The sequence below is a fragment of the Zea mays genome, chromosome 7 (assembly GCF_902167145.1).
Source record: "Zea mays cultivar B73 chromosome 7, Zm-B73-REFERENCE-NAM-5.0, whole genome shotgun sequence".
Classification (NCBI taxonomy): domain Eukaryota; kingdom Viridiplantae; phylum Streptophyta; class Magnoliopsida; order Poales; family Poaceae; genus Zea; species Zea mays.
Genome location: NC_050102.1, coordinates 149,252,594 through 149,323,716, shown reverse-complemented (window position 1 = coordinate 149,323,716; position 71,123 = coordinate 149,252,594). Strand labels below are relative to the sequence as shown.

At 47.8% G+C, this 71,123-nt stretch overlaps 2 protein-coding genes, 1 long non-coding RNA gene and 2 pseudogenes across 5 annotated transcripts; 3 read left to right on the top strand and 2 right to left on the bottom strand.

Moving 5' to 3' along the window:
• Positions 1 to 19,840: 19,840 nt before the first annotated feature.
• Positions 19,841 to 21,064, bottom strand: LOC109940878 (uncharacterized). Its single transcript, XR_002263599.1, has 5 exons — positions 20,930 to 21,064; positions 20,610 to 20,822; positions 20,159 to 20,524; positions 19,971 to 20,080; positions 19,841 to 19,882 (listed from the first exon to the last, which is right to left on the bottom strand). It is a non-coding gene; the product is annotated as an uncharacterized lncRNA (long non-coding RNA).
• Positions 21,065 to 33,735: 12,671 nt separating this feature from the next.
• LOC103633090 (Phosphatidylinositol 5-phosphate phosphatase - imidazole glycerol phosphate synthase pseudogene) lies at positions 33,736 to 35,963 on the top strand (annotated as a pseudogene). The gene is made up of 5 exons (NR_161331.1): positions 33,736 to 34,074; positions 34,425 to 34,833; positions 35,297 to 35,530; positions 35,717 to 35,825; positions 35,911 to 35,963. The product of NR_161331.1 is annotated as a Phosphatidylinositol 5-phosphate phosphatase - imidazole glycerol phosphate synthase pseudogene (transcript).
• A 380-nt stretch (positions 35,964 to 36,343) lies between these two features.
• Positions 36,344 to 37,398, top strand: LOC103634266 (Ancestral coatomer element 1 (ACE1) of COPII coat complex assembly protein Sec16 pseudogene; annotated as a pseudogene). Its single transcript, NR_161330.1, has 4 exons — positions 36,344 to 36,435; positions 36,509 to 36,635; positions 36,710 to 37,226; positions 37,323 to 37,398. The product of NR_161330.1 is annotated as an Ancestral coatomer element 1 (ACE1) of COPII coat complex assembly protein Sec16 pseudogene (transcript).
• Positions 37,399 to 42,287: 4,889 nt separating this feature from the next.
• LOC100273598 (Two-component response regulator-like APRR9) lies at positions 42,288 to 47,874 on the top strand. Its single transcript, NM_001148014.1, has 8 exons — positions 42,288 to 42,627; positions 44,011 to 44,172; positions 44,250 to 44,380; positions 44,509 to 44,661; positions 45,648 to 45,786; positions 45,870 to 46,188; positions 46,553 to 47,240; positions 47,330 to 47,874. The coding sequence occupies exons 1-8, from the start codon at positions 42,423 to 42,425 to the stop codon at positions 47,420 to 47,422; spliced, it is 1,890 nt and encodes a 629-aa protein (NP_001141486.1). The 5' UTR covers positions 42,288 to 42,422; the 3' UTR covers positions 47,423 to 47,874.
• Positions 47,875 to 51,116: 3,242 nt separating this feature from the next.
• On the bottom strand, positions 51,117 to 52,341 carry LOC103633089 (protein SHI RELATED SEQUENCE 1). Its single transcript, XM_008654767.4, has 2 exons — positions 51,847 to 52,341; positions 51,117 to 51,711 (listed from the first exon to the last, which is right to left on the bottom strand). The coding sequence occupies exons 1-2, from the start codon at positions 52,226 to 52,228 to the stop codon at positions 51,428 to 51,430; spliced, it is 666 nt and encodes a 221-aa protein (XP_008652989.1). The 5' UTR covers positions 52,229 to 52,341; the 3' UTR covers positions 51,117 to 51,427.
• Between the last annotated feature and the right edge of the window lie 18,782 nt (positions 52,342 to 71,123).

Sequence of the window (71,123 nt, the reverse complement as noted above, 5' to 3'; positions counted from 1 at the left end):
GCTCGAAAATGAAAACCTGGTTGGCCGAAGCCTAGCCGGGTTGTCCGTCAGCAGGACCGACGCCGGAGTTGATCAGCCGAGGCCTCGGATCGGGCTGGCGCCCTTGGAAGATGGTTGGCCGAGGCCCCAGGGGTAACCGGCCGAGCCGCCTGCTCGGGCCGGATTCCCGGAGAAGTCCCTGGACCGCGTCACCGTCCGAGGCTGGGTCGGACCTCGCTGAAGGTGTCGTCGATGCCGAGGGTGCTACAGCCCCCTTCCAGCGTGAAGACCCGAGCCTGCAGGATCAGATTGTCTTGTAGCGTGTGCCTTCTGCGGCCGCCGAGGCCAGAACACACACCCTCGTTGCGTTGTAAAGCTGCGTCTCTTTTCCTCTTGTTTCGAGTATCTGGACTTTTTGTCGGTAACAGGGATGTTTGTGCGAGCGAGAGTTGCTTCTCGCGGAAGGTGATGAGTGAGGTATCTGTATCCCGGAGGCGTGGGAGTCCCTCGGCTCGGTCGGCCTTGCCGCTTACGCGTACTTTCACCCGTCCATGAGGCCCTGTCACCGACTCAGTCGAGAAGGCTCGAAGGATCGCTTCGGCAGAAGAGCTTCCGAACGTAAAGACTTGTTCGGTCCGCGGAATCACTTTATCCGAACGCGAGTTACTTATCGTAGAAGGTGATGAGTGAGGTATCCGTATCCCGGAGGCGTAGGAGTCCCTCGGCTCGGTCAGCCTTGGCTGCTTACGTGTACTCCGTCATTTTCAGGATCCACTTTTCGAAGTAGTCAAAAAGCACGAAAGATATTCTGGTAAAAGAGATCTTTTTTCGAGGAAAATTTCGACGCAGAGGGGGTTCCCCCCTTTTAGCCCCCGAGGGAGGGTCGGGCTTTGCCGAGGCGAGGCCGACCCTTCCTTGATGACTAAACTTTGCGTGGGTGCGAGGTATATGAACAACTTGAAAACATCTTAAGGGTAGAAGCGACGTAGCTGTTGGATGTTCCAAGCGTTGTCGTAGACCTCGCCTTGACTGTTGGCCAGCTTGTACGTTACGGGCTTCAGAACTTTGGCGATGACGAATGGCCCCTCCCAGGGGGGCGTGAGCTTGTGCCTCCCTCGGGCGTCTTGCCGCAGCCGAAGCACCAGGTCGCCCACCTGGAGGTCTCGGGGCCGGACCCCTCGGGCGTGGTAGCGTCGCAGGGACTGCTGGTACCGCGCTGAGTGTAGTAAGGCCTTGTCCCGAGCCTCTTCCAGCTGGTCCAGCGAGTCTTCTCGACTAACTTGGTTGCTTTGACCGTTGTAGGCCCTCGTCCTCGGGGAGCCGTATTCCAGGTCAGTGGGCAAGACGACCTCGGCCCCATAGACCAGGAAGAACGGCGTGAAACCTGTGGCTCGGCTCGGCGTTGTCCTTAGGCTCCAGACCACCGAGGGGAGTTCATTCATCCATCGCTTGCCGAACTTGTTGAGGTCGTTGTAAATCCGAGGCTTGAGCCCTTGTAGAATCATGCCGTTGGCACGCTCTACTTGCCCATTCGACATGGGATGAGCCACGGCGGCCCAGTCCACCCGGATGTGGTGATCCTCGCAGAAGTCCAAGAATTTTCTGCCGGTGAACTGGGTGCCGTTGTCGGTGATGATGGAGTTTGGGACCCCGAAGCGATGGATGATGTTGGTGAAGAACTGAAAGGGAATTAGGCTTACACCTAGTTCCTATATAATTTTAGTGGTTGAATTGCCCAACACAAATATTTGGACTAACTAGTTTGCCCAAGTATGTAGTTTATACAGGTGTAACAAGGTTCACACTCAGCCAATAAAAAGACCAAGTTTTGGATTAAACAAAGGAGCAAAGGGGCAACCGAAGGCACCCCTGGTCTGGCGCACCGGACTGTCCGGTGTGCCACCGGACAGTGAACAGTACCTGTCCGGTGCGCCCAGAGGACTCAGACTCCAACTCTTCACTCTCGGGAATTCTCGGAAGCCGGCGCGCTATAATTCACCGGACTGTCCGGTGTGCACCGGACATGTCCGGTGCTCCAAGGAAGCGCGGTCTCCGGAACTCGCCAGCCTCGGGTTCGCGTGGCAGCCGCTCCGCTAAAATTCACCGGACTGTCCGGTGTGCACCGGACTGTCCGGTGTACCAGCGGAGCAACGGCTCTTTTCGGCGCCAACGGCTCCCTGCGGTGCATTTAATGCGCGCGCAGCGCGCGCAGACGTCAGACATGCCCATACCGGTGCACCGGACATCAAACAGTACATGTCCGGTGTGCACCGGACACCCAGGCGGGCCCACAAGTCAGAAGCTCCAACGGTCAGAATCCAACGGCAGTGATGACGTGGCAAGGGGCACCGGACTGTCCGGTGTGCACCGGACTGTCCGGTGCGCCATCGAGCAGACAGGCTCCCAACGGCCACATTTGGTGGTTGGGGCTATAAATACCCCAACCACCCCACCATTCATTGCATCCAAGTTTTCCACTTCTCAACTACTACAAGAGCTCTAGCATTCAATTCTAGACACACTAAAGAGAACAAATCCTCTCCAATTCCACACAAGGCTTTAGTGATTAGTGAGAGAGATTTGCCGTGTTCTTTTGAGCTCTTACGCTTGGATTGCTTCTTTTCTTTCTCACTTGTTCTTGAGATCAAAACTCCATTGTAATCAAGGCAAGAGGCACCAATTGTGTGGTGGCCCTTGCGGGGAAGTTTTGTTCCCGGCTTTGATTTGAGAAGAGAAGCTCACTCGGTCCGAGGGACCGTTTGAGAGAGGGAAGGGTTGAAAGAGACCCGGCCTTTGTGGCCTCCTCAACGGGGAGTAGGTTTGCGAGAACCGAACCTCGGTAAAACAAATCCGTGTGTCTCACTTCATTATTCTCTTGCGATTTGTTTTGCGCCCTCTTTCGCGGACTCGTTTATATTTCTAACGCTAACCCGGCTTGTAGTTGTGTTTATATTTGTAAATTTCAGTTTCGCCCTATTCACCCCCCCTCTAGGCGACTATCAATTGGTATCGGAGCCCGGTGCTTCATTAGAGCCTAACCGCTCGAAGTGATGTCGGGAGATCACGCCAAGAAGGAGATGGAGACCGGCGAAAAGCCCACTACAAGCCATGGGAGCACTTCATCGGAAGAGTCCCACACCAAGAGGAAGGAGAAGAAGAAGGACTCCTCCAAACGGAAGGAGAAAAAGGCTTCCTCTTCTCACCACCAAGAGAAGAAGGAAAAATCTTCTTCCCACAAGCCGCATCGGAAAGGCGACAAGCATAAGAGGATGAGGAAGGTGGTCTACTACGAGACCGACACTTCATCAACTTCTACCTCCGACTCCGATGCGCCCTCCGTCACTTCTAAGCGCCAAGAGCGCAAGAAGTATAGTAAGATCCCCCTACGCTATCCTCGCATTTCCAAACATACACCTTTACTTTCCGTCCCATTAGGCAAACCACCAACTTTTGATGGTGAAGATTACGCTAGGTGGAGCGATTTAATGCGATTTCATCTAACCTCGCTCCACAAAAGCATATGGGATGTTGTTGAGTTTGGTGCGCAGGTACCATCCGTAGGGGATGAGGACTATGATGAGGATGAGGTGGCCCAAATCGAGCACTTCAACTCTCAAGCAACAACAATACTCCTCGCCTCTCTAAGTAGAGAGGAGTATAACAAAGTACAAGGGTTGAAGAGCGCCAAGGAGATTTGGGATTTACTCAAGACCGCGCATGAAGGTGATGAGCTCACCAAGATCACCAAGCGGGAAACGATTGAGGGGGAGCTCGGTCGGTTCCGGCTTCGCAAAGGGGAGGAGCCACAACACATGTACAATCGGCTCAAGACCTTGGTGAACCAAGCGCGTAACCTCGGGAGCGTAAAGTGGGATGACCACGAAGTGGTTAAGGTTATTCTAAGATCACTTATTTTCCTTAACCCTACTCAAGTTCAATTAATCCGTGGTAATCCTAGATATACCAAAATGACCCCCGAGGAAGTTATCGAGAATTTTGTGAGTTTTGAATGCATGATCGAAGGCTCGAGGAAGATCAACGAGCTTGATGATGCCACCACATCCGAAGCTCAACCCGTTGCATTCAAAGCAACGGAGGAGAAGAAGGAGGAGTCTACACCAAGTCGACAACCAATCGACGCCTCCAAGCTTGACAATGAGGAGATGGCGCTCGTCATCAAGAGCTTCCGCCAAATCCTCAAACAAAGGAGGGGGAAAGACTACAAGTCCCGCTCCAAGAAGGTTTGCTACAAATGTGGTAAGCCCGGTCATTTTATTGCTAAATGTCCTATATCTAGTGACAGTGACCGAGGCAACGACAAGAAGGGGAGAAGAAAGGAGAAGAAGAGGTACTACAAGAAGAAGGGCGGCGATGCCCATGTTTGTCGCGAGTGGGACTCCGACGAAAGCTCAAGCGACTCCTCCGACGACGAGGACGCCGCCAACATCGCCGTCACCAAGGGACTCCTCTTCCCCAACGTCGGCCACAAGTGCCTCATGGCAAAGGACGGCAAAAAGAAGGTTAAATCTAAATCCTCCACTAAATATGAATCCTCTAGTGATGACAATGCTAGTGATGAGGAAGATAATTTGCGCACCCTTTTTGCCAACCTTAACATAGCTCAAAAGGAAAAATTAAATGAATTGGTTAGTGCTATTCATGAAAAGGATGACCTTTTGGATTCCCAAGAGGACCTCCTTATTAAGGAAAACAAGAAACATGTTAAGGTTAAAAATGCTTATGCTCTAGAAATTGAAAAATGTGAAAAATTATCTAGTGAGCTAAGCACTTGCCGTGAGATGATTGACAACCTTAGGAATGAAAATGCTAGTTTAAATGCTAAGGTTGATTCACATGTTTGCAATGTTTCAACTTCAAATCCTAGAGATGATAATGTTGATTTACTTGCTAGGATTGATGAGATGAATGCTTCCCTAGCTAGCCTTAAAATTGAAAATGAGAAATTGCTTGTTAAGGCTAAAGATCTTGATGTTTGCAATGCTACTATTTCCGACCTTAGAACTAAAAATGACATATTACAAGCTAAGGTCGTAGAATTAAAATCTTGCAAACCCTCTACATCTATTGTTGAGCATGTATCTATTTGTACTAGATGTAGAAATGTTGATATTGATGCTATTCATGATCATATGGCTTTAATTAAACAACAAAATGATCATATAGCAAAACTAGATGCTAAAATTGCCGAGCACAACCTAGAGAATGAGAAATTTAAATTTGCTCGTAGCATGCTTTATAATGGGAGACGCCCTGGCATTAAGGATGGCATTGGCTTCCAAAGGGGAGACAATGTCAAACTTAATGCCCCTCCTAAAAATTTGTCTAACTTTGTTAAGGGCAAGGCTCCCATGCCTCAGGATAACGAGGGCTACATTTTGTACCCTGCCGGTTATCCCGAGAGCAAAATTAGGAAAATTCATTCTAGGAAGTCTCACTCTGGCCCTAATCATGCTTTTATGTATAAGGGTGAGACATCTAGCTCTAGGCAACCAACCCGTGCCAAGTTGCCTAGAAAGAAAACTCCTAATGCATCAAATGATCATGCCATTTCATTTAAAACTTTTGATGCTTCTTATGTGCTTACTAACAAATCCGGCAAAGTAGTTGCCAAGTTTGTTGGAGGCAAACACAAGGGCTCCAAGACTTGTGTTTGGGTACCCAAAGTTCTTGTTTCTAATGCCAAAGGACCCAAAACCGTTTGGGTACCTAAAGTCAAGAACTAAAATTGTTTTGTAGGTTTATGCATCCGGGGGCTCAAGTTGGATACTCGACAGCGGGTGCACAAACCACATGACCGGGGAGAAAAGGATGTTCTCCTCATATGAGAAAAACCAAGATTCCCAACGAGCTATCACATTCGGGGATGGAAATCAAGGTTTGGTCAAAGGTTTGGGTAAAATTGCTATATCACCTGACCATACTATTTCCAATGTTTTTCTTGTTGATTCTTTAGATTACAACTTGCTTTCTGTTTCTCAATTATGTCAAATGGGCTACAACTGTCTTTTTACTGATATTGGTGTCACTGTCTTTAGAAGAAATGATGATTCAATAGCATTTAAAGGTGTGTTAGAGGGTCAGCTATACTTAGTAGATTTTGATAGAGCTGAGCTCGACACATGCTTGATTGCTAAGACTAACATGGGTTGGCTCTGGCACCGTCGACTAGCCCATGTTGGGATGAAGAATCTTCATAAGCTTCTAAAGGGAGAGCACATTTTAGGATTAACAAATGTTCATTTTGAGAAAGACAGGATTTGTAGCGCATGTCAGGCGGGGAAGCAAGTTGGAGTCCATCATCCACACAAGAACATCATGACGACCGACAGGCCGCTTGAGCTACTCCACATGGATCTATTCGGCCCGATTGCTTACATAAGCATCGGCGGGAGTAAGTATTGTCTTGTAATAGTGGATGATTATTCTCGCTTCACTTGGGTATTCTTTTTACAGGAAAAATCTCAAACCCAAGAGACTTTAAAGGGATTCTTGAGACGGGCTCAAAATGAGTTCGGCTTAAGGATCAAGAAAATAAGAAGCGACAATGGGACGGAGTTCAAGAACTCTAAAATTGAAGGCTTCCTTGAGGAGGAGGGCATCAAGCATGAGTTCTCTTCTCCCTACACACCTCAACAAAATGGTGTAGTGGAGAGGAAGAATCGAACTCTTTTGGACATGGCAAGAACCATGCTTGATGAGTACAAGACACCGGACCGGTTTTGGGCCGAAGCGGTCAACACCGCCTGCTACGCCATCAATCGGTTATATCTTCACCGAATCCTCAAGAAGACATCCTATGAACTCCTAACCGGTAAAAAGCCCAACATTTCATATTTTAGAGTTTTTGGTAGCAAATGCTTTATTCTTGTTAAAAGAGGTAGAAAATCTAAATTTGCTCCTAAAACTGTAGAAGGCTTTTTACTTGGTTATGACTCAAACACAAGGGCATATAGGGTCTTTAACAAGTCCACTGAACTAGTTGAAGTCTCATGTGACGTTGTGTTTGATGAAACTAACGGCTCTCAAGTAGAGCAAGTTGATCTTGATGAGATAGGTAATGAAGAGGCTCCATGCATCGCGCTAAGGAACATGTCCATTGGGGATGTGTGTCCTAAGGAATCCGAAGAGCCTCCAAATGCACAAGATCAACCATCCTCCTCCATGCAAGCATCTCCACCAACTCAAAATGAGGATGAGGCTCAAGATGATGAAGGGCAAAATCAAGAAGATGAGCCACCTCAAGATGATGGCAATGATCAAGGGGGAGATGCAAATGATCAAGAAAAGGAGGATGAGGAAGAACCAAGACCGCCACACCCAAGAGTCCACCAAGCAATACAACGAGATCACCCCGTCGACACCATCCTCGGCGACATTCATAAGGGGGTAACCACTCGATCTCGTGTTGCACATTTTTGTGAACATTACTCTTTTGTTTCCTCTATTGAGCCACACAGGGTAGAGGAAGCACTTCAAGATTCGGATTGGGTGATGGCAATGCAAGAGGAGCTCAACAATTTCACAAGGAACGAGGTATGGCATTTAGTTCCACGTCCTAACCAAAATGTTGTAGGAACCAAATGGGTCTTCCGCAACAAGCAAGACGAGCATGGTGTGGTGACAAGGAACAAAGCTCGACTTGTGGCCAAAGGATACTCCCAAGTCGAAGGTTTGGATTTCGGTGAAACCTATGCACCCGTAGCTAGGCTTGAGTCAATTCGCATATTATTAGCCTATGCTACTTACCATGGCTTTAAGCTTTATCAAATGGACGTGAAAAGTGCCTTCCTCAATGGACCGATCAAGGAAGAGGTCTATGTTGAGCAACCTCCCGGCTTTGAAGACAGTGAGTATCCTAACCATGTTTATAGGCTCTCTAAGGCGCTTTATGGGCTCAAGCAAGCCCCAAGAGCATGGTATGAATGCCTAAGAGATTTCCTTATTGCTAATGGCTTCAAAGTCGGCAAGGCCGATCCTACACTCTTTACTAAAACTCTTGAAAATGACTTGTTTGTATGCCAAATTTATGTTGATGATATTATATTTGGGTCTACTAACGAGTCTACATGTGAAGAGTTTAGTAGGATCATGACACAGAAATTCGAGATGTCGATGATGGGGGAGTTGAAGTATTTTCTAGGATTCCAAGTCAAGCAACTCCAAGAGGGCACCTTCATTAGCCAAACGAAGTACACTCAAGACATTCTAACCAAGTTTGGGATGAAGGATGCCAAACCCATCAAGACACCCATGGGAACTAATGGGCATCTCGACCTCGACACGGGAGGTAAGTCCGTGGATCAAAAGGTATACCGGTCGATGATTGGTTCATTGCTTTATTTATGTGCATCTCGACCGGACATTATGCTTTCCGTTTGCATGTGTGCAAGATTCCAATCCGACCCTAAGGAATCCCACCTTACGGCCGTAAAACGAATCTTGAGATATTTGGCTTACACACCTAAGTTTGGGCTTTGGTACCCTCGGGGATCCACATTTGATTTGATTGGTTATTCAGATGCCGATTGGGCGGGGTGTAAGATTAATCGAAAGAGCACATCGGGGACTTGTCAGTTCTTGGGAAGATCCTTGGTGTCTTGGGCTTCAAAGAAGCAAAATTCGGTCGCTCTTTCCACCGCCGAAGCCGAGTACATTGCCGCAGGTCATTGTTGCGCGCAATTGCTTTGGATGAGGCAAACCCTGCGGGACTACGGTTACAAATTAACCAAAGTCCCTTTGCTATGTGATAATGAGAGTGCAATCAAAATGGCCGACAATCCCGTCGAGCATAGCCGCACTAAGCACATAGCCATTCGGTATCATTTTCTTAGGGATCACCAACAAAAGGGAGATATCGAGATTTCTTACATTAACACTAAAGATCAATTAGCCGATATCTTTACCAAGCCTCTTGATGAACAATCTTTTACCAGACTTAGGCATGAGCTCAATATTCTTGATTCTAGAAATTTCTTTTGCTAGCTTGCACACATAGCTCATTTGAATACCTTTGATCATATCTCTTCTATATGCTATGACTAATGTGTTTTCAAGTCTATTTCAAACCAAGTCACAGGTATATTGAAAGAGAATTGGAGTCTTCGACGAAGACAAAGGCTTCCACTCCGTAACTCATCCTTCGCCATCACTCCAAGAAAAGGACCGGATTTCATCTTTGGTATAATCTTAACTCATTTACTTATGACCAAAGGGGAAGAAATTACTTTGAGGGCTCTAATGATTCCGTTTTTGGCGATTCATGCCAAAAAGGGGGAGAAATGAGCCCAAAGCAAAAGGACCGCACCACCACCACCAAATTCAAAAACTTAGTGCTTTCCAAAAGTATTTATCATTTGGTATCCTATTGTGTTCAAAAGGGGGAGAAAGTAGTATTTCAAAAATGGTATATCAAAACCCTCTTGAACACTAAGAGGTGGATCTCTTTTAGGGGGAGTTTTGTTAAGTCAAAAGAAAAGCATTTGAAACAGGGGGAGAAAATTTCAAATCTTGAAAATGCTTTACAAACTCTTATTCATTTACCTTTGACTATTTGCAAAAGATCTTTGAAATAGATTTACAAAAAAAAAAGAATTTGCAAAAACAAAACTTGTGGTGCAAACGTGGTCCAAAATGTTACATAAGAAAGGAACATTCCATGCATATCTTGTAAGTAGTTATATTGGCTAAATTCCAAGCAACCTTTACACTTACATTATGCAAACTAGTTCAATTATGCACTTCTATATTTGCTTTGGTTTGTGTTGGCATCAATCACCAAAAAGGGGGAGATTGAAAGGGAATTAGGCTTACACCTAGTTCCTATATAATTTTAGTGGTTGAATTGCCCAACACAAATATTTGGACTAACTAGTTTGCCCAAGTATGTAGTTTATACAGGTGTAACAAGGTTCACACTCAGCCAATAAAAAGACCAAGTTTTGGATTAAACAAAGGAGCAAAGGGGCAACCGAAGGCACCCCTGGTCTGGCGCACCGGACTGTCCGGTGTGCCACCGGACAGTGAACAGTACCTGTCCGGTGCGCCCAGAGGACTCAGACTCCAACTCTTCACTCTCGGGAATTCTCGGAAGCCGGCGCGCTATAATTCACCGGACTGTCCGGTGTGCACCGGACATGTCCGGTGCTCCAAGGAAGCGCGGTCTCCGGAACTCGCCAGCCTCGGGTTCGCGTGGCAGCCGCTCCGCTAAAATTCACCGGACTGTCCGGTGTGCACCGGACTGTCCGGTGTACCAGCGGAGCAACGGCTCTTTTCGGCGCCAACGGCTCCCTGCGGTGCATTTAATGCGCGCGCAGCGCGCGCAGACGTCAGACATGCCCATACCGGTGCACCGGACATCAAACAGTACATGTCCGGTGTGCACCGGACACCCAGGCGGGCCCACAAGTCAGAAGCTCCAACGGTCAGAATCCAACGGCAGTGATGACGTGGCAAGGGGCACCGGACTGTCCGGTGTGCACCGGACTGTCCGGTGCGCCATCGAGCAGACAGGCTCCCAACGGCCACATTTGGTGGTTGGGGCTATAAATACCCCAACCACCCCACCATTCATTGCATCCAAGTTTTCCACTTCTCAACTACTACAAGAGCTCTAGCATTCAATTCTAGACACACTAAAGAGAACAAATCCTCTCCAATTCCACACAAGGCTTTAGTGATTAGTGAGAGAGATTTGCCGTGTTCTTTTGAGCTCTTACGCTTGGATTGCTTCTTTTCTTTCTCACTTGTTCTTGAGATCAAAACTCCATTGTAATCAAGGCAAGAGGCACCAATTGTGTGGTGGCCCTTGCGGGGAAGTTTTGTTCCCGGCTTTGATTTGAGAAGAGAAGCTCACTCGGTCCGAGGGACCGTTTGAGAGAGGGAAGGGTTGAAAGAGACCCGGCCTTTGTGGCCTCCTCAACGGGGAGTAGGTTTGCGAGAACCGAACCTCGGTAAAACAAATCCGTGTGTCTCACTTCATTATTCTCTTGCGATTTGTTTTGCGCCCTCTTTCGCGGACTCGTTTATATTTCTAACGCTAACCCGGCTTGTAGTTGTGTTTATATTTGTAAATTTCAGTTTCGCCCTATTCACCCCCCCTCTAGGCGACTATCAAGAACGCCACCGCCTGCTCGGACCTGATGCTGTTCAGAGGTCGGACCTCGATCCACTTGGAGAATTTGTCGATGGCGACCAGCAGGTGCGTGTAGCCCCCGGGCGCCTTCTGCAAGGGACCGACGAGGTCCAGACCCCACACAGCAAAGGGCCAGGTGATGGGTATCGTCTGCAGAGCCTGAGCGGGCAGGTGGGTCTGCTTCGCATAGAATTGGCACCCTTCGCAGGTGCGGACAATTCTAGTGGCGTCAGCCACCGCCGTTGGCCAGTAGAAGCCTTGCCGGAAAGCATTCCCGACTAGGGCTCGAGGCGCTGCGTGATGGTCGCAAGCCCCCGAGTGTATCTCTTGCAGGAGTTCCTAACCTTCGGCGATGGAGATGCATCGCTGGAGGATGCCCGAGGGGCTGCGGTGGTAGAGCTCCTTCTCATCGCCCAGCAAGATGAACGACTTGGCGCGTCGCGCTACCCGCCGAGCCTCGGCTTGGTCGAGGGGTAGCTCTCCTTGGCGGAGATATTGCAGGAACGGGGTCTGCCAATTTCGATCAGGCGTGGCCCCGCTCTGCTCCTCCTCGACGTGCAGTGCCTCGCCCTCGGGGGCCGAGGGTACCTCGGGCTGAACCGAGGGCGCCTCGGGCCGAGCTGAGGGTGCCTCAGGCCAAGCCGAGGGTACCTCGGGCTGGACCGAGGGTGCCTCAGGCTCGGGCGTGTCGTCGATCTTGACGGAGGGTTGATGCAGATCCCAGGAGAAGACGTCCGGGGGAACCGTCGTTCGCCCCGAGGCTATTTTTGCCAGGTCATCCGCAGTCTCGTTGTAGCGCCGAGCGATGTGGTTAAGCTCGAGCCCGTAGAACTTGTCTTACAGGCGCCGAACCTCATCGCAGTAGGCCTCCATCTTCGGGTCGTGGCAGTGGGAGTTCTTCATGACTTGGTCGATGACGAGCTGCGAGTCACCGCGGGCGTCGAGGCGTCTGACCCCTAGCTCGATGGCGATCCGCAACCCGTTGACCAGAGCCTCGTACTCAGCCACATTGTTGGACGCCGGGAAATGGAGGCGTAGCACGTAGCGTTGGTGTTTCCCGAGGGGCGAGATGAAGAGCAGGCCCGCGCCGGCTCCCGTCTTCATCGGCGACCCGTCGAAAAACATGGTCCAGAGCTCCGGTTGGATCGCAGCCGTCGACAGCTGGGTGTCGACCCATTCGGCTACGAAGTCCGCCAATACCTGGGACTTGATAGCCTTCCGAGGGGCGAACGAGACTGTCTCGCCCATGATTTCCACCGCCCACTTTGCAATCCTGCCCGAGGCCTCTCGGCACTGGATGATCTCCCCCAGGGGGAAGGATGACACCACAGTTACCGGATGAGACTCGAAGTAGTGTCGCAACTTCCGCCTTGTCAGGATCACTGCATACAGCAGCTTCTGGACTTGTGGGTAGCGAATCTTGGTCTCGGAGAGTACCTCGCTGACGAAGTAGACTGGCCTCTGAACGGGCAATGCATGCCCCTCTTCTTGCCTCTCGACCACAATCGCGGCGCTAACCACCTGAGTGGTCGCGGCGACGTAGACCAAGAGGGCTTCTCCATCAGCTGGGGGCACCAAGATAGGCGCCTTTGTGAGGAGCGCCTTCAGGTTCCCGAGAGCTTCCTCGGCCTCAGGGGTCCAAGCGAAACACTCGGCCTTCCTCAAGAGGCGGTACAGAGGCAGACCTCTTTCGCCGAGGCGTGAGATGAAGCGGCTCAGGGCCGCGAGACATCCCATGACCCTCTGTACGCCTTTTAAGTCCTTGATGGGCCCCATGCTGGTGATAGATGCGATCTTCTCCGGGTTGGCTTCGATGCCCCGCTCGGAGACGATGAACCCCAAGAGCATGCCCCGGGGCACCCCGAAGACACACTTCTCGGGATTGAGCTTGACGCCTTTCGCTTTGAGACATCGGAATGTCACTTCAAGGTCGGAGAGGAGGTCGGAGGCCTTCCTTGTCTTGACTACGATGTCATCGACGTAGGCCTCGACTGTGCGACCGATGTGTTCGCCGAACACATGGTTCATGCACCGCTGGTACGTCGCGCCCGCATTCCTCAAACCGAACGACATGGTGACATAGCAGTACATGCCGAAGGGCGTGATGAAAGAAGTCGCGAGCTAGTCGGACTCTTTCATCTTGATTTGGTGATACCCTGAGTAGGCATCGAGGAAGGACAGGGTTTCACACCCAGCAGTGGAATCCACGATTTGATCGATGCGAGGCAGAGGGTAGGGAACCTTCGGACATGCTTTGTTGAGACCAGTGTAGTCTACACACATCCGCCATTTCCCCCCTTTCTTTCTCACAAGCACAGGGTTGGCAAGCCATTCGGGATGGAATACCTCTTTGATGAACCCTGCTGCCATTAGCTTGTGGATCTCCTCGCCTATCACTCTGCGCTTCTCCTCGTCGAATCGGCGCAGAGGCTGCCTGACGGGTCGGGCTCCGGCCCGAATATCCAGCGAGTGCTCGGCGACATCCCTCGGTATGCCGGGCATGTCCGAGGGACTCCACGCAAAGACGTCGGCGTTTGCGCGGAGAAAGTCGACGAGCACTACTTCCTATTTGGGGTCGAGCCCGGAACCGATCCGGATCTGCTTGGTGGTGTCGCCACTGGGGTCGAGAGGGACGGCCTTGACCGTCTCCACTGGCTCGAAGTTGCCGGCATGGCGCTTCACGTCGGGCACCTCTTTGGAGAGGCTTTCCAGGTCGGCGATGAGGGCCTCGGACTCGGCGAGGGCCTCAGCGTACTCCACGCACTCCACGTCGCATTCGAACGCGTGTTTGTACGTGGGGCCGACGGTGATGACCCCGTTGGGGCCCGACATCTTGAGCTTCAGGTAGGTGTAGTTGGGGACGGCCATGAACTTCGCGTAGCATGGCCTCCCCAGTACCGCGTGGTAGGTTCCTCGGAACCCGACCACCTCGAACGTCAAAGTCTCCCTTCGGAAGTTGGAGGGCGTTCCGAAGCAGACGGGAAGGTCGAGTCGTCCGAGGGGCTGGACGCGCTTCCCGGGAATGATCCCGTGGAAGGGCGCAGCGCCTGCTCGGACGGAGGACAGATCGACGCGCAGGAGCCTGAGGGTCTCAGCGTAGATGATGTTGAGGCAGCTGCCCCTGTCCATCAGGACCTTGGTGAGCCTGACGTCGCCGACGATGGGGTCGACGACGAGCGGGTATTTCCCCGGGCTCGGCACGTGGTCGGGGTGGTCAGCTTGGTCGAAGGTGATGGGCTTGTCGGACCAGTCTAGGTAGACTGGCGCCGCCACCTTCACCGAGCAGACCTCCCGGCTCTCTTGCTTGCGATGCCGAGCCGAGGCATTCGCCACATGCCCACCGTAGATCATGAAGCAGTCGCGGACCTCGGGGAACTCTCCTGCTTGGTGATCTTCCTTCTTGTCGTCGTCGCGGGCCCTGCCACCGACAAGGTCCGCGTCGGCGGCGTCGCGTTTCGCCTGCGACTTCTTCTTGCCTTTCTTCTTGGCGCCGCGCGGAGTTGACGCCTCGGGAGCATCTTCCGATGGGCGGCCCTGGGGCTGCTTGTCCTTTCGGAAGATAGCCTCGACCGCCTCCTGGCCAGAGGCGAACTTGGTGGCGATGTCCATCAGCTCGCTCGCCCTGGTGGGGGTCTTGCGACCCAACTTACTCACCAGGTCGCGGCAGGTGGTGCCGGCAAGGAACGCGCCGATGACATCCGAGTCGGTGATGTTGGGCAGCTCGGTGCGCTGCTTCGAGAATCGCCGGATGTAGTCCCGGAGAGACTCTCCCGGCTGCTGCCGGCAGCTTCGGAGGTCCCAGGAATTCCCGGGGCGCACGTACGTGCCCTGGAAATTACCGGTGAAGGCTTGGACCAAGTCATCCCAGTTGGAGATCTGCCCCGGAGGCAGATGCTCCAACCAGGCGCGAGTAGTGTCGAAGAGGAACAGGGGGAGGTTGCGGATGATGAGGTTGTCGTCGTCCGTTCCACCCAGTTGGCAGGCCAGGCGGTAGTCCGCGAGCCACAGTTCCGGTCTCGTTTCCCCCGAGTACTTTGTGATAGTAGTCGGGGGTCGGAACCGGGTCGGGAACGGCGCCCGTCGGATGGCCTGACTGAAGGCCTGCAGACCGGGTGGTTCGGGCGAGGGACTCCGATCCTCCCCGCTGTCGTAGCGTCCCCCACGCCTGGGGTGGTAGCCTCGGCGCACCCTTTCGTCGAGGTGGGCCCGACGGTCGCGACGATGGTGCTCGTTGCCGAGGTGGCCCGGGGCCGCAGGCGCGGTGTTGCGCGTGCGCCCGGTGTAGACCGAGGCTTCCCGCATGAATCGGGAAGTCGCGGCATGAGGTTCCGAGGGGTATCCATGCCTTCGGGAGGCAGAGCTCTCGGCCCGTCGGACTGCAGCGCCTTCCAGGAGATTTTTGAGCTCTCCCTGGATTCGCCGACCCTCGGTGGTTGATGGCTCCGGCATCGCGCGGAGGAGCATCGCTGCGGCGGCCAGGTTCTGACCGACCCCACTGGATGCGGGTGGCGGCCCGACCCTGACGTCGTTGGCGACGCGGTGCTGGAAACCCTGGGGCAGGTGACGTATTTCTCCGGCCGGGGGTTGGCCCGCCCATACCTGCCCGACGTCCCGGCGGATCGGCTCAAGCGCTCCTGCTCCCTCGTCGAGCCTGGCCTGCGCCCCGCGGACTTGCTCGAGCTGTGGGTCGTGACCCCCCGCTGGAACGGGGACCACAGCTAGCTCCCGCGGGATGTCAGCGCGAGGCACCGGCCTAGGGAGATCACCGTCCTCCGGCATGCCGAGATGGTTGCCTTCGGAGGGATCCCCTAGCTCGATGTGGAAACATTCGCGGCTTGGGCCGCAGTCCTCGTCGTCGAGGCTGCGGCTACCGTCGGAACAGTCGGAGAGGCAGTAGTCACATGCGGTCATAAAGTCCCGCATGGCACTGGGGTTGCCAAATCCAGAGAAATCCCAACAGATGCTGGGATCGTCATCTTCCTCGGACCCAGAGGGCCCGTAGGTCGAGACGTCCGTCAATCGGTCCCAAGGCGACCGCATACGAAACCCCAGAGGGGTTGCACTCGCCTCAACGAGAGCGCCCGCCAAAGCGAGGTCGCTAGGCGGGTTGAGGCTGAGTCGAAATGACGTAGGATGGGAATCGGTCGGTACCTTTTGGTCGACGAGCAGCGACATAGTCACGTCGGGGACTGATTGCACTGTCGTCTCAGGTACGAGGGCGACGTCCTGCAAGCTCTCCGCGAGCGCGCTGGCGTCGTCCACTTGCTCGGGATTGGCGTGTCGCGGGGGGACAGCGCTCGCCTTCATCTCAAACGCGAGGTCGACGCCCGACGCGCCCCCCGTTGGGGCGCTGGGACGTCGATTCGCTCGACAGCCGACGAAGCGCGGCCTCCCGCTTGGCCTTGGTTGCCCCGCCTCCTCCTCCGTTGGCGGGGGAGAGGACGGGGCGAGCTCGAATGTTGTTCTTCCACCACGCGGGGAAGATGTCGTCGATTCCGTCGCCGGCGGACGGGTTGTCGGCCGCCATTGTCGTTGTCGCGCGGCGGTGGAAGGAGTATCATGTCGTAGCTGCCGTCGAAGGACATGAACTCAAGACTCCCGAAACGGAGCACCGTCCCGGGCCGGAGAGGTTGCTGGAGACTGCCCATCTGGAGCCCGACGGGAAGCTGTTCGTCAACACGCAGCAGGCCCCTACCTGGCGCGCCAACTGTCGGCGTTTCGAGACCCGGGGGGTCCCTAAGCCGACGAGTGAATGTGCCGCGTGCCCCAGCCCAGATGGGTCGAGCGCGTGGGCGAGCGCGAAGGGGGGAAGCGAGGTGGCCGGAGACGGGCGTGAGAGAGGTGGAAATCCCGCGACCTTCGTGTTCGTCCCGCGCCCAGGTCGGGTGCGCTTGCAGTAGGGGGTTACAAGCGTCCACGCGGGTGAGGGAAGCGAGTGGCCCCAAGAGAGCGACTGGCTCGTCCTCGTCCCTGCGCGGCCAACCTTCTCTAAGAAGGCCCTGGTCCTTCCTTTTATAGGCGTAAGGAGAGGATCCAGGTGTACAATGGGGGTGTAGCAGAGTGCTACGTGTCTAGCGGGGGAGAGCTAGCGCCCTAAGTACATGCCAATGTGGCAGCCGGAGAGATCTTGGCACCCAGCTGGTGTGGTGTCGTGGCTGTCGGAGGAGCGGCGGAGCCTGGCGGAGGGACAGCTGTCGGAGCGGTTGAGTCCTTGCTGACGTCCTCCTGCTTCCGTAAGAGAGCTGAGAGCCGCCGTCGTCACAGAGCTTGCGGGGCGCCATCATTGCCTATCTGGCAGAGCTAGCCAGATGGGACATCAGTCTTGTTCTCCGCGGCCCGAGTCGGCTCGGGGTAGAGTGATGATGGCGCTTCCTGCTGACGTGGCTGGCCTGCGCTCTAGGTTGGGCGTCGTGGAGGCTCCTCCGAAGCCGGGGTCGAGTCTGTCTTCTATGGCCGAGGCCGAGTCCGAGCCCCTGGGTCGGGCGAGGCGGAGGTTGTTCGGTAGAGGCCAGGGCGGAGTCCAAGCCCTGGGGTCGGGTGAAGCGGAGTTCGTCGTCTTCTGGGGCTGAGCCCGAGTCCGAGCCCTGGATAGGGCGGAGCGGAGTTCGCCGTCTTCCGGGACTTAGCCCGAGTCCGAGCCCTGGGTCGGGCGGAGCGAAGTTCGCCGTCTTCCGGGACTTAGCCCGAGTCCGAGCCCTGGGGTCGGGCGGAGCGGAGTTCGCCGTCTTCCGGGGCTTAGCCCGAGTCCGAGCCCTGGGTCGGGCGGAGCGGAGTTCGCCGTCTTCCGGGGCTTAGCCCGAGTCCGAGCCCTGGGTCGGGCGGAGCGGAGTTCACCGTCTTCCGGGGCTTAGCCCGAGTCCGAGCCCTGGGTCGGGCGGAGCGGAGTTCGCCGTCTTCCGGGGCTTAGCCCGAGTCCGAGCCCTGGGTCGGGCGGAGCGGAGTTCGCCGTCTTCCGGGGCTTAGCCCGAGTCCGAGCCCTGGGTCGGGCGGAGCGGAGCTTCCTATGGTGCCTTTGGCAGGGCCTGACTGCCTGTCAGTCTCACTCTGTCAAGTGACACTGCAGTCGGAGTGGCGCAGGCGGCGCTGTCCTTCTGCCAGACCGGTCAGTGGAGCGGCGAAGTGATGGCGGTCACTTCGGCTATGCCGGGGGGCGCGCGTCAGGATAAAGGTGTCAGGCCACCTTTGCGTTAAATGCTCCTGCGACTCGGTCGGTCGGCGCGGCGATTTAGTCAGGGTTGCTTCTTAGCGAAGGCAAAGCCTCGGGCGAGCCGGAGATGTGTCCGCCGTTGGAGGGGGGCCTCGGGCGAGACGGAAATCCCTCGGGGTCGGCTGTCCTTGTCCGAGGCTAGGCTCGGGCGAGGCGTGATCGAGTCGCTCCACTACACCAAAATAGTAAACTTCCTAGAGCCTAAACCCTAGGAAGTTAGGCCTAAACTCTAGGAAGTTAGCGAAACTCTCGGAAGTTAAGCCATCCCGTCGGAAGTTTGGCTCTCGAAATTTTTTTGTCGGAGGTTAGCTTAACTTCCTAGAGGGCTCTAGGAAGTTAGTTAACTTCCTACGGCCTGCTAAGTCTCTCGGAAGTTAGTAGATTCTCGGAAGTTAGTAGTTTCACACCGTCAGCGCCGTCAGCTGGCTAACTTCCTACGCGTAACTTCCTACGGCTGACTGTAGCCTCTAGGAAGTTAGCTGGCTAACTTCCTACGGCTGACTGTAGCCCCTAGGAAGTTAGCTGCCTAACTTCCTACGACTGACTGTAGCCTCTAGGAAGTTAGCTGTCTAACTTCCTACGGCTGACTGTAGCCTCTAGGAAGTTAGCTGTCTAACTTTACGGCTGACTGTAGCCTCTAGGAAGTTAATTTGGCCAGCATTACAAATGCTGTTTATATTTTACACCACATTGCACAAAATAACAAATATATCAACAGCTACATAACACAACAGATTATCACATAAAACATCTCACACACAATCACATAACAATATTTAAATCCATAGTCTCATCAATTATTACATCACAAAAGTCTCATCCATAGTCTCATCATCACAAAAGTCTCACAAATATCATCATCCAGTACTAATAAAAGACAATATCTCATACATAGTCATAATAAAAGTCTCAAGTATCAGAACACAATAACATGGAAGCTCACAGTCGCCGATCACCATCGATACCTCCACTATTCAAGAGGGTATCGACAAAGTCTAACCCGTCCTCTTGTTCATGCGTCGGCAAGGTAGCTGGAGGGGTCTAATATAAATGTACAAATGACATTTGCTCAGTTACATCAAAATATACTAACAACAACTAAATGATGATAAATATGCATACCTGATGTTTGGTAGATGGAGATGTAGGTATAGGTGGAGGTGAAGACCAAGGATAATGGACGGGAGGTGGTGGGGGGGGGGCACCGGGACATGTATCCCTTGGGCCTGTGCTAGTTGCTACAAATTTGTCGAACTCATTCACATCAGCATTTTAAATAAATACATATCTTAAAGTGAAAGCTATTATGTTTTGAACTTACTTGTATGAGTGTTTGCTGTTGCTGAATCTGTGTAGCATAATATTCATGTTGCGCAGCTTGTTGCTTCAAGTAATCCTGATGTCGCCTAAGTTCTTCTCGCAGTTGCTCCACTTCTGCTGGATCTTGAGTGGAGCGACGGGAGCTACGAGCAGCAGACCTCGATGAACCTCCACGCTGAACCCTAACCTGGCTCGAGTCGATGACGTTAGCAAACATTGTGTACCTACAAAACAAGTAACATCACGACAGGATTAAGAATACATGTATTGCACTCAACCAATGAAACAATATAAGATATGTAGAGTCCTCACCTTCCATGAGCTTTTCCACCACTTGCATACACAGCCTGAGGATCAATAGGTGAGGTCCTCCAGTCATAGTCTGGTCCGTGCTGACTAGTCATCGCCTCGCCATATGCAGCCTCATACAAAAGAACAATGCAATCTTACATACAAAAATCCATATAAACAGAACCTACCAAACATTTCCAAACACTCACCACACGATCTGTTGCCTTTTGGCTGCACAACACATCTGGATTTGCAGGATCTGGTCCTCTGTGCCCCCTAAGGTATATTTGAACATCACTGGGCACTGCACCAGTGCTAGCTTCCTGTATGTACATTTGACAAACACTATAACCAGAAATTACAGCAAGTCAACTACAATCAACGAAAATGGCTTAAACTGTACTTACCATTCGTTTTGCCAAACGAAAGTGATCATCACCTCCATACCTATGATACGACTCGGTTCCACGATTGGAACTGTGTCGCACAGACTTTGCCTTGAATTCAGCCGAAGCCCAGTAACGACATAACGCATGCCAAGCAGCATCATTGGCAGCTATCCATGGAATCGAATGCTACATGAACACAATTCATTTATAAGTAACTGTAATATCTAGAAGCAATGGAAATTTTTTCAACACAAGCAAAAACATCCATTACCTCAAGATATTGTTGCTCAGTCATATCGAGTCCATACTGTGTCGCCTCATTCTTACTCTCTGGACGTCGCCCTTCACTACCAAACATGGCTTGACTAATCACCTGGATTCGAGCATAGTACATCATATCCCCAACAACACTTGCCGCATTCCTATGGAACACGGAGTGTGCGTGTTCCGTATGAGTATCTCCTTCAGGCAACTTGTAATGTTTCTAAAAAAAGAAGCATAGTCAAAATCAATAATATGATAGCTTAACAAAAAATTACAACTTGTCGTATTCCTATCGAGATTACAACTTAACAAAAAAATTTAACATACCCAGAAGTCGTGCCAAACTGCAGCTTGTGCATTCCCATGTTGCGCATTTATTGCAAGGGCATATTGATCCCATCTTGTGACAGGGACCTCCTTACCATCCTCTATCACCAATCCAGGCCATTTCATACGACATATGTTGCCCAACACTTTCTTTACTTGCCTTCGACGACCTGTGCCAGTGAAACTACTATCCACCCAAGCCCTAAGAGCACAAGAACAATTATCAAATACAAAATGTAGTCGTGTAATAGTGTAAGATATAAGAACAAAGCAAGGATACTCTTACCCATCTCCAGTTGGTATTATCTCAACCCTATCAACTGGTTCTTTAGGAGGGGGGACCCAACTAGTTCTCCGCGGCTTCCGGACCCGTGAAGACCCTCCAACTCCCCCACTTCCAAAACCACAAGCTTCTCCTTCCCTTGACCCACTAGCTCCCCCAACTCCTGACCCTCCATCTCTTGGCCATCCACTTGCATCCTCAGGCCATTCACGCCATCCACTATGGCTATCATGTCCAAAACCACCAGTATCATGGCATCCCCACCCTGTCTCCGCCTCCTCTGTCTCTACCTCATCATCATCTCCCACCTGTCTCCCCTCCTCTGTCTCTACCTCATCATCATCTCCCACCTGTCTCCCCTCCTCTGTCTCTACCTCATCATCAACATTTCCCACCTGTCTCCCCTCCTCTGTCTCTACCCCATCTTCAGACTCATCCTACAAACATTACATTGCATTGCAAAACAAATATTATATTAATAATTTAGTTATAAGAACTCATACAAATATTACATTGCAAAACAAATATTGGTTACCTCATTCCTCTGAACGACAACTGTCTGACCCTGCAACTCTGGAACATGCTCCAACAAAGCTCTACGCCTACTCGAGCTGGAACTAGTGCCCTTAAACACTAAGTCCTCCTTTCTCATAACATAGGACGCTCTCTTCGCAAGTCCCTTAGTGAACTGCTTCACCTTTTTAGACACCCTGTTATTAGAACAAAATCACATTAGTAAATGAGGATAATGTAAATGAACATAAAGTAAATGAACATAATGTATTGAAAACAATAATAAATACATAATTACTTTTTAGTCGTATTCGAAATCAGGATCAAATTGTTTCCTTCGATTCGATGTTTTCTTCTTTGACTTTCGTTTCCTTTTGTTAGGACTTACTACATCTTCCGAATCTCCCACTAAGGATTCTGGCAAAACCTCAGTATCTATATTAAAATTGGTTGGGAGTTCATCTTCTTGATAAATTTCTTCAACTTCTGTCTCGAACCATTCACCCTTGTTGTGTAACCGTTCACGAGGATTAACTTTGTACACTACCCACGTGGCTTCCAGCTTTGTACATGGATATGGTATGTAGTACACCTGGTCAACTTGGTGAGCAAGAACAAATTTGCTACATGCATTTGTTTTGAGCTCATGTTTGACTTCTACCATGCCAAATTGGTTTTCTACAGTCCCTTGATTAGGATCAAACCAATCACATTTGAAAAACACCACCTTAAGATTTTTGCTACCAGCAAAGTCGTACTCGAGTATGTCATTAATAACTCCATAATAATTCATCTCTCTTCCACGATCATCGACTGCCCTGCATACAACTCCAGTATTTCTTGTCGTCGCAAATGGACGAGTAGACTCAAATTTGGCCGAACGAAAACGAAACCCCTTAATGTCGTAACGACCGTAACTTCTGACTTTTACGATTGCGTAAGACATCTGAAGCAAGTCCTCGTCTAAATTTGGAATTTTATCACACTGTCAATTAGATAGTGAAATTAGATTTCTTAAACATAATATATAAAGTAGAATAATAGTGTTAATTTATTTACATGAGCTCGGAACCAATTAATGAAATTGGGCTTCCCAAGTCTTCCTCGAAGTGCATTTTCATACTGCCTCGAGGACAATTTCTCATTAAGTCGCGATTGGAATTCTCTGTTACAACAAATAAACAATAGCGTATTAAGTCACGATTACTACATAGATACACAAATGACAAATTTCATCTTACTTGAAATACGGAGTCATCTCATCCATATTTTCATACATATAGAGCAAAGCATCCAACTTTTCTTCGCGCTCGGGATGATATTCGGTGGATGCTCCGACAGTCTTGCCCTCAATCTCAAAAATTTGGAGATTGTTGTGAGTCCCTACTTTGTCATCATGATACCTCAATGTAGGGGCATTGATATTGTGCTCGTCTGCAAAGTATACACTCGTGAACGCTGCTACCTCTTTATATTTGAATTCTTCAGCTATGCACCCTTCAACTCTTCCTTTGTTACCAACCATAGAACTAAGTTTCTTTAATGCCCTTTCAATATGATACATCCACCTGTATTGCACAGGACCTCCAACCTTAGCTTCATATGGAAGGTGGACAAGTAGATGTTGCATTGGATTGAAGAATCCTGGGGGGAATATTTTTTCCAACTTGCATATAAGGACAGGAATTTCTGTCTCTAGCTTCTCCATCACATCTTTCTTTATTTCTTTGGCACAAAGTTGTCTATAAAAGTAGCTTAATTCAGCTAACGCCTTCCAAATACTGACATTGAAGTACCCACGAAACATTATAGGGAGGAGTCTTTCCATCATTATGTGATAATCATGGCTCTTCAATCCAGTTATTTTATTTGTATTCAAGTTCACAGCTCTCCTAAACCCTGCCGCATAACCATCTGGGAATTTCAAATTTTTCAACCATTCCATTACTTCTTTCTTCTGTTTAGGTTTTAGACAAAATTGAGCATGTGGCTTTTTTCCATTTTCGTCGAGTTCCTGGCTTGGTCGGTTACAAAGTTTTGCTAAGTCTTTTCTAGCCTTTATATTGTCTTTTGTTTTGTCGCCCAGATTCATGCAAGTACTTAGAATGCTTTCACCAACATTACGTTCCTGATGCATAACGTCAATGTTATGCATCAGAATCAATGTATTAACATATGGGAGTTCCCATAAACCACATTTATGGGTCCAGTTATGCTCAGTTCCAAACCCGATGTATCCATCACCACTTTCTTTCTCTTTCAAATTATTAAGCATAGCCTCAATCTCAAGTCCGCTCAGACGCCTGGGCGGTCCCTTTGTCACGATAGTGCCCTTCTTAAAGGTGTTAACCTCGAACCTATACGGGTGAGTTTGGGGTAAGAAGCATCTGTGGCAATCAAAGTAACAGATCTTCCCCCCAAACTCAAGGCGAAAACAATCTGTATCCTTGCCACATATTGGACATGTTAGAATTCCATGACAGCTCCATCCAGCAAATAAACTGTATGCCATGAAATCATGAATGGACCACAAATATGCAACTCGGAGTGTGAATCTCTCCTTTTTGTAGCAATCGTATGCTTCAACACCTTCCCATAACTTTTTGAGATCATCGATCAAGGGTTGCATCATCACATTCAGCCCTTTCCCAGGATGGTCTGGTCCAGGAATAATTAGGGAAAGAAACATGTAATCATATTTCATGCACAGATGAGGTGGAAGGTTGTATGGAATAACAAATACAGGCCAACAAGAATATGATGCTGCATTTGTATTGAAAGGTGTAAACCCATCTGTTGCCAACCCAATTCGAATATTTCTCGCTTCACTAGCAAATTCTGGATCAAAGTCATCTAGAGCCTTCCACGCATCACTGTCAGATGGGTGTGTCATCACATGAGTGTCCTCTCGTTCATGTTCTTTGTGCCATCTCATGTGCCTAGCTGTGTTTCTCGAAAGAAACAAACGCTTAAGACGAGGCGCAAGAGGCATGTAACGAAGTTGCTTTTGAGCTATCGTTGATGTGACCATTTCACCATCATCGTTTTTTACCTCTACATATCTCGACTTGCCACACTGACACTTCTTATCATTCTGATGATCCTTCCAGAAAAGCATACAATTATCTGGACAAACATCGATTTTTTGATAGTCCATACCTAGACCAGAGAGCAGTTTCCTGCATTGATACACGTCTTTCGGCATCTTTTTGATTTGGTGGAAACACTTAGCTGATTAAGATCAAGAGCTCGTTGTAACAATTGTTCGAGAACACGTACTTAGACTTAATAGCCATAAGTCGAGTCACGAAAGCAAGGATGGAAACTTTTGTGTGTTCATGCAATGGTTCTTCTGCAGCCTTAAGGAGGTCAAAGAACTTTTTAACATCTGGAGGTAGCTCCTTACTATGTGGTGGAAACACAAAATCAGGATCCTCCCTTAAATCTTGAAGCATCTCTTCCATTCTATCATATTCCACGTCATCATTGTTGTGGGCTTCAAACACATTTTCACGGGGCAACTCCTCGCCGTGATACACCCAGACTTCATAGTTAGGCATGTAGCCATATTTGCAAAGGTGTCCCGACAGAGTTCTCTTGTCTTGGCATCTACAAACCCGACACATACTACATGGACATCGCACATCCGTGCCTCTTGACAAAGCAAAAGCACGATCAATAAAATTCTCTGTCTTTCTTATCCACTCCATCGAGGGATGATTCATACGCCAACCTTCATACATCCATCGACGGTCCTCACCCACCATATTTGATGCTAAAATAAAATAACACGTGATTTATAAATTTTCACGATAAGCTTAATTAACCTAACTATATGCAGCGGTTAGCCACCATATTATTAATCAAACATAAACTTAATTTTAGCCATAACATACAAGATTAATTTTAGCCATAACATACAAGATTAATTTTCATCGAAGGTCCTCACCCACCATATTATTAATCAAACATAAACTTTATTTTAGCCATAACATACAAGATTAATTTTAGCCATAACATACAAGATTAATTTTCATCGAAGGTTCTCACCCACCATATTATTAATCAAACATAAACTTAATTTTAGCCATAACATAGAAGATTAATTTTAGCCATAACATACAAGATTAATTTTAGCCATAACATACAAGATTAATTTTAATCGAAGGTCCTCACCCATCATATTATTAATCAAACATAAACTTAATTTTAGGCATAACATACAAGATTAATTTTAGCCATAACATACAAGATTAATTTTAGTCATAACATACAAGATTAATTTTCATCGAAGGTCCTCACCCACCATATTATTAATCAAACATAAACTTAATTTTAGCAATAACATACAAGAGTTTAGCATAGCTAAACTATATGCAGCGGTTAGCCAATCAAGTTAATTAACCTAACTACCTACGACATTATTTGAGTAAACTCTCGGAAGTTAGCACATTGAATAAAAAAATAAAAAAAGTATAAACACGGTACCTGACGGTTGCAGCGGGTGCGGATCGATGATTTGGGTCAGGGACGTCCACGGCGGGGTCGGTGGCTGCGCAGCGGGCGCCGACGGGCGGGGTGGACGGGGGGCGGGGCTGTCGGGGCGGGCTCCTCGTGGACGGGCGCTGCCGGGGGTGGGAGAGACGGTCGCTGGTGGGAGCTGCTGGGGGCGAGCGCTGCCGGGGCGTGCTCCTCGGGGGCAGACGCAGGCGGGCAGCAAATCCTCGGTGCCGGGACCGCGGCCGCAGTTGGGAGAGCCGCTACTTGGGGCCGGGCCGGCGGACGTGGCTGGCGCGGCTGGCGGCGGCGCTCCTCGGGGCCGAGCCGGCTGGCACGGCTGGCGGCGGCGCTCCTCGGGGCAAGGTCGGCTGCGCGTCTGGCGGCCGCTACTCGGGGCCGGGTCGGCGGGCGTGGCTGGCGCGGCTGGCGGCGGCGCTCCTCGGGGCAAGGTCGGCTGCGCGTCTGGCGGCGGCGGTGGAGCTCCTCGTGGCCGGGCCGGCGGGCGCGGCCGGCGGGGCTGGGACGGCGGGCGCGGCCGGCGGGGCCGGGGCGAGCAGGCGCGGCCGGCGGCGGCCGGTGCGGGCGGCGGCCGGGAAGAAGGGCTGGGGCGGCGCGGCGGTAAAAAAGTAGAATGGCGCGGTCGAGAAGATATTTTCTGAAAGGTGAGAGAAGAGGGAGCTAAAAGCTAAAAACCGTAACTTCCGAGAGTTTATGCTTTGCCTCTAGGAAGTTACTTAACTTCCTACAGCCGGCTGTAGGAAGTTAGATTTTCGTTTGACCGGTCAACAGATGAATCCTAACTTCCTAGAGGAGGCCGTAGGAAGTTATATGGGCAGCTAACTTCCTAGAGCCAGCCGTAGGAAGTTATGTTTTCGGTTGACTGGTCAACAGCTCAAAGCTAACTTCCTAGAGGAGGCCGTAGGAAGTTATCTGGGTAGCTAACTTCCTAGAGCCAGCCGTAGGAAGTTAGCTATTCTATTGGCTTGTGAACGGATGAAACCTAACTTCCTAGAGGTGGCCGTAGGAAGTTAGTTAAGTTTCTACGGTTTTGTAACTTCCGACAGCCTTCATAAAAAACTGTAGGAAGTTCTGTTTATTTCCTAGAGGTATCAGTTGCCTCTCGGAAGTTATGTATTTCCTACGGTTTTATATAAAAGCTGTAGGAAGTTACAAAACCGTAGGAAGTGTATGATTTTGGTGTAGTGCTCGTATGGACTGATCCCTGACTTAATCGTACCCATCAGGCCTCTGCAGCTTTATGCTGATGGGGGTTACCAGCTGAGAATTAGGCGTCTTGAGGGTACCCCTAATTATGGTCCCCGACAGACCTCGCCGCTCTCCACGAACCGTTCTCGGAGGCGGAGGTTTTAGCGGCCATTGGGCAGCTCCCTGCCGACCGCGCCCCGGGCCCGGACGGGTTCACAGGTGCGTTCTACAAGGCCGCCTGGAATACCATCAAAGCTGATGTCCTCGCGGCGCTGAACTCCTTCCACTCTGGTCGCGGACGGGGGTTCGAGAAGCTGAACAATGGCTTAATAGTCCTGCTGCCGAAGAAGCCGGACGCGGTCACTCCCGGTGATTTTCGTCCTATTGCCATGGTGCACAGCTTTGGCAAGCTTGTGTCCAAGATCCTAGCTTTGAGGCTCGCACCTTTTATGCCGTGCCTCGTTTCCACAAATCAAACCGCCTTCGTGCGTAAGAGATCGATCCTCGACAGCTATAAGTATGTGCAGTGCGCCGCTGCTGTTTTTCGCAGGAGGAAAATACCGAAGCTCCTCCTCAAACTGGACATCTCCAAGGCGTTCGACTCCCTCGCTTGGAGTTTCTTGCTTGAGATCCTGCTGAAGCTCGACTTCAGTACTCGTTGGTGCAATTGGATTTCAGTCTTGCTGTCTACAGCTTCCTCCAGGATACTGCTAAATGGCGTTCCTGGGGCACCGATCACACATCGCAGAGGGGTGCGCCAGGGGGATGCCCTCTCTCCACTTCTCTTCATCATCGCCATGGAGGTTCTTAACAAGCTATTCTGCAAGGCGGACGATGCCGGGATCCTTAGACCACTTGGTCCGTCAGCTGTCAAATCCAGATGCAGCTTCTATGCAGATGACGTGATTTTATTCATGGAACCAGTCGTGGAAGAAGTCGAAGCCATCAAGAGCCTCCTGCTGCTATTTGGAGATTCCGCTGGCCTGAAGATCAATCTGGCCAAGTGCTCTGTGTCTCCTTTGTCAGGCCGTGAGACAGATCTCGCCGGCGTTGTGTGCTCATTGGGTTGCAAGATCGTCGAGTTGCCTGTCACTTACTTGGGCCTGCCGTTGCATTCGGGGGCCATCCCCAAGAACAAAGTACAAGGACTCGTGGACAAGGTGGCGGCCAGACTGCCAGCGTGGCGAGGATCGATGATGTCCCGTGGTGGTCGCCTTGTGTGGATTAAATCAGTCATGACGGCGGTGCCGATCTACGCGATGATGGCCAACGATATTCCAACTTGGGCGCGAGAGGAGATTGAGGCCTGCTGCAGACGCTTCTTGTGGGCGGGCGCGGACGCTTCTGTACGCGGCAAATGCGCCGTGGCCTGGCCCGTGGTCGCACGACCGTATGAGTTCGGCGGCCTTGGAGTATTGGATTTGCGCCTCATGGGCTTGGCTCTTCAGGTTCGCTGGCTTTGGCTTCAACGCAATCCCGCGGACGATGGCCGGGCCTGGACGGAGCTACCTCTGAAGGTCGCCCCAGAAGTCCGGTGCCTGTTCCATGCGTCTGCGAACTTTGAGGTCGGCAACGGGCAGCGGGCGTTGTTCTGGAAGGACAGGTGGGTCGCCGGTTCGTCGGTCGAAGACATCGCTCCTGCGCTGATTGGCCTCGTGGCCAAACGGACAAGATCGTCACAGTCCGTAGCCGTGGCCTTGCAAGGGAATCAATGGATCAGAGAACTGAGGGGAGGATTTTCGGTTCAGGCGATCTCTCAATACCTGAAGCTGTGGGACGCTGTGCGAGAGATCAACCTTTCTCCTTCGACCCCGGACAGGTTGTTGTGGCGTTGGTCGTCTGACGGCCATTTCAGTGTGCGATCGGCGTACCAGCTGCTCCATGAAGGCTCTCTCCACCTGCCCGAGATCGCGATCGTGTGGAAGACGTGGGCGCCGTTGAGGGTCAAAATCTTCTTGTGGCTTGCCTGGCGGAGGCGGCTCTGGACCGCAGACAGGCGACGGCGTCACGGACTCGATGCGAGAACCACTTGCTACCTCTGCAATACAGCGGAAGAAACTTGCGACCATCTACTGGCCACTTGCAGCTTCTCCCTTCGAGTTTGGGATGGCATTTTGTCGCAATTGGGGCTTCACAGACCGTCGCTAACGGACTGCAGTTCCGTCCTTGGTTGGTGGCAAAGAGTGCGGGAGCTGTGGCCACCGGGCGCCAGGAAGGGCGGTGATTCTCTCTTTGCGTTGGTGACTTGAGAAGTTTGGAAAGAGAGAAATGCAAGGTGCTTCCTGAGTGAGGCATCCTCAGTTGACGCCGTAGTTTCTTCCGCTCTTGGTGTTGCTAGCGAGTGGGTGAGAGCGGGCGCGAAAGCCCTTGGTTGTATTCTGAGCGAGTAGTCGGCTCTGTGTTGAGCTGGTTGGCCAGCTCTTGTTTTTGTATTTGTGTTCGCACTCTTCTTCTATTAACAAAGATGCGCAGCTCTCCTGCGTATTCGACAAAAAAAAACAACGTCAGGTAGAAACTGTTTCTAGAGCTATTCAATAAAAAAAAGTTGAGAGCAGTTTTCTGAACCTTAGGATAGGATAGAAACTCTTGGTCATAGTCAGCAACGCTTATGGTCCAGATGCCAGCAATCGGTAGGCCAGTAGTCTCTGGTCGGCCTGATATTTTATGCAAGTATCCACCTCGTCAGATATTATTTCCTCGCGTGATCTCGCATTCGCATATATCTTGACTACTTGTTAACGGGCGAGAGATCAGAGAAGATATTTTCTTCAGCGTCCGGTTGCGTATCTCCGGAGATAATCTCTACTACTTATTAAGAACGCAATAGTAGTCTGCCTCTGACGTGTTCTGCCTCCGACGCGTTCTGCCAGTGGCTGTTCTGCCTCCACCGGCCGACCGTGTATCCCGCGCAACAAAATGAACAATACATACACAGGTTTATAAGCCACGATCTGTTCCATCTCTCTCAGTGAGCAACATAAGATACACAGCTGCGCTTATAAGCCATGTTCTATCACTCTCAACAGCCGATGTGGCACTAATCAAATAAATGGCATACCAGCGCGCCTATGGCAGCGGTTCGTGCGGCCCAATAATTTTCGTGTGGACCTGAGGCCCATCGTCCCATCGTGCAGCCCACCGTCCCAGCGTGTAGCCCACCGTGCGGCCGACCTAATCCTTCTCAATCCTCGTCGGCGGCTCCAGCCATGGGCTCGCGCATCTTCCTCCACTGCGCTCAACTCCGGCGGCCTCCCCTCCCTCTCCTCCACCCCACCATCGGACTCCACCTCCTCCCTCACCGCACCGTCAAACTCTACCTCCCCAATGATGGACCCTGCGTCAGTGTCTCCGTTCATCTTCCCGTCAGTGTCTCTGTCCGTCTCCCCTCGACGCGATGCTCGCTCGCAAGTCGCAACGCAGCAACCGCTCTACGTCTTCTGCCAATCCGCTTCTACTCTACCCCGATCCCTAACCCATCTGCTCGCAGCCGCCACCTCCATGGCGGACGCCTCCACTCAACCGCTCACGTCCTCCTCATCTCTCTCAAATGCTCCCCTCCTCTCTCTCATGCCTCCGTGTCGCATGACTCTCTGGCGCTCGACTCCCTCCCCGAAATGGCGACTCCTTAGGCCGTCGGCGCCGCGTGCATCCTCCTCGCGCCGCCTCCTCGTGGTGGCACCAGCGTGTGTTGCGCCAACGGTGCGTTGTGGAGCTGAGCAGGTAGGGTCCCACGCCACGCCCACTGCCAACCGCGCTTCGGGCGTCCCCGCTCGTGCCCGGATTCCTCGAGCCGCCGATCGTTCCCATGGGTGGAGCCAACATCGATGCCACCGCCCATGCCCAATGCCGATCTGGAGGATCTCAGTCTCGAACCTGAAGGTCGAATTGTGTTCAAGTATTATCACTATGAATTGTTGTACAATGCGATCCAATTCTATGCATTTGTACCGGTACCCCATAGGAAATCTTGAAATTTTGTTTCAAACTTTTGGCCTGTTTATGCTTTTTCGTTTTCTATCACGCTTTCTGCTATCAGTTAGAATGGAGGTCCTTTGTCATTACCTCATTGGTGTGTCTGCAGGCGATACTGTTCTGCACGACTCAGAAGGTTGTACAAGTCTCTCAAGTTTTTGCATGGCCGAGGTAAATACAACAAAGGAATATAACCGAGTCAATAGTCACAAATGTGAGGTGTGGTCCCTTCTGCTGATAATATGATATATAACATGTTGGTTTTCTTCATAATTCTCTTTGCAGTCTTATATAAACCTTGTCTGATGTTTTGAGCAAGGACTATTACAATTTGTTTAAACCTAGAGAGGACTTCATGAAGCAATTTAACATGTGAAAGTAGGTTTCTCCATGTAGTGTTTTATATGGCCGAGCGAGCATGGAGTCATGCCATGGAGAAGAAAACATCTGGTACAAATGCAAAAACAGTGTATCTACATGTTGGGTCGATTTCGAAAAGCAGTTAAATGGGCATCACTTTTCACAATTATGTTCTGTAAAAGGAGATTCTAGGAAATCTCTAGAAGCTGATGTATATTTTCTTTCACTTTCTATCAACTGTATTTTTAATAGTATTTGAACTATTTTGAAGACAAATCTAAAATGTTTTCACCAAAATGCAATTGTTTCTCAGGCATATGCTTCATATATGAAAGGTGCTTTGTTTTCTGAGCAAGACAAGAATATAGATGCCACAATAATAAATTTCAAGAATACGAGGTTTGTGTAATTCTACTTGTTTTGTCAGAATATATGATCATTACATCCTGTTGTTGTTTATTGTGTGGATATTTTATTATTGTTCCTTTTTGAATGAGTAATTAGGGTGAGTTTTTTTAATGATTTTGAGTAATCTATTACCTGTTTCTCTATAGGGCTATATATGAGGAGCCTGGGAAGTATGGCAGTATAGAAAATGAACTTTTATGCTATCAGTGCATCGAAGAAGTGGAGCCTATGATTGATTTATGTTCACATAAACTAGGTGGATCATATTTACAAGCACATGAACTCCTGGATACTGCTAATGATCTTCTCAATGAAGATGGATGTATTTATTTTGTTACTGCTCCTCTGACTTACCTTGATTTCCTTTTAAGAGTTAGTTAGGGGCTCTCACATATTGCAATGGACCATAAACTTAAATATTAGTTTGATATGGTTTTATCTTGAAGAGTCATTTTTTGGAATCAATTTTCTTATCGTTTTTTTAGTGGTTCTGCATAGGAGCTACAAGGTTGGAGAGAAGGGATTTTATACTTGCATAGGAGTTGCGTTTTTTTACTTGCAGTTTGAGGATTGCACCCATTTTAGGAGCAAGCTTGCCATATTTATAAGCCCACAACTGTTTTACTATGTATCTATACATAGTGCATATTTAGCTGCATAACAAAATCTATGAACCTTGAAAAGATAACGACTTACGATTTGGAACATAGAGTACATTTTTGAACCTTTTGAGTTTTATCAGGCCCTGCGATCTAGAAAGTTTTATTGGAAGTGCTTTTCTGTATAAGTCATGCTCATGTATATCATGTTTGTTGCAATTTCTTGTTTAGCGAATCATCATGTTACCGTTTTTTTCAAAATTGCATGCAACTGCATTTGTAATTTTTTGATATTCTATCAACAGGTGGGCTTGAGGGCTGTGTGCTTCTTGGCTTCGACATCCGCGACGTGCAGAGCCCGGAGGACATCGTCGCCGCGGAACGGCTCGTTTTTCCCGGTGTCGGCGCCTTCGGCTCCGCCATGGACGTCCTCAATAGGACGGGCATGGCCGACGCACTCCGTGAGTACATCCAAAGGGACCGCCCCTTCCTAGGCATCTGCCTTGGTCTCCAGCTGCTCTTCGATTCCAGCGAGGAGAACGACCCGGGTAAGCTCTTCTCAACCCCACTTTGTCTGCGACTTGCATACTAGCTGAGCGAAATGGATGAATGGTAGCTGAAAATTTTAGCCACGCGCACGCCTGCCAGACGGCCGGCCCGGCCAGCGCGCGCCTCCGCCCCTCGATCTGGCACAGCTAGCGCAGCGGCGCCGTACCGCGTCATTGCACACCCGATCGAAACCCTAGCCAAGAAGTTGCCAGGCCTTATCAGATGACGCTGGCTGGGTGGAGGAGAAGCCAAGCCACCAGGTGCTGATGAATGATGATATGCCTGCTTGCCTGCCTGCACAACACGACGTTCTGGTCTGAAGCCGACGTCGCAACAAACTTGCTGCTCGCAGTCGCGTACTGCGGGTTGATTTTGCATTTACTGTCACAGTGAGCGGCCTCGGTGTGATACCAGGCGTGGTCAGGCGATTTGACTCCTCAAATGGCCTCATAGTTCCACATATTGGCTGGAACGCTCTCCAGATCACCAAGGACACACCACTGTTGCAGGGAGCTGATGGCCAGCATGTGTACTTTGTTCACTCCTACCACGTACTGCCTGTAAGCAACGAGCCATTTAGATTACCGTACTTTGGTTGACTGATGAGGTGTGACTTGTTCTTTTCTTTCTTCATGCTTAGTCAGATGTTAATAGAGACTGGATTTCCTCGATATGCAACTATGGTGACAGCTTTATATCCTCCATCTCAATGGGCAACATTCAGGCAGTTCAATTTCACCCAGAAAAGAGTGGAGGTGAATATTTACTCCATCTGATAGTCAATATAGGTCAATTATGATGTCAACACAGTATCCAATACATCACCTTGACTAGCAATATCTATGGACATATTATTTCAAATAGAAAGAGTTTTATATTATGGTATATGGAAGTATTTTTTTTCTTGATGGATCTGGTGTGTTAATACTGTGATGTCCACCTTTATGACCTTTTAGATATTGATAGTCAAAGCTAAAAAGAGTTTCCCTACAACAATCCTGATTAATGAATAAACTTGTATTTGTGATCAGAGGTAGTAGTTGACACTTGGATTTCCTAAGTTTAAACTTACCAATTGTATCAACATTCTTTTTCCTTTGCGCAGCTACCGAACTTTCTATTCTAAAAGAATTTCTCAGACCTAACTCTCTTGGGACCAAGGTAATACAAAGGAGACCAAGATCACTGGTGCCAATGCTTCCCTGAAATCACATGCACATTATGTTTTTTTATTATGATTTTATTTGAAAAAGAAATGTTCTTTCTTTAAAAGTGAGTTCACATTTTTTATATTTGGATAAAAATCTGATGCAGCAACAGTGAATTGGAGGATGTATTTGCAGAGTTTTTTTATCGTTGGGCAGCCAGTGAATTACCAGCCAGAACGAAGGTGATGAGATGGCGTCAAAGGTAGCTTTTGATCACCCAGAACGATTCTCCGAAAAGTTCGAGTTCAGTGCAGACAACATTAAGCCCCTGGTTCAGACATGCATGACAACTCTATCCTCAAAGATGTAAGTCGTAACAAATCTTTGACATTCTGTTCCATCATTCAGCCTTTGTGATTCAGATCTTTTCATTTCATTTATGTTCTTTGGTAATTCCTACATCTATGGTTAATACTTAATATTTTTTCACAGAAGTGATGTGATTTTTTCTCTGTGAAGTGTTGTTGCACCACTTTTTTGTGTTGTTTTGGTAAAACAGGAAAAACTTTGTTAGGGAAGTAGTAACTTTTCAGGGTTTTCTTTTCTTTATATGGGCCAACCAAACAGAAATTTTTTTGGAGATTTAATCGGTTCTCACATGTCATTAATCCTTATACCAAACACACGAACTCATATCCAAGCAGGACTGTAACGAACTGTTTAGGAAAGACCAGGTAGGCTTTTATGTTTTATCGTCACATTGCAAAATACCCTTTATTCAGAAGTCCTAGCTCATCTTTCCATTCCCTTTAATGATAGCTGAAAGTAGAGCTGAAGAAGGGGCATCTGTTTGAAGGATGGACTGAAGGGGTCATCAACTTTTGGGTGCTATTAAAGTGTCCATATACCAAACACAGTTTTGCTTTATATGTTGTCACCTGACCTATGGAGAAAAGGAAGGAGATGAACTAAAAAGGAATGCTGATGTTCAAGAAATCCACCGAAGGACAATATTTAATCCAGTTTCGAGAGTCAACATGCCTAAAACGATATATGATCATGAGTGAGTATTGGTTACCTCTACTTTTTAGTGGTTCATTTTGTACTTATTTTAATAGTTAAAGGAACAAAGCATTATCTTTAGCCATTCTTGAATATTGCAATGCTATTAGAACTTTTGCTTTCATAGTTTACCAGTTCAGTTCATGTAGCTATATTTGGTGACGCATTGCAGTTCAGCTTGTTTTAGAAGGAATGTATGGCTAGGTGATCTCAACTATAGGATCAACTTACCATATGAGAAGACACACGAACTCATATCCAAGCAGGATTGGAACGAATTGTTTGGGAAAGACCAGGTAGGCTTTTATGTTTTATCGTCACATTGCAAAATATCCTTTATTCAAAAGTCCTAGCTCATCTTTCCATTCCATTTAATGATAGCTGAAAGTAGAGCTGAAGAAGGGCATCTATTTGAAGGATGGACCGAAGGGGTCATCAACTTTCCTCCAACGTGTAAGTACAAGGTTAACTCAGAAAAGTACATAAGTGATGATAACAAATCTAGAAGGAGAACACCTGCATGGTATATTTTTGTTCTAAACTTACACTAATGTCTTAACAGTGCATACACGAGTCAAGTCTTCTTGCAAATATAACAAAAGTATTTAGTAATCACAGTATTAGAATTTAAACGGTCATTGGTTCCCTGCTGTTCAGCTTCACTACTTTATTAATTGAAAAACATTCTATTAGATCCAACTGAAATAAAACGACAGGCGGTTAAAAGTGTTAATTCTCAAATTCGGTGTGTTGCTTCCTTACTCATACTTATATTATGGTGTGTAACTCTGTACAAGATTAAATGGTTGAAATGCCCCCACCGGTGCATCTTTTGGTTTCGGTGGTAAACTTGTTTCTTTCCATCCGGTGGCACCCACCCAAGGTGCGCAAACATCTACATCTGAGGTAATTATTCTTTGTCAGTGTTCTGTTTTCTGCTCCTCTTCAAGTTCCTGTGTTTATGTTATGTTTTTTATAGGTACATGTGCACAATTTGGTGATTGAGCAAAGTCTGGTGAGCCAATCAACTGAATTTGAAGCTGCTATTCAGAATGACGACAAAAGTTCGCTACGTGCTCTGTGTGAAAAAAATACCAAGAATCTTTGTAGGTGCTTCTTTAGTAGAACTAATACTGATATTTGCATGGAGACTAACTTTATGTGATGCATGTTTGATCAGATCTGACGAGGAGAGAGAAACCTGGGGCTTCTTAAGGGTTATGTTTGAGGACGGGGATTTTGCAAGGACAAAATTGCTTGCTCATCTTGGCTTCGAACCACCTCAGGCACCGCCTGCAAGTTCAACTAATGAATTGAGCCAAATATTGGCAGATACACTTAATATTGATCATGCTGCAGTAACCGATAATGCGGATGCCCAGTTTCTTATTGATAATGGGGATGATTTTTTCAACAATCCTCAACCTTCAGAGGCTAGCTTGGCTGAAGAATCAGTTTCTACAAATGGTCAACAGATAGAACAGGAAGTTCCTGGAGATGCTGTGCCATCAGATCCATCAATTGACAAAAGCATTCAACATGCGTTGGTGGTTGGAGACTACAAAGGGGCAGTTAACCAGTGTCTTGCTTCTAATCGTATGGCTGATGCTTTGGTTATAGCCCATGCAGGTGGTTCTGCTCTCTGGGAAAGCACAAGAAATCATTATCTCAAGAACAGTATCTCACCCTACTTAAAGGTTTCATTTTATTTTCGGTTTTGAATATCTGTATTTATTTGTACATAGTAATTTTCATAATCACCATTGTTTATTGTTATACTGTTTCAATTATAGGTTGTCTCTGCTATGGTGGGCAATGATTTAATGAGTTTTGTGAGTACCTGGCCACTAAGTTCATGGAAAGAAACTCACGCCCACCTATGGACCTACCCCCTCGCCTCACAGCATGGCCGCCGGCTTGGTGTCGCCCCCGACCAAGGTTATTAAGGCGTTAAGGCGAGACATGGCGACCCACCCCCTTCCAAACGCCTAGGCGAGTTAGGCGTGCGGCGAGGCGACGCCATACGAGCATGGGCACTCGAGTCAAAGAGGTGGTACCTGTCGGCTTGTCACTGTGATGAGGTAGCAGAGAAGTAGGATGCCATAACATCTGGAGTTCTGAAGAAGCGGCAAAAGGACTTGCTGAGCGGTTTGAGTATTTGTAATGTGCCTAAACTTAAATCAGAGACAAGGCTGCTGTTATGAGGGATAAGTGAGCCATTCATATTTTAGTGATGTGGCATGGTATTCTTTGCAGAAATCTCATCTTTGTGTATAGATTATGAAACATTTTCTTATAACAATGTAACACACATTTTGTATATAAGTTATCATTATATTATATGTTTCCGTTGCAACGCACGGGCACTAGTAATAAGTATATGCGTGGTGGAGCGAGTGATCAAGCCCGTATGTACCTGAAGTGTGTGTGGCTGAATTTGGTTTACGGCCGGGATGTGATTCTAAAAAAAAAACCTCTCATCCGTCCGCCTCCACGTTTCCGTTCCCCCAACGCACGCGGCACGCACGGACGGGACGGGACCGCGAGACGGTGGCCACTGGTCAGGGTCCGGGCCAGCAGCCGGCGGCTAGGCTGCCCGACGCCCCTCCACCACCTCTCGTTTCCGCCCTCTTTTCCGCTGGCCAGCTGCGGCCGCATCCCGTTTTGCCTCCTGCTGTCGAGCGTTCGATGCTCGCACGGCACACGACACGACGACGCGCTGCCGTTCGCTTCGCAACCACGTATAAAAAAAATTGCACAGTAGACATGGCCCGGACGGCCGGACCCAGCCTCTTTCTTCTTGTACCACGAAGATGACGACGACGACGACGACGTGCGAAGCGAGCTCTGCCACCCGGTCGACCCTCGGCCGGTGGTCCGTCCACAAGTGTAAAAGCGCGGATCGGGGAAAAAGGATCTTGCGCCTGTTGAGGCGAAAAAAATATCTACGCGAACTTTGAGAAGTAAAATATCTGGGCGCGCCCAGGGAAACTGACGCAGAGCTAGAGTGACGATTATTTGGCCTGCAGTTTCTCGCACGAACGAACGAACGAACAGAACGGACGGTCACGGAAAATTCCGAGATTTTCCAGAGCGACGACAGGTCCACGCGGAGCCACGTGAAGGTGCCCTGCGTCCTTCCTTTCCGACGACCGATCTCAAATCGATCGGTAGTAATAATCAGGTACTGGCAGGCCCTGGCTTGACGAGGACAGGATTTCTCACGCATCACGCATGGCATGATACATGACATCCCATCGCACAACCGATTTGGTCCGCAGCGACTGTGACTATGGAGCACAGACAGATGAGAGGGAGGGCACGGAGGGAGGAGATATTTCTAGTGCGCCACGTCGGAGCCTAGCCCGTGATACCTTGGAGACCCAGAAACGACCAGAACCAGCGACGACACCGACTGGTTCGTTTGGTTTTGGGGAACGGGGCCCTAGTCCCCATATACATGTACATGTGGGCTGGCCTGGCCCGGCACGGCACAGGCCCACAAAAGCACGGCCCACAAAGGCATGGTCTACAAAAGCACATATCCAATTATGGGTCGTGCCGTGCCAACACGTGTGCCTAGTCATCGGCCCACGGCACGGCCCACAATTAGTTATGTGTGCCAGGCCGGCCCAAATAGCCCAAAATGTCTTAATGTGCCAGACCGGCCCATATACATACAACAGTAATACATCAACAAAAAGTATAAAATATATATATGACCAAAATAAAACTAAGATGTTTTGTGGATGCACTTTATAAACCTTTGGTAAGAAAGAAAAAAAAAATATTACAACTAGCTCACAAATAATATTCAGTTCTCTGTTTAGTGTTTAATTGAGTACTATACATCCATACAGAATACATATACAATGATCATCATCACTATTCACTATCCATATATAGGTATTGGTTCTCGATGGCTTATTGAAGCTCTAGATTCTCCAAATTATGCTAGTCATGTGGGATTTGATGGACCTTAGTTAAATACTGAGTCTATATTTAGTGGGCCTCGGTGGGCCTTAGTTAAATGGGCCATGCCAGGCCGGCCCGTGGGCTTGACTTGAGGCCCAGGCACGGCCCACAATGTGGACCGTGCCGGCCCAGGCCCACAATTAGGTTGGGCCGTGCCAGATATGGGCCGTGCCAAAAATTGTGTGCTTTAGGCCGGCCTATTAGGCACGGCACAAATGTACACCTATAAATCCCCACGGCGTTGTCTGCTCCGATCAGATCCAGAATAGTCGCATGCGCCTCGATCGCCCGCTGCCCGTGGGTTATCCGCCGCCTCCGGCCGTCCAATTGCCTTTGGTCCGGTTTGTTTTAGCATTTTATAACTTCTAACCACTAATAACTACAGTAAACTGTCAAACGATCTAATTTTTCATCTAGTTTTTATTAAGAAATTAAACCAATTTAGTCAAAACCATCTAAAATCAATAGTAACATATAATTGATCAAGTCGTTGTGATAGTTGGAAACCGTACTTTTCTACATACTCCGATTTTCTTTATAGACATATTTCCCTCGCAGCTATTTTCAGTAAAGTTTCTTAGAAAAAAACTGAACCTGGTGCGCCATCGCGGGCACCGTGGCGAAAATATCTTTGCCTTTTGGATACCAGAGTCGCGAGAGAAAACACCTAGGAGTATCCGCTTTACTGTAGCTCTCTCAAGAGACGGAATATCTCGCCGCAGTGCGTGTTTCGGTTTCTGTCCAAGTGATTATATGATTCATGAGCGAGTGGACTACAGCTAGCGCCATGACTCGGAGCTCCTGACGCGGACTCGAGTGGCTGGTAATGATACAATTTTGTTCGTGGATGCTAGTGCTCCTGAAGCGTTTATTTTGTACCATGTTCTGCCGTTCATTCCCCCTTTTCCTTTTATTCTATGTGTTCGTGCGGTGGATACATCTCCCCCATTCTTCTTTTGCAACATGTTTTTTTTTTAAAGTTTGCTCTCTACTTGTCCATATTTGACGACAACTGTTTCACTTACGGTTGACCTTTTTCTACGTGGCCGTTTGCAGAATCATTACTTCCTCCTCCGTCTCAAACATTATTATAAACATTTTTGTTTAGTCTCTAGTTTCAAAGCCTTTGTGTAGTTTGACACTATAAGATCCATGCTTTATAATATATCATGAGAGATGCTTTTTGTAATGTGTGATCTGCATGTTGTTAAACTAGACGAATGCATAGAAATTGAAGATAAAAAAAAATACAAACCTTAGGTTTGTGGTACAGAGGGAATATCCTTTTACATTTTCACCTAGAGGGTGACTAACCAACTCAACTTTTTTGTTAGTATAATAACTTCTTAAAACTTGTTTGACTGCACATGCATTCACCTCAGTCCATTTAGATTAGCTACCACATATGTCGATTAAGGTAGATACATATATATCAAATAAACTCTCGATCCAACATTATGACGTGGTGTAAATTAGTTTAAATCTTTACCCCTTGTCTCACCACATGTAAATCAAAGATAGATATAATGTAGCCAAACAAACCTTTAGACAAGTTATAGTGTCATACTACCTCCGTTCTCGAATACTTGTCGCATGCTAGTTCATTTTTAAACTAAACCGCGACAAATAAAAAAGAACGAAGAGAGTATTATATATTTTACTAGTAACACACAAAGTAAAACCTTTGCGGCATGAGTTTTAAAAAGAGAGGAGAAAGTAGTTGATATGAAGACGGTACAATTTGAAGATAATAACTAAGGGGGTGTTTGATTTATAGTAACTAATTTTTAGCCTATCTATTTTATTCTATTCTAGTCACTAAAATGTTAAATACAATAGTTTAATGTTTTAATCCTCAGTTTTAGCCCTTACAATTTAAATTAGACCCCATATAATCCAAAGAGGTCCTAGGAGAACCAGTAAAACTAATCATGCTTGTGCATATTCACAGAACAAAAACAAAGGCCCCTCCGTAAATCTTAAGTGCTCAAAGGGATCTTTGAGTGACAAGAAAGATAGAGGCCTTGAGTAAAACTTCAGCGATGTCCAACATTACAAACGACACACGCAAACAACACAAAACCCATGGGAAAATTTAGGCCAGACGGATAGTGTAGTATCCGCATCTATTAGAACCAATTTTATTTACGACGTGCTAAAGCAGGCAAACCAACACCAACCACGAGCTGGTTGTTTCCAAGCACAGGCGCAAGATATTATCGCCGCCCGCGACGGAACGCCAACCACCAGTGTACGTGCACCAGACACCACCAAATAAACATTCCCGCCACAACCCCTGTGGGCCTTTTTGCTGCTCTGCACCACAACCGCACGATCCAACGATGCGAGGGTCCCCACCCCGGGCTCGACCACACGATCCCCTGTCCGGCCTTCTCCGATCCACCACGTGTCGCTGTTCCGGCCGTAGATTTGGTCCTTTAGCTCCGGGCCTACCACCTGTATCTCTAGAAAAATATCGGCCTCACCCCTCGCGGGAAATATCCCAACCACTGACCAGGCTCCCGCCACGTCATCGTGGGACCCGCGGGACCAAGGGCCCGCTGGCCGAACCTCTCGGTCGCCTGACGTGGCGCGCGCGCCCACCGGTCGAGTGGCCGCAGATATTTCATGGCCCCGCGGGAGCTCGAGCTCACAATCACATGCCCACCTGCCACCGCCCACTGGTCAGCCGGGCCAGCGGGTACGTGGCCCACTTGTCTGTGGCAGAGGTTGGGCCTATGTATATAGGCCGCGGCGCTTCGGCTTTGTCGTTCTCTCACAAACTGGCATTCGATTTCGCAGCCCACCAGCTCCGGTTTCTTCCGACTGCGAGCTTCCAAGTGGCGACTGCCCGAGTGCGAGAAGAGGGAGAGAAGCGGTTGTCGGAATCCACTCCGGCCAGGGGTGCGGAGGTCGGAATGGGGGGAGGATTGGATGAGGCGGTGAAGGTGGTGGATTTGGAGGACGGTGAAGGGGAGGAGGAGGCAGAGGCCGCCGCGGCGGAGGGATCGAGCATGGAGATGGGGATGCTGCCAAGGATGCCGGTGCGTGTGCTGCTCGCCGAAGGCGACGACTCCACGCGCCACGTCATCTCCGCGCTGCTCCGCAAGTGCGGCTACCGAGGTGCGCACCGTCTCCGCCCGCGAATCGAATCGTTTGATTACTTGATATCTCTTTTTTTTCCGATTGCTTGGTATCTGTTTTAGACTGCGTGGGTTAAGCTATCTCCAGCAGCTCCCATGTCTAGCTGTATCCAAACAGCCCCTTAATTATGGGGTTAAGAGCGTATAACAGTCAGCTGAGTCGTAGGTGGAATGGAGAGCTGAGGAATGGAGGTTCCGGTGTTGGTTTGTTGCCTTGTTGGAACTTGGTACCAATCGAAGCGCAGTTTGGCCTTGGGGGAATTTGGGGGTGGGGGGTGGGGGGGACATGCCAGGACAGTCAGAGCGTCTCTATTTTCTAGAAGATCGCTTGCTAAATTAATAAGTTTACTTGGGGGCATATTGGTTTTCTCCAACTGTTTTAAATGTAATGTTACATAAAAAATCTGAACTATTTCTAAATCACCCTAAATATTTCTGTAAACCACTTTATACTTCGTTTCTCTTTTATATATTTGCGTCAGGAAACCTATTCTACTTTTTATATACATCTGCATCAGGAAACCTATTGTACTTTTTATTCTCTTCCACATCCTTCCACCTTCGATTTATGCGATGGATGCGATTCGCGCGCGTGTACATCCACACAATTCGATCCGCACAAGGAGGGCGATTTTTTCTAAGTGCGGGAAAATTAGAAGTTGGGATTGGGAGTTGTTAGTGAACATTTTTTTTCAATCTTATATAAGGAAATCTAGACTAGTAGTTTTGGAAACTCCCGTAGATGCTCAAATTTTGGGAGATCTCACTTCTGTTATATTGCGGTGCCTTGTGTGGTACGCGTGCTTTCCGCGAGACGGCGAGACAATGTTTTTTTTGTCAGTGGGGGTAACTCCGTAATTGTGGGTTTTAGTTGACAGTGATGTTGAGATATTTGACGGTCACCTCCCTTCCTGAATCTTCTAGTGTGAACTACTGGCTTGCTGCAGTAGATGAATGTTAAAAAGCACTGATCTATGCGACCATACTGATGTGATTTGGTGTATAGTGGTGCCACTGGCGCCTGCTCTTTAGGCCACTGAAGTTCACATGAGCCAAGTATCAACTAGGATTCCTATAACGTATAAAAAAAAGTATCAAGTAGGACAATAATTATCGCTACCTTCATGATTGGTGACATCTGCCCCTAAAGTCTGAATGTTAAATCCTGCACTGCCACAATTCTTTAGCATAGTTAGAATTGTGGTTACGGTAGATAATCTTTTTAGCAGTTAACTTTAATTGTTAGGTAACTTATCTTAGTGTTTATACTATCGGGTTTGTTCAGGGTAATAGTGTAACACCATTTTTAGAATTTAGAAATGGCATTTTCATCATCCTCATGGACTACACTTTATTCATGCAGTTGCTGCAGCCTCTGATGGTGTGAAGGCGTGGGACCTATTAAAGGAAAAATCTTTCAACGTAGACCTTGTTTTAACTGAAGTTGAACTGCCTTTGATGTCTGGGTTCCTCTTGTTATCCACAATCATGGAGCATGATGCGTCCAAGAACATCCCTGTTATAAGTATGTCACTCTTGTCGTGTTTTCGCTCTCTTTTTAATCTAATGCCACTACTAAGTCTAATGTTTTTTATCATCCAGTGATGTCTTCGCATGACTCAGTAAGCATGGTTTTCAAATGCATGCTAAAGGGTGCAGCAGATTTCCTTGTTAAACCGATAAGAAAGAATGAATTAAGGAACTTGTGGCAGCACGTTTGGAGAAAACAACTGGTAAGATGGCATATTTGTATCTTTTAGGCATGAATGCATTTCTTTTTATGCTTTATCCATTTTTACTTCGATTTGGTACCTGTGATGAGACATGAGTTCTTGCTCAATTTATCTTACCTTACCTGCAGGCAAACGGTGGGCCTAATGTTCAGCACATACAACGAGAAGAGAATCTTGCAGAAAGAATCCAACAGAAGACTGGCGTGACAAAATCTGATAATTTGGACAGAGATGTGCCCTGTAAAAATAGAGAATGCAGTGAACAAGAAAGTGATGCTCAAGTAAGTTTTAAAATCAGCGAACATAATGTTGTCTAGATGCTGTTTCATTCTACTAACGGTAGGCATTTTATGATTGCCTTGTAAACTGCTACCATGAGTTACTGAGGTAGATATGGCATCTGTGCAGTTTGTTTTACTTTGCCCAGTAAGGATCGAACTGTAACATTTCCATCACCTGAAATTTGGTACACAGACAGTTTCATTACCCACACCATAGCCGATAGTAGGTCATGTAAGAGACATCATTTAACCATTTGGATATGTGTTAATGTTAGATAACTAATTTATAAATTTTCTAAGTCAGGTGGGTAATGGAACTGTTTGTTGAATGAGAGTAGTGTTTATTATTGGCGAAGTGTCACAGTTCGGTCGGTTTGGGCATGGTAAAATGAAGTGCATATGCTTGGGGGATCAGAATGTGACACACATGCATAGTTGTGATAGAAAGCTTTTTGAAGTATTAGACTGTTAATGTAACATTAATCAGTTTTTTTATATTTTTCGAGCTGTCGTACTGTGTAGTCTTTAATTACTGAAAGGTGGTAGCAGGGATTGTGTTGCTGATTGCCGAATTTGGATATCTTTCTTCACTTAGAGCAACTTCAGTGGTTCTCTAAAAGACTTCCTAAATCAATAATTTAGGTAGTTAATATGAAAACTATTCTACAACAGTTCTCTAAATGAACTTTCTAAATTTAACAACTTGTCATCTAACCTCATTTTCTCTCTACATTTGGTAACCATTTAACAACTCCCTAAACAAAAATGTTGACTGCATTATATAGTTTTTGTGACTTATTTTTATGTGGATAAATACAAAACAAAATTACAACCTATATTTAGAGAACTATTGGAGAACTCACATTTTTTTACTCCAAAAGTCATTTAGCAACTTCTTAAATCTATGATTTAGAGAGCTAAAATTTACATAACTATTAGAGTTGCTCTTAGTTCTTCATGGACTGATTTTGACACCCCTCATGCAGAGTTCTTGCACAAGGTCAGAGCTGGAGGCTGAAAGTAAGCAAACAGACAACATTTTGGAGTATAAGCAATCAACTCAAAGGCACTTGTCTATTCCTAGCCACAAGAATGTTGAGCTAAATGGACAGACCAAAATACAAAGTAATTTTCCCCATCTTTTCAACTTGTGATGTACAATTTGGCCCCAGGAAATTTACTAACGTAACGTGCTTGTGATGTGGCAGGAGCTGAGGGTAATAACTTGATTCCAGCAAGAGAAGACGATTTATCGCCAAAGAAAAGAACGTGTTTGAATGAGAATAATTCTGAGAGAGCTTCAAGAGATATGGAGCTAGTCCACATTATGGAAAATCAGCAGAAGTATAACACACAGTGGGAGGTGGATACTATGAGAACAACATCTAGGGGAAATGATGAGAAGGGCTCCATCCCAGCACATCAGTTGGAGCTTTCTCTTAGAAGAACTGACTACGGAAAATTAGAGAACCACGAGAAAAATGATAGAAGAACACTGAACCATTCAACTTCCTCTGCGTTTTCCTTGTAAGTGCACCTTTCTTTGGCTTTTCGTGATCCTAAAAATTTCTGTAAAGTCGATAAGTCTAGTACAGATCTTGATATTATTTTTGTGTCAGTGTTTTTTTTGTTCCAAGTGTAGGTACAGGCTAACTGAAAATTTTCCAATAACTTTTGACATTTATCTTTTCTTTTCCAAGCATAGTTATAGTGACTTACCATGAGATGATCTTGAAGCATAAAAGTTCCAACTAATGTAGCCGCAACATAAACTTTGACATGGAACTTCAAGTTCGCATTGCTGCTGTATCTTATTGCACAATTTGCTTGTATTCGAAGTTCCACAAGTGTCCATTATTGTATCTTACTGTTGGAAATATCTTGTCGACAGGTATAATTGCAGGGCTGTGCCAACCTTAGGAAATGCTGGTGATGGTCAATTATGCAGCACCTCAGAAACACTAGTGGATGTTGAAAATAAAAATGGAGATTCAGCAGATCCCTCTCAAGACATGACTGAAACAAATCGTCCTCCTATTAGAGTTGTTCCTGTCCCTGTCCAAGGTCTCACATTTGATGGGCAGCCATTCTGGAATGGTACACCAGTGGCATCCCTATTCTACTCACAGTCAACTCCTCCCATTTGGAATAGCAAAACATCAATGTGGCAAGAATCAACCCCACAAGCAACTTCACTGCCACAAAAATCTCCACAGAATGAACCAAATGAAATGGGGGCTAAACCAGTTATAAATGCAGGGGAACAATTTGCCATGGGTCCTCCCAGTGCCAGTGGGAAGCAGCTGCATGTTGAAATTCTTAATGATGATCCACGGCATATTTCTCCTATGACTGGTGAAAGTGGAATCAGTACCGTGCTAGACAGCACCAGAAATACTCTGAGCAGTAGTGGCTGTGATAGCATTTCCAACCAGATCACTGCCCCTACTGAATCATCCAATGTATATAAGGATGTTCCTGAAACCCCAAGCGCCGAAGGGTCACGGCATCTGAGCCAGCGTGAGGCTGCACTGAACAAGTTCCGGCTAAAGAGGAAGGATAGGTGCTTTGAGAAGAAGGTAAGCAACTAAGTGCGCATTTTTATTTCGATCCGATTTTTATGCCACCTACTAGGACCTGTGATTCACGCTTTTACAATCATTTGCAGGTTCGATACCAGAGCCGGAAATTACTCGCAGAGCAGCGTCCACGGGTCAAGGGCCAGTTTGTTCGTCAAGATCATAGCATCCAAGGAAGCTAGGGTCCAGTTACTGAGCTGGAACTCTATTCTATTATCTAAAAAAAGTCACTGCAAGTGACTCCACTGCGGTCTGCGGGTATCCTGATGTCAGATTTTGCCGAAGAGTTGGAAGCAGTCACACTGAGTTACAGTTTGCTCTGTATATTTGCTGAAGTTTGTAATATATGTATGTATAGGCTAACGCTGTTCTTTCCTAGGTTAGGCACAGGACCTGGCACGTTTGAAGGTTTGTCAGTAGGCGTTAGAAAATACAGGCATACTTTGTTTCAGGTCAAGATGAGATGTGACCTTCAGTAGCGCATGTGTGCTTTAAGTCTTGTATTACGTAATTAAGTTGTTTGATGTTTCGGGTTAGATGTACGCTCCGTGGATGAAATGTAAAGGATGTCCACCAAAACATGCTTGTTTCCGTGCAGCTTGTTGCAATGAACATCGTTGGCCTGGTTTCTGTCAATGCTCTCATGCCGTGTGTACTACTGTGAAATTTTCTGCAGACGGTACGAAGTGCTACTCTGAACTCGAGTGATCGGTTATGTGAGCAGCTGCTTGGTTGCTAAGGGACTGTTTCACTTTAAGAATTTTGTGTTCGTTCTGATATACTGCCCTACTGTAAGGTTGAGTCGTTCTCTGAATCCAGGGTCTCTAAGATTCTCTTCCCTGTACTCTCTATCAGTTCTCTAAACAGAGAACGTCTTTTCATTCCCTCTGTATATAGAGATTATCCCTCGTCTTCTCTATTAATTTTAATACTTTAAACAACATATTAAACAAAAATAAAATATACATGAAATATTTGAGGGAATGATAAATACATACTTAAAAAATTTAGAGCAAAATAAATCTTTAATATTGATATTTATGTATAGAAAATGTTGCTGGAGAGAAATGAAAAATAGAGAAGAAAATCTTTTAGAGTGAGATACTCCTTCGGTTCTAATTTATAATATATTTGACTTTTTTTACCCTAAGTTTATCTGACTCGTCTTATTCAAAAAAATTCATAGCTATAATAGATTTTTACTTGGTATTGTTAAACATATAATATAATTTAATTTTGGCTTTAAATTTTTTAGATTTTTGCGAAAATTTTGAATAAGACGAGCCATTCAAACTTGGTCTAAAAAAGTCAAAGGAATTATAAATTAAGACAGAGGGATTATAATAGAGCAACCATTATAATGTCTGTGCATTGCGACGGTAAACCAATCATATTTGATAGTATAGTGTAACAGTTGTACGACATCCGAGAATCTAGTGGTAAGCAAGTGTGATGTGTCCACAAAAAAATAAATCTAAAATTAAAGTAGACCCTCATGCAAAAAATAAATTTAAAATTAAAGTGGACATATGGACCACATATCAGATATTAAAGTCTAGATGTTATACTTTATTTTAGCCAAAAGGCTAGGTAAGATATGAGTTAAAAAAGAGACTTATTCTTTATATTGTAGCTCGCTCGATCGCTCGTCTTTTTTCCGCTAGCGAGGTGATACTATCTATGAGCATTGCGCTACGTGTGGCTTCGTGTTATATTGGATCGGTTTTCTCACTACCTATCTAGGGGGTAATGGCCTGGTTTTTGGATAGAAAAAAATCTATTTGACGTGCTTTCCGCACGACGCTTGATACACATAACTAGTATTTTAAAGGAATAAAGATACAGAGGACACTGTTAGACATAGTCTTAGAGATAGTCTCGCTCCTCCGCGCTAGAGGTGGCCCTTGAGCCATGCCACAATGGCGCTTCACCCAATGCCACCATCGACGCACATAATTCAATGAAAAATCTTACCCTCTTTAGTTAGCAAAGCAAGAGTACATAGATATAAGGGCAAGTACAATCATCCTGTGACCATGGATCAGTTTTTCAAGAATAAGAGACAGCTAAGAGACTGCTTAATACAACTATTGGGAAAAAGAACCCCGAGCCCCTGAGGCCCACCGGTCAGAGAGAATCTGCGGGATAAGGGCCTCCTGACTATCGGGGACCACCAGTCAGCAGGGGAGTAAGGGAACTGTCTCCCCTAGAAGCGACCGCCCCGAATAAACCCTGAGGTACTGAGCCTAGGGTCGGGCGTGGTGGAGCTAGAAGGGGGATGCGAACTGAAGGAAAGCCAATCGAGTGGATTACCCGCCTGACCTAAGACTGACCCGCCATAAGTGGTCGACCACGTTAACTACGTCTGACACCAAGTCACAGTAGAAGGACCGGTCCGCCTCCCACTCATGACCTACGAGGCTCCTCAGCCTCCAACACACTCAAAACCTACGTGCCCCTCGTGCTACAGCGCACTCAGGGCCTATCGAGACTAGGTCTAAGCGCGCAGGCATCTATAGGGCCCGCAATGCGACGAGCCACACCGAGACCTAGGCTACAGAGGCTAGGGGTCGGCGTGGCACATATGTAGTAATGATGGCGCCAGGACCCCATGTCACCCACGCCGTCCATCATAATAAGCACGAGCATAGACAACCAGGCAACCAAGATGCATATGAGCAATACGGCCTCACTAAGGTAAAACACCTGATTTACCATGGTATAGTGGCTCCTTATCGAGGAGGCCACCAACGACCAACCCCCACCTAAGCCTATAAAAGGAGGAGGTCGGTCACAAAAGGGAGGATTAGACTCTCAGAACCGGAGACGTTCGACGGAAGGCAACAACACACAAGACTTGAAGACCTGGAGGCCGGAGCCAAGGCTTAGCGTAGAACTCCAGTCTCGTAATCTTTAGGTCCACCCATACATAAGAGACCTGAGAGCTCTCCTTCCCTCTCGTCCGTTTGTAACCCCTACTACGAGTATCGAGTAACAAAGATGCTGGTAGCGTGAGCCACCAAAGACTAATAGAGACGTCCTACCCGAACTAGTATAAACCTTGCGCCCACGAGCACACCATCCGGAGCCCAGTATGCGCACTTAGAAATTTACTTGTCGGAGCGGAGGTTCAAAACACCGACAACAAACCTGAGTTACTGGAACATATATGTAGTTAAAAGACAATATATATGGAAAACTGTGTAGAGACATGCTCTTGACGAAGAGATGGTCAGTTGTACTTTTTAATTAGCCCTTTAGAAACTTCTCAATACCTAATATTAAATAGGGTTGTATATGCCTTACAACGCTTTTGTGCTGGTCAATCGGACAACATGGACGATACACCATAAACTCTAACAAAGCAAATAATAAACCTATATGAATTTTATCGCTAATGTTGCAAATATATGATCACTTGCAAACATATGGTGATTATACAATTTCTTTGTAAGTATATCGGTGTAACCGATGGAAAAATCTTGACAATATAAACATCATGGCATATTAAGGACGTGTTGGTACAACATGAAAGATATTATTCAATTCGATGAAAAATATTACTATCTCTTGTGTTAGCAAAGCAAGAGTACATAGATCTTACATATATTTCTATGCTACAACTAAAACATAGATGATTACTAAAGAATTTATGAAACTTATCATGAGTATATACAACTTCGATATGTATATATACGCATGTTGTGGTTAATGTATATACAGTATACTTGAGTTGGTGAATATGGTAGAATAAAGTAAATATTATTTTGTCAAACATGAGATATAATTGCATGTGATGTATATTTAGGTATGTTGTTATAGTTGATTAGGATTATATAATGTTTATTTGTAATATGACAGAAAAAATTAAAATTTCAAAAATAGGTTTATGCTATTAAAGCCGCTTCCACCGGTGTGTAAGTACTTATCCAGCTGTCGCCAGTGAATAAGATCTCGATTCGGACTTTCTTACAGGCGGAAATCAGAAAAACTACTAGTAAGATGACAGTGGAACCGTCAATGCAGAGTGTTCTCCACAAACGGTCAGGGAACAAACAGCCTAATCCTATCTCAGCTCTCAGGTTGTACCATCAATCGATGGAAAGCAAGATAGTGATTGAGCATGCAAAGCGGATGGTAGTAGCCTAGTAGCTAGCATGACAAAATGGCGTGGCTTTTTGCGTGCCTCACATTCCCAGCGTTAGATCCAGGCAGCTGCCGCCGGCCGTGGTGAGCGACGACCCTACTTCTTCACCGCTCCCGTCCGTATCCGAGGCAGCCGTGCTGCCACTGCCACTGTGGGGGCCGACGTCATACAGGACTCCCCTGAACACGTGCCCAGCGATGGTGATGGTGGTGTAGTACGCGACGTCCGGCTCGGGCCCTCCTAGCCGCACGCGGCGGAACACGGCGTCCAAGCTCACTTCCCGCGCGAACCTCTGCAGCGCCGGCGTTACGATCGGCTGATCAACTGCGCGCAGGCAGCAGAGAAGGGATAGGCACGGCCGGTGCAGGACGAGAGTTAGCTGTCGTTGTTAGCGAGTTGAAAGAGACAATAATGCGGCGAGCTAGCTGGGAATGAACTGCAGCAATACATGTACCGTACCGGACGATGTGGTGGTGTGGGCGGCGACGGAGGGAAGCGCGGGCCTGTGTGGGCGCTTGGAGATGGGCATGAGCTCGACGTCAACGGCCGCGAGCCTCTGCTGGCGCTTGCTGCACTGGGACGCTGGGACGTAAGGGGTCTTCGCGTGGCCGGGGCAGACGAAGCCGCGGTCGCTGCAGCAGTGCGCGCAGTAGTACGCCTTGGCCCGGTGCCCGCAGTCCTGGCATCTGATGCTCGCGTTTTCCACGCCAGCTCGCGTGCCACGGGACGGCGTCGGCGACGACGACGCGGCTCCAGCAAGCTCCTCCTCCTGCTGCCGTGCGTCGAAGCTTCCCCCTTCGGGGGTAGTTGAGAAGAAGGACGCGGCGTCGAATGGGTGCATTGTCAGCAGCGGGAGCGCTGCGGGGGGGACGGCTCCGCGAGTGGAATTGTTGGAGGGACGAGGGAGTAGGGGCGAAGGAGTGGGAATTGGGAAATGTAAAATGGACTTGGTTTGAGGACCTTGTGCGGTCGTGCCTAGGGTCAAGGTCGATTTGTCGTGTGGAATTCTTTGGGTGAGTCTCAAAATATAATTTGTTTTAGATTAATTATATTTTTAATATATAAATGTAGTTTCGACGTATGTCTATATTTATTATCATTTCAATGAATATGAACATAAAAAAGTGGACTAAAAACTATATTTTAGAACGGAGTGAGTATTTAACAGGACATTAAATTCCTTACTATTCAAATAGAATATAGAACAATTTAACTCCCTTCAATCCTTTTAATCTATCTCTATCCGAACAAGCCCTGAAGATAAAGATGGAGAAGTTTTCTAGAAAAAAAAATTCTCCCCTAAAAGATAAACGGGGATGAGATAGGGAAGCATACCTTTTTCGTTCCCCGTAAAGACCCGTTAAACTTACACGTAACTATATTTTCATGTAATAGTTAATGATAAAAATAAATAATTATGTCATCAATATGTCACTCATTGTATAAATGTGTTTGATGTACACATAAACATTTCTTAGATCTCACAATGTATATAAGTGACAATATTTTACATTAATAACAAATGATATACGTTCTAAATATAATATAAGTGGGGGACGGGGTTCCCTGCCGGGATTTATCCTCATGCAGAACGGGGACGGTAAAGAAACGTCCCCCATAAACGTTAATGGGGATCCCTGTAGGGATATTTTCGTTGTGGCTATGGAGATGAGAAGCTAATCCCCGACAGGAAATTCTCCGCTGTCATCCCTAGTTGTGGATGCGACTTGTGAAGCCCATTTAGCGGTCGTTCTTTTAAGGCAACTACAACCTCATTTAAGAGGAGACTTGAGTGGTTTCTAAGGGTTAATTTAAAAAATATAAGAGACAAACTCCTTACTGTACTTATGATCCAAAGTTTTAAGGTTATATCATGTAGTGTCTTGGTTGTCTTTTATATTTAGAAAATCGAACCAAAGTCTCTAGATTATACATACCCTTATATGCATTGTAGGGTTTTTTTGGTCAAAAATTCACGTTTGCATGTTTAGTGCTATTACTATCACGTTTGACCCCGTGAGTTACCGTCGTGACATACGTGGGTAAGGTTTAACGGCTCAACGCCATATGTTATAGCACCGTGCATATTAAGTCAGTAATGATGACGTCACCATTACTTTCATGTGATAGGATTTCGTCACTACTGCCTACAGCATCGAAGTCTAATTTAAACAGTCACACTAATAAGGTGTTTGGTTTGAGGGATGATTCAGTCCAATATCTTATCACTCCTCATTTTTTTGTTTTCTGGAATAAAATAAATTGATTCATCATAGTTAGTTAGTACTAATACGAAAAATATGTTCATCCCACCAAATTTTAGAAAAATAAACTCATGGTGCATCTCCTCATTTTGGATTGAGTGATCCTCAAACCAAACAACCCCTTAATTCTGTGTCTGAGCCGGGTCTTATTTGTTTATCATCTCTCTTCCTCTCATATCTTTCCAACTTTTCTTCAATCTGTTGATTCAACAACTTAATCCATAGATCTTCGGGTGGAAGGTATCATTGCTCCCCTCTTCAATTTATACACATTGATTTAATCTATGTTGGGTATATTTTCAGCCCAAGTTTTTCATGCATGTATAGGTTGAATCCATTTTATTTTTGATGTATAAGCGAAGTTATTTAGTTAGATCCGTTACATTTACAAACACATGTTTATGTCAATGATTTTTAACTGCCTAGTAAGTGTTTGGACTATATAATTCTTTTATTTTTCTATTTTTATATATTTATAGTTAATGTAAATGACTACCATATTATAATTCTCCTTGCAAGGAAAAAACGACTCGATAATCGTGCAGGTGTCTTGGGCTTTGCGCCTTTGCATCGGTAAAAACCTTTTTATAGTTTTTTTCAAAATTTTCAAAGTTTTTTCTAAATTCGAATAAAATGGTTTTCGGAGATTTCTCGGCAACAAATCGGTATTTTTTTGCTGATTTTCGCTATTTTTTACCGGATTCATTGTTTTTAACAAAATCCTAATTATTTGAAAAAATAATAATTAAAATAAATATGAGATATAACAGAAAAGGTTTAGATTTTTCATCATATTTCTCTGATCTTTATAAAATTTTAAAAAGGTTGAATTGGGAATGCAAATTGGACAAAAACCGAAGGAAAACAGTTCTCGGAGGCTAGAGGTTTGAAAAAACGGGCAGCAAACTGTAGATTTCCACTAGTTTTTTATCCCTAGCTTCAGCATATGCACATCGACACACCGCAAATTGCACTTTTGCCACTGTGCGTTATCGAAAATTGTCACGCCTAGCAATTGGGAAGCCACGACATGCACATTTGACGATATTGAACTACATACCCTACCATTTTCTATGTCGGATGGGACTGGTGCAAATCCCAACCCTTATAAAGCACTAGTTTTCATGGTTCCATCGTCGTTGTATAACGTCAAGTGATGTGGGCATGTTGAGCACTAGATTTGGCACCTAGGTATGCTCGGTTGGTTTAGCCATGGGGCAGGACAGTCCGCGGGTGTAGCCCAGACGGTCCACGATTATATTAACTCAACTATGGATCAGAGGACTTCTTTTATGTCAAAATATGTATGTGATTTTGCTGAATTATATAAGATCAAATTGTTTAATTCATCTCCATATTATGCTCAGACCAACGGTCAGGCTGAGTCAAGTAATAGGACATTGATTAGCCTTACCAAGAAGATGATATCTGATCATACTAGGCATTGCTATAAGGTTTTGTGTGAAGCTTTATGGGCTCGTAGAATATCTAAGCATCATGCTACTAAAGTCTCTCCTTTTGAGCTTGTGTATGGATGAAAAGTTGTTTTGCCTGTGGAGATCAGCTTGAATGCTATCAGGTTTGCTAGGCAAAATGATTTAGCTATCATTGACTACCATAATCTAATAATGGGTAATATTCATGAGGTGACCGATAAGAGGTTGGTAGCTCTAAGGGAAATTGAGAAAGACAAGATCATAGTTGTAAAGCCTTACAACAAGGTAAAGACTAAGTCATTCTAGATTGGAGATCTAGTTTGGAAGACAGTCTTGCCATTAAGGAGCAGGGATTGAAAGTTTGGAAAGTGGTCCCCAAGTAGGGAAGGGCCTTATAGAGTTAAACATGCGATCTCTGGTAATGTGTATATGTTACAAACATTGCAAGGAGATGAGCTGCCCAAAGTATTGACTGCCCCTTCCTAAAGCGATATCATCCTAGTGTATGCCAAGATGCTTAGAAAATGGTTGCATTCACATCGAGTTGTTTACATCTTGAACCATGTGCTTTTGGTTTGCTTAAGCTTACCCAAAAGGTAGGGGGCATGTGTTGAGTTCCAGATTTGGCACCTGAGTAGGGTCGGACAGTGTCACACCCGGATTTAAGGGAAAATCCAGATGCATCTCATATGTGTGCCAGAATAAGATCCACACATACCATGACTTGATGTATAGAAATGAATGCCATAATATTTATTACATAACGATAATGTCTTACAAAGTAACTGATAATAAAATAACTCAAGCTGAGATAACTGTCTCCACGACGTCGTAGTTGACTTGGAGACAACACCTAGATCTTATCGAACTTGCCGTAGTAGTCCTCCTCCATTGGTAATTGTTCTTCTCCTGGTGTGATTATAGCAAGAGTGAGCTCTCATACGGTCATCGCTCAACAAGTGTGGGGAATAATGTGGATGAGCTTTGAAAGGGAATTAGGCTTACACCTATTTCCTAATTGATTTTGGTGGTTGAATTGCCCAACACAAATAATTGGACTAACTAGTTTGCTCTAGTCTATAAGTTCTACAGGTGCCAAAGGTTCACAATAAGCCAATAAAAAGACCAAGAAAAGGGTTCAAACAAGAGAGCAAAAGACAACTCGAAAGGCACCCTGGTCTGGCGCACCGGACTGTCCGGTGCACCACTGGACAGTGTCCGGTGCACCACCGGACAGTGTCCGGTGCACCAGGGCACTCTAGGCCGAACTCTTCACCTTCGGGAAAAGACAGAGGGCGCTCCGCTATAATTCACCGGACTGTCCGGTGTGCCAGCGGAGCAATGGCTACTTCGCGCGCAACGGTCGACTGCAACGCATTAAATGTGCGCCTGCGCGCGCAGAAGTCAGAGGACGCACAGTTGGTGCACCGGACAGTCTACAGGACTTGTCCGGTGCACCACCGGACAGCCCAGAGGCCCCACAAGTCAGAGCTCCAACGGTCGAACCCCAACGGTCCGCTGACGTGGCTGGCGCACCGGACAGTGTCTGGTGGCGCACCGGACTGTCCGGTGCGCCATGCGACAGCACACTTCCAACGACCATTTTTGGTGGTTGGGGCTATAAATACCCCAACCACCCCACATTCAATGGCATCCATGTTTTTGCATTTCTACACCATACAAGAGCTATAGCATTCAATACAAGACACACCAAAGAGATCAAATCCTCTCCCAACTCCACACAAAAGCTTTAGTGATTAGAGAGAGTGATTTGTTGTGTTCATTTGAGCTCTTGCGCTTGGATCGCTTCTTTTCTTTCTCATTCTTTCTAGTGAACATCTCAATTGTAACCGAGGCAAGAGACACCAATTGTGTGGTGGTCCTTGCTGGGACTAGTTGTTGAAAGGGAAATGTGCCTTTGGGCCATTTCTAAGTATTTTGGTGATTGAGTGCCAACACAAGTGCTTAAATGTAAATCTATGCCCATGGATGGACAATTTGCAAATCACGAGTAAAGGTATGTTTCTAAGCCTTAGTACATTGGTTTTGTGTACTAATGTACTTATCTAAGTGTTAGAAACAAAAAGAAGAAAGAAGAGAAGAGTTGGCTGTGTACAGCCAAAAGGCTGTTTCGGTCTGGGGCACCGGACTGTCCGGTGCGCCAGGCTGCCTCGGGCGAAGAGGCCGCTCTCGGGAATTTGCCGACGGCGTACGGCTAAAATTCACCGGACTGTCCGGTGTGCACCGGACTGTCCAGTGAGCCAACGGTCGGCCGGGCCAACGATCGGCCGCGCGATCTGCGCGAGACACGTGGCCAAGCCAACGGTCGGAAGGGGGCACCGGACTGTCCGGTGTGCACCGGACATGTCCGGTGCGCCATCGGCTCCCAGATCTCCAACGGTCTGCAACGGTCGACTGCGCTGTTTATGGAAATAAATCGGGCACCGGACAGTGTCCGGTGTGCACCGAACTGTCCGGTGCGCCCGATGACAGAAGGTAAGGATGGCCTTCCAGATTTGTTCTCAACGGCTCCTAGCTGCCTTGGGGCTATAAAAGGGACCCCTAGGCGCATGGAGGATACAATCAAGCATTCCTACAACATTCCTAAGCACCAAGACATCGATCTCGCGCATTCGTTTCATTGTGATAGCATATAGAGCTCTTGTGAAGTTGTGAACTCTTTGAGTTGTGTTGTGAGCTCTTGTTGCTACTTGTGTGCGTGTTGTTGCTCTGATCTTTTGAAGTCTTGTGTGCGTTGCTCATTCCCCCCCTTGCTCTGTGTTTCTTTGTGAACTTCAATTGTAAGAGCGAGAGGCTCCAAGTTGTGGAGATTCCTCGCAAACGGGATTGAGAAAAAGCAAGCAAAACACCGTGGTATTCAAGTGGGTCTTTGGACCGCTTGAGAGGGGTTGATTGCAACCCTCGTCCGTTGGGACGCCACAACGTGGAGTAGGCAAGCGTTGGTCTTGGCCGAACCACGGGATAATCCACTGTGTCATCTCTGTGATTGATCTCTTGTGGTATTGTGTTGTTGAAACTCCTTTATAGCCACTTGGCAATTATTGTGCTAACACTTAACAAGTTTTTGTGGCTATAAGTTTAAGTTTTTACAGGATCACCTATTCACCCCCCCCCCCCCTCTAGGTGCTCTCAATTGGTATCGGAGCCGTTCTCTTCAAGAAAGGGACTAACCGCCCGAAGAGATGGATCCTAAGGGGAAGGGAATCGTGATCAACGATAAGGAGAAGGAGTCCTTCGTCAACGAGCCCAAAGATGACAAGCCTACCGACTCCGGCTCGGGCCATAGACGGAAGGAAGGGAAGAAGAAGAAGACAAGGCGCATCAAGGAGATCGTCTACTACGACGACAGCGACGAATCTTCCTCTTCCCAAAAGGACAACGACGACAACGACTATGACAAACAAAAGACGGTTAACTCAAACTTTTCTTTTGATTATTCGCGCATTCCGCATAGCTCAAATGCTCATTTGCTCCCCATTCCACTTGGCAAGCCTCCTCACTTTGATGGAGAGGACTACGGATTTTGGAGTCACAAAATGCGTACTCACCTATTTTCTCTCCATCCAAGCATTTGGGAGATTGTGGAAAGTGGAATGAAATTTGATAGCTCGGATAGCCCTTCGTTTATTAATGAACAGATCCATAAAAACGCACAAGCTACTACTGTGTTGCTAGCCTCTTTGTGCAGGGACGAGTATCACAAGGTGAGCGGCTTGGACAATGCCAAGCAGATTTGGGACACCCTCAAGATCTCTCATGAGGGGAATGATGTCACCTTACTCACCAAGATGGAGTTGGTGGAGGGCGAGCTCGGACGATTCGCGATGATAAGGGGCGAGGAGCCAACACAAACATACAACCGGCTCAAGATCCTTATCAACAAAATAAGGAGCTACGGAAGCACGCGATGGACGGATCACGACGTCGTCCGCCTAATGCTAAGATCATTTACCATTCTTGATCCTCACTTGGTGAACAATATTCGTGAAAATCCTAGGTACATCAAGATGTCGCCCGAAGAAATTCTTGGAAAATTTGTAAGCGGGCGAATGATGATCAAGGAGGCGAGGTACGTGGACGACGCGTTGAATGGCCCAATCCATGAGCCTCAACCCATTGCTCTCAAGGCAACAAGGAGCAAGGAGGCGCTACCCAGCAAGGTGGCGCAAATTGAGGCGGCCGGTCTTAATGATGAAGAGATGGCCCTCATCATCAAAAGATTCAAGACGGCACTAAAGGGTCGCAAGGGACAGCCAAGCAAGACTAAGACCAAGGGAAAGCGATCATGCTTCAAATGCGGTAAGCTTGGTCATTTTATTGCAAACTGTCCCGACAATGATAGTGACCAGGAACACGGGAGCAAGAGGGAAAAGAAGAAGCATTACAAGAAGGCCAAGGGCGAGGCACATATCGGAAAGGAGTGGGATTCGGATTGCTCCTCCTCCGACTCCGACAATGAAGGACTCGCCGCCACTGCCTTCAACAAGTCATCCCTCTTCCCCAACGAGTGTCACACATGCCTTATGGCAAGGGAGAAGAAGGTATGTAATCAAAACAATGTCACTTATGATTCTTCCAGTGATGATGAGTCTAGTGATGATGAAATAGATTACTCTAGTTTGTTCAAGGGATTGGATAGAACTAAAGTAGATAAAATTAATGAATTGATTGATGCCTTGAATGAAAAAGATAGACTCTTAGAAAAACAAGAGGACATTTTGTATGAAGAGCATGACAAATTCGTAGAGGCACAAAAATCTTATGCTTTAGAAGTTAAAAGAAATGAAGTGCTTTCTAGTGAACTATCTTCTTGTCATGAAACCATTGCTACTTTAAAGAGTGTTAATGATGACTTAAATGCTAAACTAGAAGTAGCTAGTAAATCTAATTCTTGTGTAGAACATGTTGAGATTTGCACTAGGTGTAAAGATTTCGATGTTGATGCTTGTAGTGATCATTTAGTTTCAATTTCCAAATTAACTGAGGAATTGGCTAGTCTTAATGCCCAACTTAAGACTAGCAAGAATGAATTTGATAAACTAAAATTTGCAAGGGATGCCTACACGATCGGTAGACACCCCTCAATTAAGGATGGACTTGGCTTCAAGAGGGAAGCCAAGAACTTAACAAGCCATAAGGCTCCCATTCCCGCTAAGGAGAAAGGGAAGGCCCCTATGGCTACTAGTGCTAAAAAGAACCATGCCTTTTTGTATCATGATAGGAGACAAACTAGAAATGCTTATAGGAGTTATAATGCGTACGATGATTTTTCTCATGCTATGTTTGCTTCTAGTTCTTCATATGTGCATGATAGAAATGTTGGTAGAAGGGATGTTGTTCATAATATGCCTAGGAGAAATGTTGTTAATATTCCTAGGAAAGTTAATGAGCCTTCTACAATATATCATGCTTTGAATGCTTCCTTTGCAATTTGTAGAAAGGATAGAAAGGTAATTGCTAGGAAGTTAGGGACAAAATGCAAGGGTGATAAAACTTGCATTTGGGTCCCTAAGGAAATTGTGACTAACCTTATAGGACCCAACAAGAGTTGGGTACCTAAGTCCCAAGCCTAAATTTGCCTTGCAGGTTTATGCATCCGGGGGTTCAAGCTGGATTATTGATAACGGATGCACAAACCATATGACGGGGGAGAAGAAGATGTTCACCTCCTACGTCAAGAATAAGGATTCCCAAGATTCAATTATATTCGGTGATGGGAATCAAGGCAAGGTAAAAGGGTTAGGAAAAATTGCAATTTCTAATGAGCACTCTATCTCTAATGTGTTTTTAGTAGAGTCTCTTGGTTATAATTTGCTATCTGTTAGTCAATTATGCAACATGGGGTATAACTGTCTATTTACAAATGTAGATGTGTCTGTCTTTAGAAGAAGTGATGGTTCACTAGCTTTTAAGGGTGTATTAGACGGCAAACTTTATTTAGTTGATTTTGCAAAAGAAGAGGCCGGTCTAGATGCATGCTTAATATCTAAGACTAGCATGGGCTGGCTGTGGCATCGCCGCTTAGCACATGTGGGGATGAAGAACCTTCACAAGCTTCTAAAGGGAGAACATGTGATAGGTTTGACTAACGTGCAATTCGAAAAAGATAGACCTTGTGCAGCTTGTCAAACAGGTAAACAAGTGGGAGGAGCGCATCACAGCAAGAATGTGATGACCACTTCAAGACCCCTGGAGCTGCTGCATATGGACCTCTTCGGACCCGTCGCCTATCTGAGCATAGGAGGGAGTAAGTATGGTCTAGTTATTGTTGATGACTTTTCCCGCTTCACTTGGGTGTTCTTTTTGCAGGATAAGTCTGAAACCCAAGGGACCCTCAAGCGCTTCCTCAGGAGAGCTCAAAATGAGTTTGAGCTCAAGGTGAAGAAGATAAGGAGCGACAACGGGTCCGAGTTCAAGAACCTTCAAGTGGAGGAGTTCCTTGAGGAGGAAGGGATCAAGCACGAGTTCTCCGCTCCCTACACACCACAGCAAAATGGTGTGGTAGAGAGGAAGAACAGGACGCTAATCGATATGGCAAGGACGATGCTTGGAGAATTCAAGACCCCCGAGCGTTTTTGGTCGGAAGCCGTGAACACGGCTTGCCATGCCATCAACAGGGTCTACCTTCACCGCCTCCTCAAGAAGACTTCGTATGAGCTGCTAACCGGTAACAAACCCAATGTATCTTACTTTCGTGTATTTGGGAGCAAGTGCTACATTCTAGTAAAGAAAGGTAGAAATTCTAAGTTTGCTCCCAAAGCAGTAGAAGGGTTTTTATTAGGTTATGACTCAAATACAAAGGCGTATAGAGTCTTCAACAAATCATCGGGTGTGGTTGAAGTCTCTAGCGACGTTGTATTTGATGAGACTAATGGCTCTCCAAGAGAGCAAGTTGTTGATCTTGATGATGTAGATGAAGAAGATGTTCCAACGGCCGCTATGCGCACCATGGCGATTGGTGATGTGCGACCACAGGAACACTTGGAGCAAGATCAACCTTCTTCCTCACCCATGGTGCATCCCCAACCCAAAATGACGAACAGGTACCTCAAGTGGAGGCGCATGATCAAGGGGGAGCACAAGATGATCAAGTAATGGAGGAAGAAGCGCAACCAGCACCTCCAACCCAAGTTCGAGCAATGATTCAAAGGGATCATCCCGTCGACCAAATACTGGGTGACATTAGCAAGGGAGTAACTACTCGATCTCGATTAGTTAATTTTTGTGAGCATTACTCCTTTGTCTCTTCTATTGAGCCTTTCAGGGTAGAGGAGGCCTTGCTAGATCCAGACTGGGTGTTGGCCATGCAGGAGGAGCTCAACAACTTCAAGAGGAATGAAGTTTGGACACTGGTGCCTCGTCCGAAGCAAAATGTTGTGGGAACCAAGTGGGTGTTCCGCAACAAACAGGACGAGCACGGGGTGGTGACGAGAAACAAGGCTCGACTTGTGGCAAAAGGTTATGCCCAAGTCGCAGGTTTGGATTTCGAGGAGAGTTTTGCTCCTGTGGCTAGGCTAGAATCAATTCGTATCTTGCTAGCATATGCCGCTCATCATTCTTTCAGGTTGTACCAAATGGATGTGAAGAGCACTTTCCTCAACGGGCCAATCAAGGAGGAGGTGTACGTGGAGCAACCCCCTGGCTTCGAGGATGAACGGTACCCCGACCATGTGTGTAAGCTCTCTAAGGCGCTCTATGGACTTAAGCAAGCCCCAAGAGCATGGTATGAATGCCTTAGAGACTTTCTAATTGTTAATGCTTTCAAGGTTGGGAAAGCCGATCCAACTCTTTTTACAAAGACATGTGATGGTGATTTGTTTGTGTGCCAAATTTATGTCGATGACATAATATTTGGTTCTACTAACCAAAAGTCTTGTGAAGAGTTTAGCAGGGTGATGACGCAGAAATTCGAGATGTCGATGATGGGCGAGTTGAACTACTTCCTTGGGTTCCAAGTGAAGCAACTCAAGGACGGCACCTTCATCTCCCAAACGAAGTACACACAAGATCTGCTAAAGCGGTTTGGGATGAAGGACGCCAAGCCCGCAAAGACTCCGATGGGAACCGACGGACACACCGACCTCAACAAAGGAGGTAAGTGATAGTCGCCTAGAGGGGGGTGAATAGGGCGAAACTGAAATTTACAAATATAAACACAACTACAAGCCGGGTTAGCGTTAGTAATAAAGAAACAAGTCCGCGAGAGAGGGTGAAAAACAAATCCCAAGCGAATAAGCAAGTAAGACACGAAGATTTGTTTTACCGAGGTTCGGTTCTCTCAAACCTACTCCCCGTTGAGGAGGCCACAAAGGTCGGGTCTCTTTCAACCCTTCTCTCTCTCAAACGATCCACGGATCGAGTGAGCTTTCTCTTCTCAATCACTTGGAACACAAAGTTCCCACAAGGACCACCACAAGATTGGTGTCTCTTGCCTCAATTACAAGTGTGAGTTTGATTGCAAAGAAGGGATCAAGAAAGAAGAAAGCAATCCAAGCGCAAGAGCTCGAAAGAACACAAGCAAATCACTCTCTCTAGTCACTATGGCGTTGTGTGGAATTTGGAGAGGATTTGATCTCTTTGGTGTGTCTAGAATTGAATGCTAGAGCTCTTGTAGTAGTTGGGAAGTGGAAAACTTGGATGCAATGAATGGTGGGGTGGTTGGGGTATTTATAGCCCCAACCACCAAAAGTGGCCGTTGGGAGGCTGTCTGTTCGATGGTGCACCGGACAGTCCGGTGCACACCGGACAGTCCGGTGCCCCCTGCCACGTCATCACTGCCGTTGGATTCTGACCGTTGGAGCATCTGACTTGTGGGCCCGCCTGGGTGTCCGGTGCACACCGGACAGGTACTGTTTGCTGTCCGGTGTGCCAGTATGGGCGCGCCTGCCTTCTGCACGCGCTGCGCGCGCATTTAATGCGCCGCAGGTAGCCGTTGGCGCCGACTAGCCGTTGCTCCGGAGTTGCACCGGACAGTCCGGTGCACACCGGACAGTCCGGTGAATTATAGCGGACTAGCCGTCGGAGTTTCCCGAAGCTGGCGAGTTCCTGAGGCCGCTCTTCCTTGGCGCACCGGACACTGTCCGGTGTACACCGGACAGTCCGGTGAATTATAGCGCGAGTGCCTCTGGAAATTCCCGAAGGTGGCGAGTTCGAGTTGGAGTCCTCTGGTGCACCGGACACTGTCCGGTGGTGCACCGGACACTGTCCGGTGTACACCGGATAGTCCGGTGCTCCCAGACCAGAGGGCCTTCGGTTGCTACTTTGCTCCTTTGTTGAATCCAAAACTTGGTCTTTTTATTGGCTGAGTGTGAACCTTTTATACCTGTATAATCTATACACTTGGGCAAACTTAGTTAGTCCAAATGTTTGTGTTGGGCAATTCAACCACCAAAATTAATTAGGGACTAGGTGTAAGCCTAATTCCCTTTCAATCTCCCCCTTTTTGGTGATTGATGCCAACACAAACCAAAGCAAATATAGAAGTGCATAATTGAACTAGTTTGCATAATGTAAGTGCAAAGGTTGCTTGGAATGGAGCCAATATAAATACTTACAAGATATGCATGGATTGTTTCTTTCTTATATAACATTTTGGACCACGCTTGCACCACATGTTTTGTTTTTGCAAACTATTTTGTAAATACTTTTCAAGGTTCTTTTACAAATAGTCAAAGGTAAATGAATAAGATTTTGCAAAGCATTGTCAAGATTTGAAATTTTCTCCCCCTGTTTCAAATGCTTTTCCTTTGACTTAAACAAAACTCCCCCTAAAAGAGATTCTCCTCTTAGAGTTCAAGAGGGTTTTGATATATCATTTTGAAATACTACTTTCTCCCCCTTTTGAACACAATAGGACACCAATTGAAAATATTCAACACTTAAGTTTTTGAAATTGGTGGTGGTGCGGTGTGGGGGATAGATATCCCCTGGGTCCACTAAGGAGGTAAAAGGCCTCACGAACGGCCCAAGGGCCCAATAATTCGTAAGGTCATTCTTTTCGTGGGCCTAGGGAGAGACAGCCAACAAAGGAGACGTGAGACTGATTAGTGCAAACACAGGCGGCCCACAACGTCGAACGAATGGATCACAACAGAGACCCGACTTTCCCGCGCTGAAGCCCTCATGCAACAGAGCCATGCGAGGATAAGTCGGCGAAGGTTACGTAGGGATAAACTCAAGAGGTTCACTATCTTTTAGCCACTTGTTGTTATCATATCACGTGTACTGCCCCACGGTCGAGTATATAAGGCCTAGGGGGCACCCCTTCAGATCGATCGACCCTGTTCTACAAAAACCACCCACAAAAACTCTCTGCGCCCTCTATCCAGAGAATCCTCTTGTAACCACGCTCATATACTCACCAGGACGTAGGGTGTTACGCACTTCTAAGCGGCCCGAACCTGCAAATCTTGTCCATTGTCCCTCGTGCGATCGGCACGAACCATTTTGCTACAGTCGTCGACACCGTCCTACTCCTAAAAGCACCTTGAGGGGCAACCCCGGGTGTGCGGTCGGACCCAAAACACCGACAGCTGGCGCGCCAGGTAGGGGGTGTGTCGACGATCCAAGCTAGCTCAATGGCCGTCACCTTCCACAGCAAGATTACCATGCGTCCCGGATCCACATTCTGCTTCGGGACAATCTCATCCGTGGCGGACGAAGAGGGAATTCTACACCACCTCGCGGATCTACCGGAACAGAAGTCTCCTCCAACAAACTCCGAAAATGCTGGAAAAACGCTACCTCCGGCTCTTCGAAACAAGATCGCCTCCGGGGAGGCTGGAGCTAGAAGCTCGCTAACCCGAAAGACTCCGCTGTCTACTTCCCCGACGAAAGAATGGACACAGGTCATGAGAAGGAAGGAGATCAAGGAGAGGCCAGTCATTCTTCCCGTTCCTCCGACCTCAAAGGAGAACGGAAAGAAAGTCGCCGCGGCGGCAATACCGTTCTACCCCGACGTCCTCTTCATCGGGAGGGCAGAATCGCCCGCCGTCTCCGACGATGAACCGACTGCGCCCGGAGAAGAACCGCCTCAGCGAGAATCCCGCCGACGAAGGAACCGACGCAGGAACGTTCGACGACATCACGCAGCTGGAGAACGGGATCCGGAGCAGCCTGTCTCACGAGACGAGGTCTCAGAGATAGGAGAAACTCCGGAAGAACGCGTCTTCAGGGAACGAAGGAACTCCCGACGACGAGATCGCCGTCGGACTCAGGAGCAAGCCGAGCAAGATGCAAGGCAACGACGCGAGAATCCGCTTTTCGGGCGCAACCTGAACCCCGACTTTGCCCGAGCTATGAATACGCCGAGCGAAGTCGGAGGCGTTCTGGCCCGGATAGCCGACGGACTTCCTCGGACCCCCGATGCCGAGGGATACCGGCGCCTGTTCACTCAGGCAGCCAACCATCTTCTACCGCTCGCCCACCCGCCAAACGATCTGCGACACGCCATCAACAGTCGCCGAGACGCGCGAAGCTCTATCAATGCTTCGCGCGAATGGCGGCACGAGAACGAAATTCGTCGTCGGGAGGAGTATGACCGAGATCATGGCTTCCCGACTCAAAGCCAGGCCACCCGAACTGAGTCGGCAACAGCTTCAACTGGTGGAACCACCCGGGGACGGTCGAGGAACCACCATCGCCACTCCCCTCCCCGGGACAGACGACATCCTCGACGACAGGAGGACACGTGCGGAGTATCTGCTCTTACTCCGCGCCTCAGGGCCATCCAATGGCCTCCAAACCTCAAGGTATCCAATGTCGACAAATATGAACCTAAGCAGGACCCAGGGGGCTGGTTGGCCGTCTACACCACCGCCGCTCGGGCTGCCGGGGCATCCGAGGACGTCATGACTGCGTATCTGCCCATCGTCCTCGGGCAAGACGCGCTGCAGTGGCTACGACATCTACCCCGACACTGCATCGACGACTGGGGAGACTTCAGCCGACGTTTCACCGCCAACTTCCAGTCTCTCTCCGACAAGCCAGCGCAACCATGGGACCTCAAATCCATCAAGCGCCGAGGGGATGAGACTCTCCGGTCATACCTTAAAAGGTTCCAGACCATGAGAAACCGCATCCCCGAGGTCACGGAGGCGGCTGTGATCGAGGACTTCTACAGAGGATCTAACGACTCGGCCTTCGTCCGAGCCATACTGCAAAAGGCGCCGACTACCTCCGAGGAGCTGTTCCGAGAGGCCGACCTCTACATCACCGCTGACGAGCGGGCCCAGGACCTCATCGGAGGAGCTAAGCCCGCACCAGCAGCACCACGACGCGACGCGAACCAGCCGCCCGACAAACGCTGGGAGAAGAGGCCTCGCGAAGAGGTACACGCCGCCGGACCACCCGCCTCTCGCGCCCGAGGAGGACCTCGTGGAGGCGAACGCACGCTGGACGACATCCTAGATGCCCAGTGCCCGTACCACAAGGATATGCGCCACACTCTCCGCAACTGCCGGGACTTCAAGCACTCCGTCGGGCATGGCCGACCCTTCCAACCTCTACCACCTCCTCCACCGAGGGGAGGACCAGATGAACCACGACAGCCCCATCAGCCGGAGGAGGGGGGAGGAGGAGCTTTCCCGCGCGTTGACAGGGAGGTCAACGTCATCTTCGGCGGACATGGGTCGCAGGAGAACAAGAGACAACAAAAGCTCAACGACCGCCAGATACTGGTGGCGACCACCGGCCCTCCCTCCCCGTACCGGTGGTCGGAGCACCCAATCACGTTCACTCGGGATGATCAATGGCTCAACTTCGACCACCCGGGCAAATACCCGCTCCTCGTCGATCCGGTGATCCGAGAGAGCCGGGTGAAGAAGGTGCTAGTGGACGGGGGGAGCAGCATCAATGTCACCTTCCCCCGTACGCTTCAAGGCTTGGGAGTTCACCTCAAAGAGCTCCATGAGTCAGACACTCCTTTCTTCGGCATCGTGCCGACGGAAGGGGAATACCCGCTGGGCCACATCTACATGCCTGTCACCTTCGGGACTCCGGATAACTACAGAACCGAGTTCCTGAGGTTCGAGGTGGCGAACTTCGACTACGGGTACAACGCCATCATCGGGAGGCCAGGGCTGGCCAAGTTCATGGCCATCCCACACTATACGTACATGATACTGAAGATGCCCGGACCACAAGGAATCATAACTGTGCGCGCTGACTTCCAAGGCGCCGCGGAGTGTTTCCGAGTGGCCATCCAAGCAGCCCTCACCACCAAGCCGTCAACAGTTCCTTCTGCACCGGCGAACTCTAAGCCTGATGAAGACCTCGCCGTGCCGGCAAACGAAGCTCAGGCCGCGACCTCCATGCGGCCGACCGAAGACACCAAGCGGATCAACCTGGGGTTCGCCGATGAGCGCAAGACGGCCATCATCAGCTCCAGTTTGAGTGACAAATAGGAAAGCGCGCTCGTCCAGTTCCTGCAAGATAACCGAGACGTATTCGCATGGCAACCTGCGGATATGCCGGGAGTCCCAAGAGAACTGGCCGAGCACAAATTGAAAGTCTATCCCCAGGCGAGGCCGATCCGGCAAAAGCTGCGCCGTTTCACGCCCGACAAGAGAGAAGCCATTCGTGCCGAGTTAGCCCGCTTGGTCGCGGCCGGATTTATTAGAGAAGTATTACACCCCGAGTGGTTAGCCAACCCTGTTCTTGTACTAAAAAAGAATAAAGTGGATTGGCGCATGTGCGTCGACTATACCGATCTCAACAAACACTGTCCGAAGGATCCCTTCGGGCTCCCAAGGATAGATCAGGTGGTGGATTCCACCGCTGGATGTTCGATGCTGTCTTTCTTAGATTGCTATTCCGGGTATCATCAGATTAGTTTGGCAAAAGAAGACGAAGAAAAAACAGCTTTCATCACCCCGTTTGGTGCTTTCTGTTATACCTCCATGCCGTTTGGCCTCAAAAACGCTGGAGCGACTTATCAGAGAGCTATTCAAACATGCTTAGCCGATCACTGGGGCAAGCGTGTGGAAGCTTACGTAGACGATGTGGTGATCAAAACGGAGAATCCAGAAAATTTCATCGAAGACTTACAGCTGGTTTTCAACAGTTTGAGAAGATATAGATGGAAGCTCAATCCTGAGAAATGCGTCTTCGGGGTACCAGCAGGAAAGTTACTCGGATTTATTGTCAGCCACCGGGGAATTGAAGCTAATCCAGATAAGATTGAAGCTATCATGAAGATGGAAGCTCCTCGATCGCAAAAGAAGGTTCAGCGACTCACTGGATGTATGGCAGCCCTGAGCAGATTCATATCCAGGCTGGGAGAAAAAGGTCTGCCATTTTTTAAACTGCTGAAGAAGGTGGATAAGTTTCAATGGACTTCAGAGGCACAGGAAGCTCTAGACGCACTGAAGAAATTCTTGACAACGCCGCCAGTATTGAAACCGCCCCGGCGAGCTACGCCGACTCAGCCGGCTGAAGATCTGCTGTTATATATCTCTTGCACGACTCACGTGGTAAGCACTGCGTTGGTAGTCGAGCGAGTGGAAGAAGGGCATGCCTACCCGGTACAACATCCCGTCTATTTCATCAGTGAGGTTCTAGGCCCATCGAAGAAAAAGTATCCTCAAGTTCAGAAGCTGTTATATGCAGTACTTCTAACTGCCCGCAAGCTGCGCCACTACTTTGACGACCACAAAGTCACAGTAGTTACTGGTTTTCCAATAGGGGACATTCTGCACAACAAGGAAGCCATTGGCCGAATAGCCAAGTGGGCTTGCGAGTTGGGGTCCCATGATATCGAGTTCCGACCTCGCACTGCCATCAAAACTCAAGCACTGGTCGACTTCGTATCAGAGTGGACAGAACAACAAGTGCCGGATAATCCAGAAACCGCAGAAGTATGGCGAATGTATTTTGATGGCTCGCTGAAGCTGCAGGGAGCAGGAGCAGGAATTCTCTTCACTGCACCCGGAGGCGAACACCTCAAGTACGCTCTCCAATTGCTATTCCCGGCCTCTAACAACGCAGCCGAGTATGAAGCTTTGATACACGGATTAAACATCACCATATCGCTGGGTGTCAAGAGACTGATGGTGTACGGGGATTCTCTAGTAGTCATCAGTCAGATAAACAAGGAATGGGATTGTTCAAGTGATTCAATGGGAAGATACTGCGCCACCGTCCGAAAGCTAGAAGATAAATTCGAAGGCCTGGAGTTCCATCATATAGAAAGAGATCGGAACACGGCGACTGATGTACTGTCCAAGCTCGGATCCGGTCGGACTCAAGTCCCGCCTGGGGTCTTCATGCAAGAAATCCTTCAGCCGAGCATCTCGACGGATCAAATAGAAGAGTGCAACATCATAGACCAACCCGAGTCAGACTCTGATGACTGGAGGCAACCGATTATTAAGTATATAAAGAATGAAGAAGAGCCAGATGACAAGAACTCGGCCGAGCGCATTGCCAGACAATCAGCTCACTATACACTCATTGGGGAGGTATTATACCGGAGGGGCGCGTCAGGCGTCCTCATGAAGTGCGTTCTCCCGTCCACCGGGAAACAACTTCTGGAGGAAGTCCATGCAGGGCAGTGCGGAGTACATGCAGCATCCAGAACATTAGTCGGGAAGGTTTTCAGGTCAGGATTCTATTGGCCGACGGCAAAGAATGATGCAGCCGAGCTAGTTCGGAGATGCGAAGCTTGCCAGTACCTGTCAAAACAACAGCACATGCCAGCACAGCAGCTACAAACCATACCAGTAACTTGGCCTTTTGCATGCTGGGGATTGGATATGATTGGACCTTTCAAGAAAGCTCAAGGAGGATACACCCATGTATTGGTGGCAATTGACAAGTTCACTAAATGGATAGAGTTTCAGCCCATTGCCTCCTTAACCTCTGCTAAAGCCGTGGAATTCATACAAAACATAATATTCAGATTTGGGATACCGAACAGTATCATCACTGACTTGGGATCCAATTTCACCAGTTCAGAATTCTTTGACTTCTGCGAGCAAAAAAGCATTCAGATCAAGTATGCGTCTGTAGCCCATCC

Bases quoted from the DNA above. Each gene is read 5' to 3' on its own strand.
- LOC103633089 (XM_008654767.4), bottom strand. From the start codon at position 52,228: ATGCACCCATTCGACGCCGCGTCCTTCTTCTCAACTACCCCCGAAGGG. The intron at 51,712-51,846 runs GTACGGTACATG...GCCTGCGCGCAG, and splicing joins CCACACCACCACATCGTCCG to TTGATCAGCCGATCGTAACG.
- LOC100273598 (NM_001148014.1), top strand. From the start codon at position 42,423: ATGGGGGGAGGATTGGATGAGGCGGTGAAGGTGGTGGATTTGGAGGAC. The intron at 44,662-45,647 runs GTAAGTTTTAAA...CCCCTCATGCAG, and splicing joins AACAAGAAAGTGATGCTCAA to AGTTCTTGCACAAGGTCAGA. The intron at 45,787-45,869 runs GTAATTTTCCCC...GTGATGTGGCAG, and splicing joins TGGACAGACCAAAATACAAA to GAGCTGAGGGTAATAACTTG.